Genomic DNA, 70,148 nt, shown 5'->3' with positions numbered 1-70,148 from the left:
GTGGCTGATCCAGATAAACCACCATAGACGGATCCTACCGTACCACCATTTTGGGTAAAACCCACAGGCTCACTCTTTACATAATCAAATTCGTTTTCCAAATCATCAATACCATCTTCATCCTCATCACCCTCGACTCTAGCAAAACCTATGGCACAATTGCATTAGAAAATTAGACATTAACACAATTAGCAAGGTTTCAGCTGCTAAACAACAAACATTTGCAGTAAAATGAACCTAGATATACTCACCTTTGATGCGCTTATATCTGGTCTTGCATTGAGGACAGGCCTGTGTGCCCTCTTTCCTCTCATACTCATAGCAAGTTCTACAAACGGGGAAAGCGCATTCATTGCATGCAACAAAAGGTTCCTCATTTATTATCTCCAGTTCATCCGCACAAATTTGGCACGTTTGCCCACTTAGTTCGTGAACAGCCTTAATCTATAAAATCAATGTAATTCAATTAGTCTCTCATCCTTAAGTATGACCATAGAGCAACATAAATTGCTTCCCTTGACCTCTATACAGCACAAGAACCCATCATGGAAACATTCCTCAATTAGCACTTGCAAAGTATATAGCTCCTAAGGCCAATTACTGCACAGTGGAACTCCCACTCAAAACATTTTTTCAGCTAAAGTTCCTAAATTTTCTTACGGTTACTAGTTATTCTATCATTTATGACCAATTTATTTCCTTTTTTTCTGCATTCTCCTCTAAGATTAGTCAGCATTCGATAAACTATCAGGGTCTCATTCTTCGATCTTGCAGTATAACAAAGTACTCATATAATGAAAGAAATTCAGATTACTAACACTCTAAAATAAAAACAAATAGCATCATAGTGGCAGACTGAAAGAAACACAACATAATCTGAAACTCATATTCTTATTGTTTCTATAGGAGAAGTGGAACACAGCAAAATAATTGCAAATAAGTAAGGAAAAAATGTTAACTCCAACAACCCTCACATATACATCTATCTCAATGCAAGCATCTAAACATTTGAAATTAAAATATAATCTCTAGTCCCAATCCCTAATTTCACAAACAAAATCAACACAAACACACACTTCAATCTAAACAAGAATCTCAAGAAGCACAAAGAAGGGAATGGGTATAAACGGATATGAAACAACAACAACAAACAAACAAAATGAGGGTTTATCCAAATACTCACTCTCCCAATTTCATCAGCATTAATCAGCACAAACTCATTTCTATTGTGAGAACCAGCAACAAGCCTTCCTCCTGTGTTCATCGCCATTCCCACAAACAAAAATCAGCCAAAAATCCCGAGTTTTTTAAAGCCACTTCAGATATTTAATCCCCTGTGGCGGGGAAAGCAGCTGGGATTTCTCCAAACCGTCAGCAATTTTCCTTTTTTTTCCCCAAAATCAAAATCTGTGCAAAAATCACACTTAAAACCCCTAACGATTTAGCTCCAAATGCCTCAATGCAGCTGCAGATTCTTGCTTTTCTGTGCCCAAACTCTCAATCAGATGCACCTAATCCAATCCTTGGCGAGCAATGTCTGTGGAAAAAGGAGGGATTTTGGGCTCAAAATCGAGTCTTGCCAAATAATAACCACAATCGGAAAAGCACACAATAAAAAAACCCAATTGGAGAAAGAAGAAAAGAGAGCGAATCAATTGAAAAAGATGGAAAACTAACATACAATATTCTGGAAAGTCATGAAAACCAAAAGGTTAGTGATGATATAAAAGAATTGATTAATTAAACATCTTTACAAGCTAATGCTGAACTGCAATTTAGCTGGATAGGACCGATTGAGTCTTGAATTGATAGAGAGATAGTGAGAGCGTGTGTCACTCTGTTGTGTGCGGATGAGTCAGTAGTGTGTGTGTAAAAGGGATTGATTTTGGTGGAAAAAATAGGTGTGTGTAAAGTGTGTTTGTGTGGGAGAGAGAGTACAGATTTGGGTGGACCTGTATAAAAACTCACATTCTCTCTAAATTAATGTCGGAAAAAATACTCCTAGTGTGTGTGAGAGAAACAGGTGCTCTGTTTGTGTAGAAAGAGAGAGAAAATTGGAATCCAGCTATGGAGGAGTCTGATTTTTGGATTTTCCTTAGTTTGTTTTTCATTTTAGTACGTATGATTTGAGTTTATTTTTACGATAAAAGAGTTCACTGACACGTTCGATTCACATTTCATTTAAAACTAAGGAGTAAATATGAGACATATATTCTACTTACTTTTTTTTTAATTATTTTTCTTTACATTTTTTAAAATTTATGCCGTTAAGAAATATAACTCCTAATAACAAATGGAGAAAGCATTTTATTATTTTCGTAGTATTACTGTTACTCCATTTATACATGATTAATTAAATCTTTTTAACTTGACTATGAGTTTTAAGAAATGTAACACCTAATAGGAACGTAGATCCTATTTTTATTCTATAGTACTTAATAAGTTAGTGGAACTAAAAATAATATTAAAAATTAAGAATAACAATTAATTATAAACAGGAAAAAAAATAAAATTAATATCAAGTGGGGAAAAAGTAATACTCCACTTTCTATAGGATTTCAGTCAAATCAAGCGACATTAATTTATAGGGAGTAATTCAGAAGTAGTTATTGTTTCTGAGTTTAGGTTAATTCCAGAATATTTATATGCATATATTTTTGAAGGGAAAGAGAGGAACAAATTTCATTTGGTCAATGCCATATATGAGCAAGTGAGATTTACTGTATTATTATTTATAGAAGGAAACTAAAAAGTAAAAAACGCGTAAAAAGGGAACCGCGTAGCAAGATAAAGGCCTATATATTGTTTCTGAAGTTACATGTATTTTAGTCAAACTTTAATGCTTCTTGTAAATTTAAAATATAATTACAAAATTTATAAAATTGAGACTTATGGTGCCGAATGTTTTCACGAATTCAATTTACTATAAGTTTCAATATCATAATTTTTGCGATCAAATAAAGACATGTGAAAATACCAAATTCCTACTAGAATTGCAATTTGGGAGATCAAAATAATCCTATTTGAAATACTATATAAATATATTTAATTTAGCATTTACTCATATTAATATCATGAATAAGTATAGTTTTATTAGTCATGAAAGATAGCCATCTATATTAGCAGTTGCATAATGTCATTTCCATCTCTTTGTTTTGGTAAAAAAAGCGGGCAAAGCCCGAATACAAGAATAAAATCAACGAATATAAGAAACACCTAGTCTGTCATGTAGTATCCAGCGATAGAGCCCCGACGGAGGGACTCGAGCTCATGAACACCTCTATGTAGGGGTGGCAAATCGTGCGGATTGGGTCGTTATTGGGTCAACCTGATAACGACCCAACCCAATAAGGCCTAATCCGAACCCGACCTGTTAAGGAAACTGCAAATCCGAACACGAACCCGACACGAACCCGTTAACGACACGATATAAAATGGGTTTACATGACACGATAACGATCTGAACCCAATATCACATGATTCAACCTAATTTTAAACTGAATTTACATGATAAAAATCAATTTTCCATGATTTAAACCCGATTTATAACATTAAATAACTAAACTAAAGCGTTATTTTTTAAAAAAATTAATATAAATAATAAAAATAATAATATTATTTCTTAATGGGTTATTTGTATCCAACCCACATCCAACCCGAACCCAGACTGAAATTTTCGGGTTCTTAACGGGTCAACCCAATAAGGACACGAACCTATTAAGGTTTGGCTCAAACCCATTATTTTCGTGAGGATTCGTGTTGGATTATCGTATCGGAAACCTGAATTTGCCGCCGCCAATGAGTGTCTGGTGATGGGTATGTGCTTGTATAGTTCGAAAACTGGGAGGGCAATTTGGGCATAAAGCTCCAAAACACGAAGTCGAAGAAGCGGCTAAAAATTTATACCACAATTTTTCTCCGATAGTGAAATGCCAGAATCGCCGTTTCTATTGTCTATTTCACCGAGATCTGGGAAATTTGTGTCGGGTTCTCCGATAAAATCGAGCTCAAATGGTGGAGAAGATGGGATAATGAGCCATTTTATGGGCTTTTATAAGCTACCAATCATGCCCTAGGAGTAAATACACATCTTTATTAATACACATAATTTTATTATGTACGTATATAATCTTAAAGGTAGATATTAAATTAAAAATATGTAGTTAATAATTTAACTTTTTTATCAATATAATTCATATTCCCCGTTGTCACAAAGCAAAAGATAATCATCAAAGATTAATCATAGGCACTTGTCATTTAATAAAAACTAGTTTCACCATGCACGGTCCATTTTATTTTATTCACTTTAATTTTAAATTGTTTAATAAACAAAATTAAATAAATTTTAAACAAAATTAAATAAATTTTGAAATAAAGTAATATGAACAAGTATGTTAATTAGAACTTTGTTAGATCTCTATTATAAATAAAGTTATCATATATAAATAAATATATATTTTAAATAATTATAATTAAGTTATGTTAACAACATACACTCTAAACATATTTAGTTCAATAGTAAATCACAATACCAAGATATAAAAAAATATACTTGTTGAGCTCCTAAATTTTATTGTAGGAGCTCCTAAGTTTTATTTTACACATATTGAAATATTCAATGAGATATTATTATAATATTCCTGCATTACAAAACAAATTAAATGGATCATGAGAGTTCCAAAAATATCATAAAATGTGTAAAAATGATAGTAATGAAACAAATGAACACAATCAAACACTGAACATAAAAATTGGTTATTTACTTTAAAATTATTTTATTTCGTAAGCTCCTTATTAGTGATAAATGTTAAAATAGTCAAAATAAATCACAAATTAATTTTGTAAAAAATTAATAAGAATATAACAATATTTTGTATCAAAGCATATTATTAAAGCTAAAAATATATAACCTTAGCTCACTACACTTAAATAAAGAAATATAAACTAATAATAAACTAAATGTTTTATGCTAAATTTTTGTTTTTCTTATATCAACGCTTGTTTTTCTTCCTCGCGCAACAGGTTAGATAACTCTTTAGTATACCATTTCTTGGAGGTGTGATTTTTGTTCCTGAAATAGAAGAGAGTAAAGATTACAGAACATCCAATGATATTTTACACTCTAACCCAACGTTAAAACTTACATATATAAAAATCTTTCGATTTCTTGTAAGATATAACATAGTAATAGTTGAAGAAACTCATAGACAATATTAAATATATTCTACTAAAATTAATGCGTTCCTCAAAATTAGTAGATTTAAAGATATAAGATCAAAATTCTCAGCAACATTAAATACATTATTAAAAAACAAAAAAGAGTGCATAAAGTGATGGGAAATTAAAGGCGACATTGTGAATTTAGAAAAAAAACAATTCTCCAATCACTAAAAATTGAAAAAAAAATGGGTGAATTGGGGTTGCAAGTCAAACATATTAATACACAAATGAAAAAAAAATCCTCATACAGAAAACTGATTTCATGTTAAAGCAATATTAACGAAGAGTAAGAAAAATACCTAAAATCGTTCAAATTTATGCAAAACATTCAACTGATGAATATGTTAAACAAATGAAAAAAATATCATCATATAGAAAACTGATTTCATGTTAAACATTATTGACAAAGAGTAACAAAAATACCTAAAATCAATTCAAATTTATGCAAAACGTTCAACAAATGATATTATGAAAAAAGATAGGAATATGATTTCATGTTAAACAAATGAAAAAAATCATCATATAGAAAACTGATTTCATGTTAAAACAATATTGACAAAGAGTAAGAAAAATACCTGAAATCAATTAAAATTTATGCAAAAGGGTCAACAAAGGATACTATGAAAAAAGATAGGAATATGAGGATTAAAATCTAGCTAACAACATATTTATAGTAAAAAAATAGATGTCTCTCCATAACTTTTCACTTCCTCCATTTATTATGAAAAATGCTTTTTACCTTCCAAATTCAAAACTTATAAACGTCCTCTTCAAATGTGACAAATAAGTTAGAAAACTGAAAATTAAATTCAAAAGTTGATTAGTGGTCAAAGCTAATGACACCTAATATTAATTGTGGAATTTGAATGTAGAATCACAAAAGACGTTTTTTTTTCTTATGATGATACATTGATTATGCACTCTTATAAATATTCAAATTGTTGCCCACAATTTATAAATATTTCAAAAAAGACCCAAAACTTGCCTTTTATATAGATGTATAAATTTATAGAGGGTTTAGGGTATATAATACGCTACAACCTCTCAACCAAATTAGGCTAACGAACTCATTTGGATTTCACTAATAATTAGTTACGTTACAAAGTCTTGATAGGAATTAAATTAGATTAAATAAATTTTCATGAATGGAATTATTGTGTAATTGCTTATACATTGATACATACTATAATTTGTACAATAATTATAATAAATTCACTTAATTTAAATTAGTGCCTAAAACACACAACTTCCCATTAGTAACGGCAAAGTTAGTCAAACTACGACTATAAGGTCATAACTTTGCATTTAATTGACAAGAATAGAATCATATATTATTGGGCGTCTAGTTTGTGTTAGACTCAAGATTAATATGGTAATCGCTGTTTGTGCTATATAATTAATTTTGTAGAAAAGAAAGGAAATCAGTTTTATTTTTATTAATTATTTTATAAATATTTAAATTGGTCCATAATTTATAAATATTTCAAAATAAGGACAAAACTTACAAATATTTCAAACTCGCCTTTTATATATGTATAGATTTTGACGTCACCACTAAAGAAAATGAGTAATGAAATGATTATTCAACCAAACGTGTCGTAACATTATTGACTATAGGAACATGCATTGCCACACTAGACATTATAAATCGAAAGTTAAAGTATGAATGGAATCCACCAATGTCAAAACTACAAACTTTTAACTCAAGCAATATAACAATTATAGTAGTATAAGTTTATCTGAACCACTGATCTGTGTAATTGTCCACTTATTGGATTTTAGTGTCACTTTTAAGTATCAATCTTAAAAAGTCATGTTCAGAGGACTATATGAACATAGTTTAATTGATAATGTTTTTGCTCAATTTAATTAATAAAATATTTCTTTTTAATTAATAAATTGGGTTATTGAAAGTTTGAATAATCATCATCGGAATAGACAGAGAATTGGTAATGATTATATTTTATGAAAAAAAAGAAAAAATCTTTAAAAATTAGAGATCTCTAACTTTGAATTAAACACTAAAATTCTCAAGAAGCATGATTTATTTTTATTTAGTCTTTGTTAATAATCACGTTTTGGTAAGAGTGAACTGCAAATTTGATATATTGTTAATGTATGATGCATATTTGTGGTACATCATGAAAAATAATTGCATTATAAGTCTCTCTCGACTAAAATTTTAATTCAATTGAGATATTTTTTTTCACTTTTTGGGACTATTTCTTTCCATTTTATCCTTTTCCATTTCAAGGGCAAATTTGACAATTTTATTTATTTTCAGCTCTATTCTCTTGATTCTCTCTCTTAATTAGTAACCTTATTTTATGGTAAAAAAATCAACTTATGTTAATTTGATAGTTAAACTGATACTTAAAATAATAATTTTATTTCTTCATTTTATTAATCATTTGACAGTATATAAACTTAATCGTTTAATTAATTTTTTTTAATTTTTGTAATTTTACATATATATATTTTAGTTATACGTAGTATTGCATATGAACTTTAGCTTTATTTTGTCAAATTTGAACTATATATATTTCGATCGTCGAACATTATAGTAGTAGTATAAAATTTGTATAAAGAAATGTTTTTGAGATTATAAAAAGCTTATACCTAAAGTCTAAGATTATTTTATTTTAAAACACATAATAAAAGAGAGAAATGAGAGGATAAGAGAATAATGAAAGAAGAGAGAAAACTGTCAAATGACTCCAATTAGCCATTGAGATTGAAATGGGTAAAAAGAGAATGAAATAGTACCAACAAGTGAAAAATACCTCAAATGAGTAAAGCATTAGTCCAAAAACTTGGCCGGAAGATGCTCGAGCAGGAAGAAGAGGAACTAGCGGGAGAATATGAGACGACAATGATGGATCAAGAGCAGCCGAGCGCGGCAGTAAAGAGCCTGCGGCCTTGTCGAAAAACTTGGCCGCTGGAAAGGTTTCAAGACTATGCAACACGTTAAGTAGTCAGTTTATTCCTTGCACAGAAAGTAGTTACTATTTGTTTTCCTTTTTGAGTATTTAATTATTAAACAATTGAGTCGAGCATATCTATAATCTGATTTCTAGGTTTTATTTGTTGATTATTTCCTTAATTGCAAAAGAGCGTCAAATCAGCCATACGGTCCTTAGTCTATAAATGAGAGACTTGTTATTATTTTTCCCCAAGAAATAACAAAAACCCTATTTATTTTTACATGTTTTTTTTCTATCACAAACCCTAGTTCACGGTTTGATTGATGGGAATCTTCCCGCGATTGCCAATTCCAACCACTGAGCGATTTATCGCCACTTGATATCTAGTTGAGGGAGTTCTCTCTTTCACATATACGGTCGTACAAATAAAAATGTAGTCCACATCAATATTGTTTAATTTTTTTTTCTATTTACCTCATAAGTTAAAGATTAAGAGCGTCAAATTTACATATGATATTAAAATAAACGCCTTATTTATTCTTCTTTTGTATAATTTCAAAGATATGAGTAGAGTAATGAGCTAAGACTTTTATATAATATAGTTTGTAAATTTTGATGACCAGAATCATAATTGACGATGTAGTACAATACAAAATACAAAAGAAAAAAATTGCTACTTTGGTACTCATATATAGGGGTGGGAAATTATACCGGACTTACCGTACCGAAAAAATACCGAAAATACTGAAATACCGTTCCACAGTGTTTCGGTACGGTAACAGTATCAATTTTTCTATACCGCGGTATACCGAATCTTCGGTATATATCAAAAATTCGGTATACCGCGGTATACCGATATACCAATAGATTATTATTATATATATATATTAATATTAAATATGTTATAATATATATATATATATATATATAGGGGAGCATTATTCTCCTTTTCATCCCTAAGATCATTTTTCCTTCTTAATATTAGGCGTTAGATCTTATGCATCAACGGACTAGATTGATGCTACAAATCTAATTCCGCGTTGCATTATAGGGGAAGCCATTATGCATTACAGGGGTAATATAGTCACTCCGTGGAAAGTGAACCGCCAGATTTTGGAAATTGCAAAATTCATGGGATTTGAAACAATCCGTCTATTCATCCATTCTCATTCATTACTCACACCTCCAAAACCACTCTCTCCACTCTCTCCACTACGGAAAACCCTAGCTCTCGCCGCCATTCGCCGTGTTTGAAGGTTTAGCAGCAACTTTCCAAGAGATCGGCGACAACTATCCACCGGTGCTAAAATCTACCCCAAACCACCTACCCGTTTCGACTAGGTATTTTTGAAAATTGATTTCGGCACCTATTTTTCGTGATTATGTTACCCGAAAATTAAAAATTGAATCTTTGAGTATTCCGCGGCTCATATAATGCAGAAATAACTTGTTGTGTGTTTATGGTTTTCTCTGAATCTGTCGTGTAGACATTGGGTCGGGTTAAATAGGCATGAATTCCGGTTTCTAATGTTTTTAGTTTTCTGCCAGATCCAAAATGCCTAAGAGAGGTCGACAGCGCATTATCCATTTTAAAAATGGAATAACTGGACCATGTTCTCCAGTGTTGTTGATGAAAAGTGGTGTGTTAAAAATCTGTAGGTGTTTATGGTTTTTGAATATGCAGTGCATTATGTACATGTGTAATGTAATTATTTGCAGTATAGCAAGCATTTTAGGGGTATTTTATGTAGTGCTTGTGCAGTTTAGTCAAGAGTACATGCGTATATTGTTTGGTTTGATTAGTGCATTATGAGTATTTATATGTTTAAAGAGTCATTATATGCATTATATTATGCATTATTGGGGGTATTATGTCTCTGGCTTAATCAACTAAATTTCATCATAAATATGTGCATTATTTACCCGAGTCTGTGCATTATGTATCAAGTAGTTATTTGTCTAGGGTTGTCTCTGATTAGCACTGGTAGTCATTGTGTTAGGTTAAAAAGGCATGGATTCAGGTATCTTATCTTTTTGGTTTATGCCAGATCTAAAAATGCCGAAAAGAGGTCGTCCGCGCTCTCAAGCAGCACATGATGCAGGTATATTTCCGTCGTTACTTGTGCATTTCAATATAGTATTTGTTGAGTGTGAGGAATGGTATTTGCATGTCTGTTTGTTGCTCATTATGCATTGTAAGATTTCTGTGTGCATTTTTTAGGCAAGACTGTGCATTATGGACCATGATGTATGCATTATGTTGCTTTTAAAATTGGGTAATGTTTGTATTGGTTTGTTGCCTCAGATTGTTACAGAGAATTCAGTTTCATGATTAGATAGAAAATGTTTAAATGTGAATTAACAATGATTATTATTTGCTTTAGCTTATGCATTATGGGTAAGGTTTTATGCATTAATAGTTCTTACTGCATCATGTTGTTCTTGCTGTACGTATTTATCCCCACTGATCTCATCTCATGTTGTCTGTTTAATATGCAGTGCATTATATCAAAGTATAATAGCATACTTTGCAGTATATGTTGCATTTTAGAGGTGTATGTAGTGTATTGTGTGTTTTAGAGACTAAAATCATGAAAATTTTTTATGTGCATTATTTTACTTAGACTTTGCATTGGTTGTTGAACATTATGCATTATTTGATGAACATTATGCATTATTTCCCAATGAGTTTTACAGTATTTTCAATGTCATTACAGTGGGCATGAGAATTTCGTCTAGTGAATTTCATTGGTATATTAGGCAAACCAGATGTAGTGTTTGTATCTGTGTGCATCCCCAGATAATAACATAAATACCAGTTTGTTTTGCCAGATTTAAAATGCCTAAACGAGGTCGTCCGCGCTCCCAACCTTCACAAGCTGTAGGTATATTTGTGTCGCTAATTGTGCAATTCAAAATCATATGTGTTGAGTGTGTGGAAGGGTAACTGCATGTCTGTTTAGTGCGCATTAGGCCATATTAAAACCGCATTGCAGATGCATTGGGTTGCATTATTGGAAAAAAATTTGATTAATGTACCCGGATTTGTTGTTGTTGTGCGACAAAAGTGGTTCCTGAATGAATTTTATATGCATTATTTTGATTTGTATGTGCATTATTTTATTTATGAAGTGCATTATGAACATGTTTTTTTGTCATAATCTGCAGTATATCATGCATTTTAGGGATATTGTGTGTATTGTTTACGCAACTCAGTCAAGAGTACATGTATATATTATTTGGTTTGAGTAGTGCATTATGTATATATTTAAATTGTCATTATGTCCAGTAAATTATGCAATATGTAGGGTATTGTGTGTTTAGTGACTAATCACAGGAAATATTATATATGTGCATTATTTAGTTTAAACTGTGCATTATATACAATGATTTATGCATTATGTTGAGTATATTATGCATTAATAAAGGTACTGGCTGTGTTGGTTAAGCAACTCAGTCAAGATTAAATATGTTTATTATTTGGTATGGGTAGTGCGGTATGGATATGTAATTATGCATTTGTTGGAGTATATTGTACATTTCGAGTGGTATTCTTTATATGGGTTAATAACTTTTGTATGTAATACATGTGAATTTTTGGGTTTAGACATTGCATTATGTACCATGATATTTACATTAAGTGAAGTAAATTAAATATTATCAAAGGTAATTTGTATCTGTACTTACATTGTGAAGCAAGTAGTGTATGTATCAAATGTGCATTACTTGCCTTGTCCGATGCATTATGAATCATTTTTAATTCATAATTTCGCATGATTTATGCATTATTTGATATGATATATGCATTAATCCTTAAAAAGCTAATAGCTTTATGTATTCTGATTAATTGATAATTTTCTGATGTATTATTTTGTTTGTTCCATATCAGAGAAGCAGCTTAGATTAGACATAGACGATGCCGTCGACGAAGTTATTCCCGTTGCGCTGGCGAAAAAGTTTAGGGATAGGTTGGCCGTGGGAGGCCCTAGTACGTCTGGAGATGATGGTGCGCAGACACATACTAAAGGACGAAAGGGTGATCGACTGTAATGTCGACGGACCCCGTCGGAATAGTTTATGGATAGTTTATGGTACTTTTGCACTTCGGAGATTAGCCGTGACTTTGCAATATTTATGTTCTGTGATACATTGTTTGTCAAAATTGGATGTAGCTAAGGGATATGGAAATGTGCATTATTTGAATTAAACCTTTCATTATTCTTCGAGCAATTATCATTATTCAGCAATATACATTGTGCATTACGTTTTTTTAGCTCTGCATTATGTATAATTAAATTGTCATTATTTGCAATATATTATGCATTATAGGAAGTATGGGGTATATGGGTGAATTGGTTTAATATTAATTACCATGCGTGTGTTTTTGTATTGTTTATTAGGTACTTTTGGTAATTGGGATATTAAAGTAGTTAACTACCATTGTGGGCATCAGTCAAACAAACGTGTACATTATTTATGTTCAGGGATGCATGGTATATTAAAAGTGAATATAAATTCATCAATAGACAGATAAGTGCATTATTTGACTAAAACGTTGCATTATTTACCGAGAAATTATCATCATTTAAAATGTTGTAAGTAATACGACCTATCAATGGGCTACATTATTTAATCAAATAAGTGCATTATTTGATTACAACATTGCATTATAAACGTAAGACAACCATTATTATTTATAATATGTACATTATGTAAATCAATCAAAATTAGTCCATAGCCGCGATTATAACAAAACACTAGTTTTATAACTCAAACTAGTGGTCTTTGTTAACGTTGTTATTAATGTGTACATACTACACCCTAGCCCCTAGGCTTGTTAAACACTTAGGGAAAACAAGAAACGTGCGCCAAACATCGAAACACGTCACAACTTAAATTAAACGGGCCAGGATAAATGTTCATTACATATCACAAATAATGCATTACAGAAACTAAACTACGCATTATACTGCACAATATGTAAATTATGTACATCTGTTTTAAAAAATACCTACGCGCTATGCATGTGCAACCTCAGACGAATTACTGCAACTCGTGTATTTGGACAACGTTTTTTAGACTTAGAACATACTACACCCTAGCCCCCAGGCTTGTTAAACCCTTAGGGAAAACAAGAAACGTGCGCCAAACATCGAAACATGGCACAACTTAAATTAAACGGGCCAGGATAAATGATCATTACATATCACAAATAATGCATTAAAGAAACTAAACTACGCATTATACTACACAATATATAAATTATGTACATCTGTTTTAAAAAATACCTACGCGCTATGCATGTGCAACCTCAGACGAATTACTGCAGCTCGTGTATTTGGACAATGTTTTTTAGACTTAGAACATACTACACCCTAGCCCACAAGCTTGTTAAACCCTTAGGGAAAATAAGAAACGTGCGCCAAACATCGAAACACGACACAACTTAAATTAAACGGGTAAGGATAAATGTTCATTACATATCACAAATAATGCATTACAGAAACTAAACTACGCATTATACTACACAATATGTACATTATGTATATCTGCTTAAAAACCAAATCCGGCGACGAACTTTAGGCGACGAACACAGTGTTGGAACATAAACGATATGTACCTTCTTGCATTGTTCAATTAATAACAAACACCAACGAGGCACACCCATAAATCGGCGACGAACGGTTGCAATAGACTGCACATCTACTGTTGCAATATATAAACGAACGGTTTTCTTCAATAACCAAATCCGGCGACGAACTTCAGGCGCGATGATATTTGTGGAGTGCAGACGCATAAATTTTAGAAAGATACCACAAATTGAACGTGATCTCCATAGAAATTACCGCTGAGATTGGAAGAGAAAACCATGGTATTTTCCATAACAACCACCAAGGTTAATTTTAGGCAATATCTATGTGCTAGCTGAGTTGCTTGCTAAGGTTTTTAGCAGTAAATTCATTATCAAAGATGAAATGTAGAGACACTGAAGATCGCAATTCGTCATATTTTCTAAGCAAAAGATAACCACTACACATTCTATAGCTTTCAAATTTATTACACACTCGAGCAATGAACAGAAGGGAAAAGCCCTAAATTTACTAATCAATTTATCTATGCCTGGCCAAAATCGGCGACTTTGAGGATTCCGTCGGCGGAAATCAGCAAATTGGTGGCCAACAAATTAAGGAAGATCTTCAACGGAGTAAATTAAGGAATTTTCCATAACCAACAAAATATTGTTTACCAATTTTGCCCTACACGGTTTTTTAAAGGATTAAAATTAATGATTAAAGCCAATAATTTAGGCCATTGGATGTAGGAAATCAACGGTTGAGATCAAGAAGGAAATAGGAGGAAATATGGGAAAAGGAAATGAATACATCCCTATATATATATATATATATAGAGTAGTGATCTATGGCAAACACCTCTTAACCATATAACTAGAGAACAAATAATAGCCACAAGATCAAAAAAATCAAGAGCTAATATTAATTTTCGAATTTAATGAGATATTAGCTCCCTCAATCACAAATTTACTCCATAATAACAAGTCAGGGGTATTATTGTCATTGCACAAAAAAATTAGATTATGTAAATTTTTACTTCATATGAAGGTTAACTTCACGGATATGGAGCGAGTGGATCTGATCAAGGAGATCGCGGCGGAGTTCGAGCTGATCGCGAACCGGCTGTCGGAGACGGAGGTGGCGACAGTGGCGTCGGTGGTGGAGCTGGAGCCGCAGCATCTGGCGGAGATCGCGAAGCGCGCGCAGAAGCTGACCGGGCCGAAGAATGTGAAGCTGAAGACGGTGATCGACAAGTCACTGCTCGCCGGAATCATCATCCGGTATGGGAATTCCGGCTCGAAATTGAGTTTAATTACTCTTAGGTTGCTGAATATTGTATGTGAATTCAAGAATTATTGAAGAATTCGGAGCTCTGTTCATCAAAGCTAGAATTTGCCCGAGCAAAGGCGGCGATCGGTTTCAGCTATAAATACGGCGAATTGAGCTACAGAAATTCTTGTAATAATAGTAATTGAAGTTCATCCTCTTCTAATTCGGCTAAATTTTCATTCTTAATTATTTATTTGATCAGAGAGAAATTTGTAAATGCTGATGCTAGAAGGTGTTTGATCAATCTGATTTTACTTCACTCTTGTTTAGAAAACGCTTCACTCTTGTTCACAAAACACATCACTCTTATTCTGATTTTACTTCACTCTTGTTCACAAAACACATCACTCTTATTCTGATTTTACTTCACTCTTGTTCACAAAACACATCACTCTTATTCTGATTTTACTTCACTCTTGTTCACAAAACACTTCACTCTTGTTCAGAAAACACTTCACTCTTGAATAGTCCAACTTTTAGTTGGACTATATCAGAAAAGGAAATCATTATGCAAAGTCCAACTTCTTAATGAAGCCCATACACTGAAAGATGAAGCTATTTTTAATTACTACAACTAAAACACTATGTAAAAAACAACCGAGCAAAGAACAAATAGACACAGACAATACACATTTAGGGATGTCAATGTAGCCCGTAACCTATGGGCTGACTTGAATAGCCCGTCAAATTTATAGGATTAGGGTTAGAAATTTCTAGCCCGATAAAATCAAAACCCGATTAGCCCGCAACCCATTAGGGCCAGACCCGAAAACCCGATGGACTGACCCGAAAACCCGATAAAATTTCTATTATTCTATTTTTTTACTCCTAATTCGACATTTTATTGATTAATTTTAACTAAAAAAATAACTTTCAGTTTTATATTAAATATACAAATTATATATTGAATTTTTATTAATATAATAATTGATAAATAAATTAAAAACTTTAAATTCACAAAAAAATATTTAAATTTCTAAAACATGCATTAAAATTCTACGAAATATCTCAAATATTAGTATTTGATCATGTTTATGATTGAGTTTAAGCATATATCTCAAATATATCATAATTAAATGTTTTACATTGTATGAATATTAATAATTTTAATCATTATTTATTGGATTGATTGCATGTTAATATTATCAGTAGCAACCCGATTAACCCGTTGGGCTAGCCCGAAACCCGAGCTTTTAGGGTTAGGGCTGAGCTTTTATAACCCGAAAGAAATCACAACCCGATTAGCCCACACCCGATTGACCCGCAACCCGAGTAGGGTTGGCCCAAAACCTGACGGGCCGACCCGATTGACATCCCTATACACATTAATATTATTTCTTGTCACACATCCATAATTTCAATCATTCACCTCTTAATCACACAAACTAATGAGTTAAATAGCAAAATCACATATTCAATATTTCTCCTCACAAATGCAAGAACAGGAGAAGCAACTCACACTTCTTACAACATCGTTGCTTTCACCTTCGCCTTCATTTTCAGGCAAGCAACAGAATCCAAATGCTGATATGCAGTCGAAACTATTCAGTTAGGATATGCCATGAATCTTGTTCAAGTCTAAGCTACTAAGAAAGTATTAGGAAACATTGTCTGGTTAACTACCAACTTTGTTGTCGGTTAGACGCTTTTCACTGCCTCGCGTAAGAAACAGATGTCAATACAATAAGCAATGCAGTCGAGATAGCAAACCCGAAAGTAACAGCAGACACAACTGCAGCATGTTCCTTGTTACCACATGGTATTTCCCACATAGGTGGACTGGCTTTCTCGTCAGGGATGAGGCTCGTGGGGATGGGTTGACAGAGTGTTTTAGTCACGTCTTGTTCAGTGCTGCTGCAGCACGTGAATATATTGGGTGCCCCAAACTCAACCCTTGAGAAACCATGTCCTAGAGGCTGAAAAATTAGAGAAAAATACATCTTAAAATTTCTTTTCTTTTTTTTATCAAAGGCTGACTGCTAAAAAAAAGAAATTCTTTCTCTAGATCGTCCCCTGCCTCTAAATTATACTGAGTGTTAAATAAAGCGAATAGAACTCTATGGGATATCCAAATAATCTTCATTAAGTTAGCAATCGAGGAATATTTACAGATATAGACATCCAAGGATGAGTTTACGACTAGTTTTGATTCTTATGAAGCCAACATATCTCGCATTAGATGTATATTTCTAGAATGTTAAAACAAGCATGCTAAATAGTGGTTATCTGTTTGAGACGTCCACAATTACAATCATGGATTTTATATCAGAAACACAGGTCTAGAATAAAAAACTGAGATCTAAACGAGAACAAGTGAGAGTTTGCATCATTACATGACTTATATAAAACTATGAATCTATAAAAGCCAAACATGAACTATGAAAAACGACAGTTTTATGCATAAAATTTTCTCCAGTGCACTAACCTGATATCGTGCGTGTAATGGAACCTTAATGATCACTTCTGACTCATCCTCATCCTCATCCCTCAAAGGCACTATAGAATTAATGCTCATATGTATCTCAACAACGGTTTGGTTTGAGCGGAAAGAAGGTAACTCTAAATTCGTGTCACCAAAGACGGCTGCATCTGTGAACACTGCAGCAAGAAGACATTAACCAAATAATCCAAACCACATTCAAAAACTCGTATAAATGACTTTAGAATCACGGTGATCACCTACCGCCGCGTTGCACAAAGTGCTGCAGCTCGAAAGGATCAGTGAAGACCCCAGAGGGCAGCCTTTCAATGACAACGACTTCACATGAATGTGCAGTGAGCTCGTGTTTCAATTCACGTGTAAACTTAAGCCTCATAGAAGAAGAAAGCCAACGATGAGACCCTTCGCCAATCACATTTCGACTTAGACTCTTCGCCATAAGTAGGTTTTCATCTCCGAGTAATTTGCACGAGCCTAGTGGGATTTTATTTGCTATGAAATTGTCAAATTCTCGTTCTATAAAGCTATGGTATTTCTTGAAATAGCTTTCTGCGATGTATTCATCGACAGAACATGTTTGTCCCTGAGGTAAAATGCAAGAGAAAACTGCAGCTCAACCAACAATGTAGACATTCAAAAACAGAAATCCCAAAACGGAGCATAAAAATTTGAACAAATTAACAAGTTTCAGTATTAAATAGTACTATATCACTTACATAAATCGAAGCCAGCACGAAGGATTTGATGCTTATGAGAAATATCAAAGAAACACATTCCAAGGAACGAGTTTTCATCCCCAAATTTGAGCTGAAAAACCCTAAAAATTATGAGGTGAAACAATATCTGAGCAATGGATAAAATTGTGATGGATTTGGTAAATTAGAGTGAATCCTTTACAAATTGGGATTGGTATGCATAATTGCCACTGAGAAATAGTAAGAAATTAAGATAAAATCGTTTTGTTGGAAAATTAAAACTTACGATGCTAAATCATCGGCGGCAACAACTGACCTATCATTTTGCTGCTCCCGTTAAGATAGCCGGATATCCGATAGAAATCTGGAGATGTTGTGGTATTTATCGCCTGATAGATTTACGCTGATGGCAAGATTTATTGATAATTTAGGCCTGAATTGCAAAAGAAACAAATGCCACAAGATTAGTAAGATTTGCACCAATTTATGCACAGCCTAAAAATAATTCATGTTCTCTCTTCTCGGTGAAAATCGGAATGTATTACGGAGTTAGGGTTATTGTGAATTTTGAAGCCACTCCATTGGCATTCTGCAACGAATTAAACTCAAAAACCAACAGATCTCTACCCATACAAAACTTGAACCCAAAAACTAAAGATTTTACCCATGAATTAAAATTCTCGATTAAACGAGGTGTCATTCACCTCCTAGCGTTGGACTAAGGTCCACCGAGATCTGATTACACAACTCCCGCCCACCATGAAAATCGATCTTAAGCTTCTTCTTCCTCTGTCTCTCAACTCTCTCAAATTTTGACTTAACTACGCTATATAAATAAAAGGGTGAATTGTCTCGTGAAGTAATAAAATTTTAAAATAGTTTGTTTTTTTTTCAATGAACTTTATTGCATGAAAAAATATCGAGGAAAGGCCAAACGGGTCATGAATATATGCTCATTTTACGATTTTGGTCTTATACTTTATCTTTTGAATTTTTGCATCCTGAACATTTCAACTCGGATCACAATTGATCCTACACTAACAATTCCGTCAATTTTTAAACGGTTTTAACCCGATTAAGACCGATTTTGATGGTTTTAGCAATCCCATTCGGGTTAAAACCGTTTAAAAATCGGTCAAAATCGAGTTTAAACCGTTTAAAAATTGACGAAATTGTTAGTGTAAGACCAATTGTGATCCGAGTTGAAATGTTCAGGATGCAAAAATTCAAAAGATAAAGTATATGACCAAAATCATAAAATGGGCATATGTTCAGGACCAGTTTGGGCCTTTACTCAAGAATATGAATTTTTCATTTGACTCGACCGATAGATTTCTGACACAAACTTATCCTACTTGGTGCGCTGGAGGCGTGACTTGGCAAATGAGAAATTTAGGGTTTTTTGAATTGTGGAATTAATGTTACTTTTATGCTGAATTCGATTTGTGTAATTCAATTTGTATGTTTATGTCGATTTGTATGCTGAATTCGATTTGTGGAATTCGATTCATTTGTGCTGCTTGTATGTTTATGATAAGTCTAAGATCAGAGCTTGCAAAGATAGATGAGAAACAATCAGAATTAGTGGAGTTGCAAGTCACGCCTCCCGCGCGCCATGTTGGATAAGTTTGAGTCGAAATCTATCGGGTCGGATCGGATGGAAAATTTACACAGTTCGGTAAAGTTCATAACTTTTCATGCAACATTTAAAGTTCACGGGAAAATTTGGTATTTCCATAAATTTTGAACTTGGTCTATAAAATTATCAACTTCGGATCATGTGCAAATTTCCTGTTATGTCGATTTCCAGCCAAATTTAAACTTATGTGGCAGTCCAGTGGCATTAAATTTATGATAATTTGTATGTTGCTGGTTCATGGTAATCACTTATCACAAAAATTGTCCAAACAGAAGCTTAAATATATGATAATTTGTATGTTGCTGAATATATGATGCAATAACAAATTTGAGTTCCCTAATTCCAATTGAGATATACTACAGAAACACTACTTATAGCTCAGAGCATGGTAATGCCATCTCTCAAAAAAATGAATACTTTCTAAAGCTTCATAGGACTAATATATATAAGTAAGACTAGGGAATCAATCTCATGAAAAACGATAAACCTCAACTCCTATATATATAGATATATAAAGTAGTATCTGTTTCTACTCTTGCTGCTTCTTTGTCTCACATCTCTGGACCTCTGGAAATTAGTATGTCACCATAAGGCATCTTTTGCTCAACTTTTACGTAGTCTCGTGTAGCAAGAACTGTCAATTAAACCACAAACATTAATATGATCATAGGTTTTATAATGCAACATTGTACGAATGGAAGCTGAATTACCACAAGTCTGGTAGAAAAGACATGCTGCTCTCTTTCTGTTCATCCCAAAAGCTAATTGGTCTAGAGACTCGACTTTGGCGTTTCCGGGTGTGTCAAAATGATTCTTCAAGTGCCTGTATACACCAAGATGTTGGAGCTAGTCTGTATGGATTTGTTACTACAAAGTTCAAGGAGAAAATTACAGTCGGATGGAATCAGTTATCTGATCTAGTGGCTGATTGATTACAGGATGCTTCTGTGTTTGTGTTGGTCCAGTTTCTACCAAAAGTTCTGCAAATAAACATGTTTATAAGCAGAGATTAATTGCTAGAAACAGCGGAGTAGCAAATCAAGGAAACAAGAGTTTACCGAAATCTGGTGTTAACTCATTTTTTGATAGTTTGGCTAACTTAAAGTTGGGATCAGGATGCTCCCATGAAAGATCCTCTGCTACAGGTTCAAGTCCATTGCCACTGTTTTTAGAAGCAGAGAAGGGTCTTTTTTTGCTTGACCTGAGCCATAGACATACATATTCTATGATGTACTTATGACTTTATTTGGTAGATTTATGGATTGACGAGTACTGATGTGCTAAAACCGATGGATTATGCTATGGCCTTGCACTGACAAACTCACCTTCCTGATGTGGCGTCTGAGTTGTGTGAGAAGAAACCATGCCCCGATCCTGAACTGGGGATTGACCTTATTCCATCACCTGCACCACATTATACACATGTAGCCATTTTGAAGACAGTAAATCTAGAAATCAATACATGGATGAGCATGTAGTATACCGGAATTTCCTGGGGTAGCCATCAGGTTGAGCTTGGATGCGCTCACTCCATTAGTGTCTACTACTCCAAATACGTTATTCCTAAGGTTGTTCCTAAGCTCATCGATTAACACCTCAGGGGGCATCTCATTATGTGCCCTTTGCTTCTCAACGGAAATCCTCATTGGAGGTGAGCCAACTCCACTGTGGAAGTCTTCAAAAGGCTTCAAAATCATATTTGTAATCAGAAAAGGATGTTGCCTTGACCTTCCCAAAGAATCGCAAACAAAGAAAGTAGGGGTGCTTTACATCTCTAGCTGGTTCTGGAAAATGCATTCTATCTGGTGGTGATGATGATGACGGTTCTGGTGGCTGAGGGTGAGAAGCTCCTCCTGTAACATGATGTAGTTATATTTCATTGTGTCAGAAGGAAATCTTGTGCATACAGGAGCCAAAAGAAAATCTAACCAGAAGGTGAATCGTGTGGAGGTTGAATACTACTTCTCCACATTTCCAAAAGAGGCTCTGGATAGTAAACTCGTCCAAGTTCACGTGTAAATAAGCTCCCAACCAGTACAACAGAAGGTAACTCCAGGACAGTGCCTATCTTCATCAAGGACAAGGCATCCCTTGGTCTCTGCAAATTGAATCGGTGATATTCATCTTAGAATATTTGAGCTAGCTAAAAAGCAAACACATAATGAGATGAAGATGCATTCTTTTGTATGTTGATTTGCCTTGAAGATCAGAGTTTGCTATGATAATGTTGAATTGTTAATGTATACTATTATAATTGACACCTCAGCACACTAGTATCACCTTTCTTTTCCTTTCCCTTACAATATCAGTGGAATTCTGAAGCCAGTTTTGATATATGTGACCAGTAATGATAGTTTGATCATAGTCCATTACACGACCTGTCGGCTTCCTTGCCCTTCTTTGAACAACTTTCTTCCTCTTTTGATCCTGCTTGAGTATATTAATGAGAACCTTTAAAGTGAACACATATCGGATACCCAAATCTTTTCTGAGGAAAACATTAAGACTACCAAATCAGCTTTCATGCTTTCAGCAGATTGCTGATTGACTTGCTCCTCATGATGTCGTTCCAGGACTTCATCAGCTGCATATTCCAAAAAGGTAGAAAAATGGTTCGCATCATATGCCATCACAAGGGTCTCTAAGATCTAGAGCTGAGACACAGGTAACTCAGCAAGTAAACAAGAGCAACTAGATAAACACTGCCCTATTTCTTACTTTTCTGAAATCAGAAAATTCCTGAACTTCTGCAAACACAATCTATATTTTGTGAAATATATCCCAATTTTCTTTATCTAAATTCCTCTAAGTTTACCTCTATGTCTTTCAACTGAATCAATGATCTGCACACAGTAGAACAACCTAAAGGTTAAAGGCTACGCTAATTTTCTGTTCTCGTTCTGCTTGTAACAGTCATTTAGGTACTCGAACAGCAACATAAGGGATTATCTTACAAGTTTTGCATATTTTCCTTAACATGTGGAGTAATACATGCCTGAACATAAAAATCATGTAAATCAATTTTAATTATTGAAGCAAGCTCAGCAAAAGTGCAAAACTGTGTTAATACCACTTGGTCAAATGAAGATAAAAATTATTGCTGTGTAAATCCCCCATATAGTCCAACTATTCACTATATCTGGTTACTGAAAATACTCATTATTTCCTTACACTTAGGGAGCTCCTCTTGACGAGGTGGTGATGGTATTATATTAGGGATTTCCACATGTTCTGGTGGAGTGAAGTTCAATTGTGTCTCCTCGTCCCCTTCAACATCAAACCTATTTAAAGGCTCTAGAGTCGGTGAATATTTCCTTATGAATGTAGCATCAAAATATTCATAAGAACAAAGGAAAACTGTTGGACACAAAACTTGTTTTCACCTTTCAAAGTGGATGAATGTTGTGGTGTCTGCCTGATACGAATCATAATTATCATTTAATGTAATTTCAGCAGCCTCAGCTGCAATAAAAATCAGAGAGCCTTGAAGTTATAGTTTGAGTTTTACCAACTAGGAAACACTGAACGAAAGGAAAATTACATTCCAGTATTCAGTATCACAGATACCTTGATGGTGGTTCTGGTCTTGATCACCCTGAGGGTTTTGGTTTAGATAGGAATCATCCAAGCTATCCAGTCTCTGCAGCAACAATAGTGTGGATCATTGTAAATTCTTAGAAAGCTGACTCGTGGAAATATTTGGCTTAGAGGAAGACTAACATGAACAATAAATTTGCATGTTTGCCTTCAATATACAAATATTGGTTCAGATGAGCAAAAAGAAAATACCATAGCAAAATAGGAGGTCTGATGAAAATCTGTAAAGGTTTCTGTATTAAAATATGGAAGTGACTCCTCGGCCTCCCCCAGGTCCTCATTACGATTTGGTGGCAGTGTAACAGATTCAAATCTGCAGAGCCAGTATAAGTAAAAAGAACAAGGGACCAAAGCAAAAAGCTCCTTGCACCTAACTAATTGCACTACCTTTGCAAGCATCTAATATGCTGTCAACAGCTATGTTGATGATGGCAATTTGAAAAATATCCGGAATCAGATTTCCATCAAAATTTGGCTTAATCATATTCTAAGATTCAGTACTTACTACTCATCTAGTAGACTGTCAAAAAAGAGAAGGATGAGGCTCACTTAGCTAGAGCTTTGCCCCTGGGAAGTCTTGTTGGATCTGATGGAGCACTTTTAACTTTCCAAGCTTCATTGATTTCCACCTGACCAAAACAAAGTTGGTAGCAATTCAAGTTTCGGGTACAGCATACTCCTCATTCCCACTCTGAACTCGGTTCAGAAAACATCATAAGTCAAAAGGGAAGTGGGGGAAGACATATTGATTGCATCAACGAGAGAATCAATGTTCTTACCAGCAGACGGGTTACATCATCTGGTAAAACAACACCACGGCACAAACCAAAAAAGTAAAAGAAAAGTTATGATGATAAGTCATTCCGCTCCGAAACTGTATTTGAACAAGCAAAGCGGAGAAAAACTAGTAAATTAGCGATGAAATGAAGCCTACCGTAGAGTAGTTTAACTTTTCTCTCATAAACAATTACAACTCCACCTGCAAAAAATAAATTCAAAATGGATGTCAACATTGTACTCCTTCAACAATTTCTAACAAGAGTAACTCGAATAACAGAATACCCATGAGAATCCCAGAAAGTCTGAGAGCCATTGGAACAGAGGGGTTCAAAATCTCTTCGCTGAGTCAAAATTAGCCGGAATCAGCTGTGCAGACTAGACTAGGAGACGAATTTTCATAAGAGTTGCGGGGGTGAATTTTACCAGATTTTGATAATATTAAGCTTGTCAAGCTTTCGGCGGTGGATCTTTGCATGCAACGTTGCCGCCATCCTTGATAACGAATCCGCACAAACAACCGAATTCTCAATCATGAACTTGCACTCGTTATACAAACACAACAGATGTATAACAACTCACAAAATTGTAAAAGAAAATTCAAAATCAATCCCCCAAATGTCGCGGACCATTTGAATTTCATTTTCACCCTTAAGCCAAAGGTATTTCAACAGAACAACATTTCTCCAATACCAAAACGTTGGAATTACTGAATAAATAAACAACACACGCCAAAACAGCAAATAGAAAAAGCACAGTAACGAGTAATCTGAAGCTAAATTAGAAACTCACAGATGCAATAATCAATCGATGATCCGAATTGCTAGGCAAAAGCAACCCAATACAATAGGAAATACCGAACTCCAAAGCTAAAAATACCGCGAGAATGAAAACAGAGCACAAATAGCAGAATTCGACGATATAAATTTGTGTGTGTTCATAGTTGATAGAAAATCATTCGGTAACAAAAATGTATAGCAAGCAGAGTACAAAATTGGAAGAAAAGGAGTTGAAGGATGTCACCATATCTGGCCGAGTGGAGCTTTGCGAGCTAAAAGCTGATGAGAGTAAAACATCGTGAATCACTTCGGTGAATTCGCAGAGACGCCTCCAAAAGCAGCTATAAACTTAAAATTATGGAGGAGAGAGAGATGATATACATATATTCATCGCCATTTCAATGCAACAAACTATTTGAGCGCGAAAGTGTGAGTGTGTGTGTGAGAGAGAGATGATCACGCTGAGCGCACTGCAATTCGGAGAGAGTGTTCCTCTGCGATACAGACTACAGTGAGAATGCGGTGCGTAGAGAGTTGTTTTTCGCTAATCTTTGATTAACTTTGAGCTTAAGACTTAATTACTATAACTAAGTTGAATGGGATTGAATCGCTACAACAAACATGTTTTACTTATGGATATTGGTCCCTAAATCATGAACTTTATTCAAAATTTAATATTTTTCACCAACTTAAAAATTAGTCTAGAATATTATAAACTTTGTCCTTGTTTGGTATTTCCCAAATTAGCCAAAATAAGATATTTTCATCAAAATCTTATTTTACGTGGGTAACCGTACATCAAAATCTTATTTTACGTGGGTAACCGTAAGTTTTATGATATTTTAACAAGTAGGATAAAAAAGTCACGTAGAAAACTACATTGATTTAATTGTGTCAAGTATAAAAAAGTCTAGTAAGTTAGTCAAATATGGTGATAGCCATGTCATAGGAAATACCAAACAAAGTGCAAAGTTTGTGATATTCTAAACCTTTTTTAAAGTTAATGGGAAATACCAAAATTTGGGCAAAGTTCATGATTTTAGGGACCAATATCCCTTTTACTTATTTATATTAGTATAATCTCTGAACTATTATTATGCTTTTATAATCAAATATATTTGGATACATGAAAGAAAATTTAAAGTTTTGCATACATGCAAGGTATATATAGGTGAAAATTTCGAAGTCGTTGCAAATTGACAATAGAATTTGAAACTTTAAAAGCATGAACTCTATTCATAATTTGAATTTCATCAATCAACAAAGTTATAGCTTTAAATTTTAGAGATGTTAATCAGAACAATTTATATAATTTGGTCCTTGGGCTCTTTTTTATTCTTTATAATTCAAAATTCAATTTGTTAGAGGTGTAATTCTTTTTAAAATAATATTAGGAGTTCCATTTTTTTCTAAGTCAGTTAAGTTTGACCGCCATTTTCATAAATTAGTTTTGTAATAAAATGTAGTTGAATAAATTAGTGATATGTATGATCCTACTTACCCATATAGCAAGATTTTATTAGTAGACAAATTAAAGTGACAAAAGAAGACTTGTTGGATAGACGCATCTCAATCAAGATACATCAATCTTGTAGTTCAACTTCATCTCATATAACCAAAATATTATTACCAATCTAATTGAACACACTCTTTCCTCAAATGATTTTCTATAAAAAGTCACCACATAAACTTTTCACTATGAAATGGTAGTAAAATTTTCCAATAGAGAATCGAAACACATCTAAAACAAAATTTTATAAATTTTAGGGTGAAGAGAATTAAGTAGTAAGAAAACTATTGGATGCATGTTGTTTTCAATTCGCACTTAATTGAACCTGTGAATTATCTGTAAACATAAACTATATTTGGAAATAAAACACTACTACACTAATGGATAGACAATTAAATGATACTGTTGAGCCTAAAGTAGACAAAAGTTAGATTTTTGTATAAAGTGAATATTTTCATACGTAATACATCAACTAAAATGAAAAATAATTTATTTTTACATAATAACAACATTTTAGTTGCAAATTTGCGTTCCAGTTTTCACTTATCTTTCATCACTTAGCATTATCTTGTCACTTTATTTATCACACATTAATACATGGCCATAATCACCTCTATTAGCTAAGACAAGAATACCATTAAACAGATACGGCAGCTTTTCAGGATAGATTATATAGATTTATTTGGCCTGTGAAATTGCTTATTCTATGAAGAACTAACTGCATGATTTTTTTATTATCAATCTAGAATAACTTATTTGCATATAATAAACAAAAAAGAAAATAAAAATCACGTGATAAACAATTAATTTTTTTAAATGAGGGAAATAAAATTATACGTTACACAGCTATTTAAAATATGTTTTTTTTAATATGCGGACTCTAAAAATAGATGCCTTAGAGCTCTGAGCTTTGTTCGATCTATGTTTATAAAACATGACTTAAGTTGAATTTGTACAAGTACAACTATATGACTTAAATTGAATTTGTTAGAGGTGTAATTCTTTTTAAAATAATACTAATAGGAGTTCCATTCTTTATAAGTGGAGTCCCTCTTCTTCCCTTCCAACCCAAAATGTGTCGGCCTTGTTGAACTCGCTATGAATCATTGGCGGACACAGGTAGAGCTGGGGAGGGGCTTCAGCACATGTCAACAATTTTTTTTTCTTTATTTTCTACTGTTAAATTTTTTAAAAATTTCAATATACATTCTTTAGCCCTTCCTAAATCAACGCTATTAAAGATTAAATTATTGGAGATTGAATGATGGAAGGGGCTGAAATGAATTTCTGTTTAAGCATGAAAATATAAAAGAAATTATGGTGGATTGAATGTTAGAATTTTGTTTTTTAAGTTTAATATGTTCGGGTTAGAGTTAATTTGATGTGTTCAGGTTGGATAATCTGAAGTTTGTATCAAGTGGAGTAATATTTACTATTCCTTCCGTCCCACAAAAAATGTCACACTTATAGGACGACACGAGATTTTAGGAGGTTTTGTTTTGTTTGTTAAGTAGAGAGAGAAATTATATAATATTGATATTAATGTGAGAGAAATTTTTTTCTAAAAATTGAAATGTGACATCTTTAATAGGACAAACTAAAAAGGAAAGTGAGACATCTTTTATGGGACGGAGGTAGTATCTTTTACAACGTTATTGTAAGACAATTTTGATTTAATTAATTAAAATTTAATATTTTGTCTACTATATATTTTTCAAATGTATATTACTAAAAAATCATTCCCCCCATTCGTGATTTGTTATTTTATGTATCTTACTTTAACTCTCGGGATCGAAAAAACTGTTTAAAAAAGTTAGTGAAAAAATTTAATAAAATTTAAGTCATATTTTTATATATTAATTTTAATAAAATGTAATAAGGGTCGTTAGTGGAATCGGATTCCAATTATTAAATAAAATAAAAGAGGGTAAATAATATAGTTTTCCTTACACGAACGAAAGGATATATGTAGCATGAAACAATTATTTGAAGATGGAAGAAGTATATAATGTAGCCCCTGCCATGGTATTTTTCTGCGTCCGCCACTGCTATGAATCCATTGGATCAAATCAAGTCCTTCTTAGCTTGTACTCCCTTCGTCCACTAATAGATGTCTTATTTTAATCGATTTGAATTTTAACAAATTGTTTGACTTTGTAAAAGAAACCGATAAAAAAAGTTAGTGAAAAGTAGATCCTACTTTTTATATTGATTTTATAATAAAATATAAGTAGTGAGTTAGTGGAATATGATGATCATTTGATAAAATGGAAAAAGTGAAATGAAACATTTATTGACGGACGAACGAAAAAGAAAAAATGAACATTTAATGACAAACAAAGGAAGTATATGTCAAAGAACCTTATCGTCTTCTTCCTTTGGTAAAACTTGATGGATAGTTTTATAGAAGTATCTCACATTGGTTATATGACCTAATCTGATTTAATCTATTGTATTATATATTTTTTACTTTGTGAAATAATGAAATATACCTACTACTTCTCTCTAATATGCCAATATACTTTTCGACATACGTCTACATTATTATTCTATAATTGCAAAAGCTAAACCTAACATTCGTCAACCAAAAGCTTATAAGACAGACATGTTCCACTATTTCAATCTCCAAATCACCAGGTCATATATAACTTCTGTTTGTTTGTAATAAACACGAAATGTTACCCGAGAGGCGAACCAACTGCTTCCTTGGAGGCCCCTCGGATAATTGGCATCCCATTTTTATGGCACAATGCGGAAAGGAAAGAAGAAGATCACGACAAAAATAGCATATCATCGATGGTGCCTCCCCTGAAAGCCGCCCTTGTTCTTGGCAAAAAAGGTGTTCTTCGGTTTAGGGATCTCATGAATATCCATCATCTGGATCGTTCGTTGCTTCTTGGCTTCATGAGTAAAAAAATGCATCAGAATCGGATTAGCACAAGCACAACTAGTTTCCAAGTTATGAAACAGAAATCAGACCATTCTGAGCTTCTTGGTAGTTCTCTTGAAGCCGTCTTCTTGCTGAATTCAGCTTCTCGTCGTCTACAACAGTTTCCCTTTGCGCTCTCTGCAACATCGCATTACATCAGTTAGCACAAATCATCACATTGGGCAAAACCTTTCAAGCCTATTCATACATATATAAATGGGCAGAGTGAATTTAAAGTGTGTCAAATCCACAATATAAAGAATTGAATAGTATTGGAATTTCCGCTTCCCAATCAAAACAAAAACCACATATGAATCACTAAATAAGATCAGAAAGCATCAAAAGACATAGTAGTAAAAGATTCAAGTTGGTACATTAGGAGGAGGAGCAGAGGAAGATTTAGAAACTGATTGTGGAGGCCTTGATGGAGCTTCTCTCCGAGCTGCTGCAGATGGAGATGGCTTAGGTTTTGGCTCATATTCCACATAATTCCTTTCTGGAGTCGGACCCCCATCTAACAAAAACAAAAGAATGTTAACAATAGTCTGATAACAACTCAACCCGAAAAAGGAAAATACTGGTTTAAGAAGCTCAGTACTCACTCCGGGGATTTGGGGAGTACCCAAAATCGGGGACCTGCGACAAAGAAACCAAGAAACTTTAGGAGCACAACAGACATGATACAAAGGCGGTTTTTCCCTTTCTGCATTCTTTTCTCATTTCTGTTTCCTTTTTCTTTTATTTTCCGATTTTATCCAAAAACTTAAGAGAGTGGAACGATTTTCAATTCACCTGGTGATGGCCATTTTGTTGATTTTTGGGTATGTTCTGCTGAGGTGAGTCCACATCAGCTGCCACGACCACCACCACCAATATATCAACATAATGAATCTCTTCTTTACTTTCATATTAATTCATCCACACAAACTATTCCTATCTAATATAGTTTACTAACATAGCTTATCCACAGTCACTACTATACATAGAAACAAGTTTCTAATTTTGAAACAGAGAATGTATTTTACCAATGAGATTCGCAGCAGTTGCTTGTGGCTGGTTCACCTTAACCCATTCATCCACAGTTTCCTTCCATTTTCTGCATTCAAATAGACAAAAAGACCAAATTTCCAAAACAAGAAACACAAGTTTAAACTCAATAAAGCTCTAAAAACTCTATTTCTTCCCCAAAAAAGGGCTTTTTTTGTTCTTTGGGGGAAAGTGAGAACCTAACAAGCTGCTTCACCAATCTACGAACTTCATTCGAAGAATGCTTCCTCAGTCGATTCACATGTCTTCCTATATCAGTATCCTACAAATAAAATCAAGCACAATTTTCTTTTTTCATCCTTGAGCACTATTAAATGGATAAGTTTATCCAATTTTGATATTTCTTCAGCTAGAAATAAACATTGATTTCCACCTTGAGAGCTTGGAATGTGATATCCATATCTGCAAGAGTCTGCAGCAACTCTACCACAGCTTCTTCACTCTACACAACAAAACCTCGAATAAAAAACCACAGAAAGCTAAGAATTTAACCGATCAAAGCTAAAGTGGAAAATCACATAAAGCTAAAAATTAACCAGCTGTGGATCCTCGAGCTGCTCTTTGATGCTGAAAATTGTGCTCTGCTCATCGTCATCAAACAATCCAGCATACGGATCGACCTCGCCTTCTTCGTCGTTAAGATTCAGATGATCTGAATCCGGAGTCAACGCAGTCTTACCATAATCCGCATTCATATTCCTATCATCATCAACAGCAACGCTATTCTTTTTATTGCTATAATTATCCTTGTGGTCAACGTCGTCGCTGCTGTAATCAATTTTGCTGCTGCGATTGCAAAATCGGTGATCCTGATCGGCTTCTCCGCCGCCGCCGCAGCTGCGGCACAGCTGCCCCGCGGATGCATAGAGTGATTCGACGATTCCGTCTCTCCGGCTGCGCAGCTCCTCGCCGTAGTCGGAGCTGGCGACTCCGATCGCCGCGTCAATCAGCGCCCAGATTCCGACTCCCGATCTCGACAAAATCGATCGGAATTCATCCGAATCCATAGGTCTTCTCTGCCAATCGGAAAAATCACGAATTCGCAACAAATTGGGTAAATTGGAAGGGTTATTGCATCAGCAGATCTGAAGAGAGGATTTTTGGAGCGCACGTGGAACGACGTCGTAAATGCGAGATTGAATGTGGAATCAAATCTTGTAATTTCTCTCAGAAAGAAGAGGTAAGAGAAGAACTAATTTTCTTTTCTAATTTTTTAATACATATTTTTCAGTTTTAATTATTTTAAACAAATTCGTGATATTATATTTTTTTGTCATTTGACTGAAATGGGTATCGAATATGTGATATTTACTGATTCGTCTATCGATGCGACCGGCTCTGAGCATAATACATGAGGTAGGCATGCACACAATTCATAAACCGTCGATTCCAAACATTGATTAGTCTATCGATGCGACCAGCCCTGAGCATAATATATGAGGTAGGCATGCACACGGTTCATAAACCGCCGGTTCCAAGGTAGGCATGCACACGGTTCATAAACCGTCGGTTACAAACATTGATTAGTCTATCGATGCGACCAGCCCTGAGCATAATATATGAGGTAGGCATGCACACGGTTCATAAACCGCCGGTTCCGGTTCGTAACCGGCGGTTCACGGTTCGGGATTTTCATGAACCTGAACCGGCCCGCCAAGGGTTCCGGCAGTTCCGGTTCAAAAAACCGCCGGTTCCGGGCTGGTTCGGCGGTTCGTAATTTTTTTTGCATTTTCTTATTTATTTATCTATGAAATGTGTGTAAATAAAATTCAAAAAATCAAGATGAAAATTGCAATTTTATTGAGATTACAAGTTACAATAATTACAAATCACAAAAAACTTGAAGTCTTGAAGTCTTAAACAAAAAATTTAAATATAACGAGACTACTAGTCTACAACGAAGCTAATTACAAAAAAGACTTGAAGTTCTGAACAATAAATTTATAAGTATATATATACTCTTAGTCGGCGAAGGAGATGTTTCTACATAACTAAATTGATGACACATTTAACAATTTAACCTTAAATGTTGAATTTAGTCTAATAATCAACAATTATAGTAGAATTGTCAAAAGTTTCCTGGATTTAGTCTTATAGAGACATCTACTTCACCGACTAGAGTATATACAAATATAATTATTTAATTGTATTTGCATATTTTTAAAATAGAAACAAATGGGAAAAAATAAAGGAAAAAAGACTTGAGCTCAGCTTAAACTTAAAATTTAAGTTGATGTGACTACGTATCCCCAATGCTCATTTGCATTAGGGAATCAAAGCCCACGTAGTTCTCTTATCTTACTTACCTATTTGGCTTGGCCGGCGGTTGACGGTTGGCCTACGATTCATCCCCGGTGAAATCTTAGTGTGATTCCTCCTGGCGATTGATAAGGCTCATTTCATGCATCGGTTTAAGGGTAAAATGTACGCTGCTTGATCGGTTTATCGCGCAAAACAAGTGTTAAATGCGCAGGAATGCCACTTGACCAAGGCTGCAAGACCAAACTGATCAAGCAAGTACAAAAGGCGATAAAAGGCCAAGAATCGGGGGAGTTGATCAAGGGGAGTGATCAAGCAGTTAGGCGGGGACCACTGCCTTCTAGAAGAAGAACACGTGAGGAAATGAGCTGGATGTGGCGCACCATTCTGTTATCAAGGACAACGTTCTTGAAGGGGACACGTGCTAGCTTATGAGACGCAAGGACGGACTTGAGTCATGAATCTGTTACTAAAAAGCGTCGTCATTCTAGAAGAGAGGCACATAGCAATCAATGAGTCGCTCATTCTCAGCACCAGCGAATATTCCCTGTCAGGATCGTTATCCAGCCGGAGGCCGAATCGAGCTTATAAATAGAGGGTGTGCCATCACAAGAGGGGGATCCGATCCTTTACTTTCCGTCTAGTTAGCTTAGTTTAGCTTAGTCCAGTTCTCTAGAATAGCTTAGCTTAGATAAAGTAATGTGTAGTTAGAAAGGGGGATTAAAGAAGCGTTGCAGAATACTTGTTTTCTGTCGGCGTATTCCTAAATTACCCGCCGAGATTCTTCTCGGTTTTACTTGCTTTCTTATTATCCGAAGTATTAGCTTAGTTTTAATTTCACGCTGTATTGTTCTCAGTTTAGTAATCAAAGTTATTTCGTTTTCATCTTCGTATTTACTTTCCGCTGTTACCTGCAATTTACTTGACCCAGTAGTTAAATTTCCGTTGATCAAGCTAGCTAGTTTAATTCTGCCTAGAGTAAAAACAGTAGTTAAAAACTCCCAAGTTAAAGCGTGGCATCAGCCAACCCCTCTGTTCACTACTCACACACTCAACACACCAACTTCTCTGTGGGATCGACCTCGAACTTGCCGCTTTACTGTTAAAGTTGTGCAAAATTGGAAGTTTACAAATTACTTTGGTAAGGAAGAAAGAGCGAGAGCAAGACTGCATTGATTAAGTGGCAACGACATTTGCTAACTGATCCGACCGGTTCGGTTATCATTCCATATAACTTGATCCGCATTCTAATCGCGTTTTCGTCTCTTTCCAAGTCCCCTTCCAGCGATCATCTCAATCATTTTCTCGTTCTCTGACATCAGCTTTGGCCCAATCATTAAGTAACATCACGACTTCCATAATTTTTGCGGACAACTTACTTCTTGATTCATCCAACACACATGATCGATCCAACACTGAAAGCAGACTCGACGGCGACAGTGGAAGCCGAAACTGAAAAAATCTCCTTGGCCATTGACGCAAGTATGAGAAAATCTTTCTCGTGTGTTCCCCACCAATCGAGGACGTCGATTTGGGCGGGAGGAGTAGGACCTTCATCACCAAAGGAAAAGAGTGAATCGAAATATAAATCTAACTCACTTACCATACCTGAGGTCGACCTTCCGCCTGTGATGTAGCTGTATAGGTCGGCTAATTGAGATTGCGCGTCGGGGTCATCATAATCAGTTTGAAATGCGAAACCAAAATTATGTTGTTAAGGAGGGGTAGGTCTTCTGACTTGGTGGGTACTGTTATACTTGGTTTCATATTCAGTGTAGAGAGCACGCAAGTTAAACTCAAAGGTTTGTTGGACAATTGACCGGTCCGGGAGGTTTATTTGAAATGTTTTGGTTATGTTTACTCCTCATTGGTCATTGGTATCCGTTTGCAATGCTTGAAGTGGACCAAGATCAATAGAACTCAAATTATTATAATAAAAATCTAAAATCCTGGAGGTACCGACTAATTTCCATTTTGGATCCAAGACCTTTGCAATCAAAAACACCGTTGGAATCTCACTGAAATACTTAAGCCATTTCTCAATCATATAATATAACACACACATCAATTCAGGAGAAGAGTAAGCATTTTTTATCGCAGTTTTAAAACCAAGTGATATATACATGCAATGCTCTAAAACACGAACAACAGTGCAATAATAAACACCCGATAATTCAACAGTCACATTTTTTAAATATTTGAACAATTTAAATAAACTCACGCTATGATCACAACAACTATGCGACAGATATTAATCAGAAACGTGATAGGTTCTAAAAAATCACACAAAGAATCTTTATGCGCCAAAGTAGAATTCAGACAATCATATGTCGAATTCCATCTATGAGATACATACATGGTAAAATTCGTATATCTTACCTTCTTTTGATGGCAATACTTCTTCCAAGCTTTGCTAATAGACGGCTTTTGAAGGATTAATCTAACTGCAGTTCTAATAGGACTAACATGCTTTTGTCATAATTCAAGCGCATCTTGTACACATAAATTCACAATATGACATAATGAAAATACTTACCACCAATAACCGGAGCACAAGCCGCAATCAAGTCATTAATACTTGCAGTGTTAGCAGTTGAATTATCAAAACCAACAGAAAATATCATATTGCATAATTGAAATTCATTCAAAACTTGAATAATTAAAGAAGCAATTTCGGGTGCAGTGTGTGGTGTCTCAAATTCTCTAAAACCAATCAAACGCATGTTCAGAGTCCAACTATTGTCCACAAAGTGAACTGTAATGCTCACGTATGAATGTCTATTAAAAGAATCAGTCCATACATCTGAGCAAATGTTCATTTTGTGTCCCAAGTTGAGTAAATAACGTGATAATTCAACTTTTTTCTCCAAACATTTTCGAACGGTAGATCATTGAACGGTCATTCGACCTACTCTTTTAACAGCTACGTTCAAACCACTTTGCATAGTAACCTCAATTTTTTTGTCATCGTAAACATTAAAAGGAAAATGTTTCATTGCAGCCCATCTAGTCATAACGTCAGCAAAATTTTTATGATCATATTTAAAAAGAGGCATACCTGACGAACCTGAGCTACCGGGTTGGAAGTTTAGTTGGGTTTGGGTAGCGGCAGTGCCACATTCTACCGGATGCTTTGTCACCAAATGACGACAGAGGGTGCCATATCCCCCACCACTAGCAAATTTGTAGACTTTATCACAATAGTTACAATATGCATGAAACGCCGATGTCTCTTCTTGAGAGGACGGATCATTAGGACTTGGAATTACCATCGGGACCTTCTTGTAGTATTTAACAAAAATATCATATTTCAATGCTTTTTTAGTGGGTGGAGGGGGAGGCATGTCCTTATTTCCGCCGGTGCTAGACGGAATACGAGAATGAGATCTATCATCATTGTTGTCCGAGTCCGACGATATAGACACGTCGTTCTTGTCATCTTGTTGTTGGGAACTACCACCGCCCTCCCCCCCCACCTTGATGCATTTTAGCGAGTAGCATGGATCTTCTTCTATCTATAAATATTATATAAATTGAAGTTTTAATTAGGAACACAAAAAATTTTAAAAACTCAATCTTATGAAATTATGAATTGTAAAAATAATTTTATTTTTTAGAACTTACTTGCATGCATTCAGCCGCCACTCGGGAAACCTCTTCCATAACTTCTCGATACTAGGTCTCTTTGATTTTGGGGACGACTACTATGATCTTGGGAAATTTCTTTGCCCCAATCACCATGTCCCGGTCCACCACGAGAAGAAGACATAATGCAAAATGAAAGTAGTATGGAATATGGAGTATTGAATAAATGGTAAATTACGAACACAACAACAAATATAGTAGTAAACAACTCGAGCAATTAGAGAGAATGAGGATAGAGAATAGAGAAATTGAGATTGAGAAGGAAATCCTTGTTAACACAAGAATGAGGTGAGTAAAAATGATGGGGGAAGTAGGGTATTTATATGAGTAAAATTGGAAGAAATAAAAAACATAAAAATTCAAATTTCAAATTTCGGCCGGTTTACCGCCTGAACTGGCGGTTTCAGACTGAACCAGCGGTTCAGTCCACGGTTTCTGACGGAAACCGCCGGTTTCTGGCCGAAAACCGGCGGTTTCTGACCGGTTTTCAGGCCTATACACTGCCACCTGAAAAAGGCCCCGAACCGTCGGAAACCGGCGGTTTCTGCCGAAAACCGTCGATTTTTCTGTACACCTAGCCTGAAAACCTATGCCCTAGCTGGAATCCTACCTTTGGAACCGCGGAACCGCCTGTTTGAACCGGTGAACCGGCGGTTTTGAACCGCCGGTTACGGTTCCAGTTTGTGAACCGGTGGTTACGAACCGCCGGTTAACCGACGGTCCGGTTCGGAATGTGCATGCCTAAATTTCTGAGGGCATTTTATGGAATTTGAGTTTTATTTCTCTCCCATTTAATTAATCATTTTCATTTAATTTAATTTTTTTTGTTTCGGCTGATTTTCGGTTGAACTGTAAAAAATTACTGCTAGTAGTATATGAACTATTGAGTCTCGTTGTTGTTGGTCTCTAATCTCAATTAGATTAGAGACTATGTAGTTCTTTAATTTTAAAATATGGTTGCATTACATGTATACATCAATACCGGGAAAATAGATCACAGGGTTGTAGATTGCATTTAGTTGTAGGTTAGAGAATTTGTTGAAGCTACCTAATATGCCATTAATCAGCTATCAACTTGTTTAACAAATGAATAGCTTATTAGAGATTTTATGCCATTAATCAGCTTTTATAAGCTATCAACTTGTTTAACAAATGAATAGCTTATTTGAGATTTGGACCGAGTGTAATCAGCTTGTATTGTGGATTCATTATTTGTTTTGATCACAGATATACTGAATCTGTCTTTGTTGGAATCTAATTAATCATTGTCGACAGAGTTTGCGTATTAAGGCCGAAAGTCTTTCAACGAGTGGCGGGATTTGAATTCGTGACCTCAAGGCAGTGGCAGACACATTAGTACAGAATGGAGGGCTTAAGCCCCTGCCAACAAGTTATTTTCTTCTCTTTTTTCTACTTCAAAGCTTTTTGAAAATTTCAAAAGCAAGCTCCAGCTCATGTCAAGATAGGGCCATTGAAGACTAAATCAACAAAAATTTAATGGTATGAAGGGCTGAATAGAACCTGCAAATTGAAAACGTAAAGAGAAAAATAAAGGAAGAAAATGGCCGCCCAAACGTAAACATACGAAGGAAGAAGATGACATCTGACAATCAATATAGAATTATTATATTATAAAAGGTTTGTGAAAATTTAAGTGATGCTTTATTGATTGCTGTGCCTTTTACATTTATTGACTTTACTACTATATCTATTATATTTCTATAATAAATCACATTAATTTAATAAAAAAAACAAAAAAATTGAGGTCAATCAACAGTTTGTGGGAAATTTAGTGGCTCAACTTATTCCCACAAAATCAGTTAAAATTTGTCATTAGCCAATTTTGATTTTTAAGTTCAGTTTTTCTTGATTTTTATTTTTATTCAATTATGTAAGCATTATTTTTTATAATTCTTTATATTTACTTTATTATGGAAATATGAGAATAAAATATAAAAAAAAAGCATCAGATGTATAATAATATAATTTATATAAAGTTGTACTCCCTTTGTTCCTTATTAACAGATGCATTTCTTTTCGGCACGAGGTTTGAGAGTAGTGAGTTAAATGGATGGTGAAAAAAAGTAAGAGAGAATAATGTAAGAGAGAATAAAATAAGAGTTATAATTACTTTTTACCAAAAATAAAAATGACTCAATTTACTTGGAACTTCTCAAAATAGAAAAATGACTCTATTAACATGGAACGGAGAGAGTATAATTTATTAAAAAATAATTAATTTATGATTATTTTGCTTGACTTAAAAATGTTAGGGTTAAAAATTTTTATGCCAGGTTATAGATATTTTGAAGTAGATTCAAATCATAATACACTTTTCAGAAAATATATAATTCAATCTATGTAAATACATATATATCAAACAATAACAAATATAAATACAACATAAATAGTTTTAATATTTTGCTTAAAGCGAAATTTCTATAATTTTATATGGTTTTTATATAGAGTTAAGTTAAGAAAGGAAAAAATAGAGAGAATGTCAAAAATGAAAACGAGTCATCTTAAATGGATCATGGAGAATATTATTTTTTCTTATACTAATGAAGCCCCAGCCAAAAAATATTTCTGCGTCCGCCACTGCCTCAAGGTCACGATAGCTCCACGCTGCCAACTGCGCTACAACCCGTTGGTGAATAATGAGATCTATTCTTGGAGCTAGCAGTTGTTGAACTATGTGGAGTATATCAAAAGTGGAACTCATTTCCCATTCCATTCACTAGGATTTCTTTGTTTCATTTAAGATTTAATTAACAAAAATTACATAGCTTCAGTTATAGTATTATCAAGATTGTGTTAATTAAGCTCTAATTTTACCAGGTCAATAATATCCATGTCGTCCACAAGAATCCTCCGCATGACTTTCCCTCTTGAAATCTATACGAGTACAGTTTATGTTTCATGTAAATTAAAATTATTTGGCCAAGGACTTTGTCATATAGAGATGCTTTGAAGCTTCAATTAGACTATTTTATTCACTTGTTGCACAAGCTTAAAATTAATATATATAACCCAAGTTTGTTTTTAGTGGTTTTATAAGCTTTTTTTGTCAGACGTGTTACTTTGCTGTTTTTGGTAGCATATTGATCTCTTTTGTAGGTTGGAACTTTGCTCGCTGTTTCTGATTTTGAGTCTTTCTAAATGCATCAAAAGAAATATCTATAACCCAAAAAACTATACAAGAAATGTTCTATCCATCGCACATCACAAACTTAACTCAGAATGAGAAAACAAATTCACTCCATATTTATTTAAGCTCTCCTCAATGATTGATTCACCGTTCAAATCAAGCTTTGAGTATACGTATTGCTTTCACCGTTCACTAACTTGAGTAACCGAATAACATCACCAACTCTAATAATTGTGCAATTGATCACACCTCAGATTATATATGTGTAGTAGGCTAGTAGCAAATTGACAACTATTTTAGATACTACTATTCCAATATAAGTTTTTACTTGGCTAAATACAATAATAAAATTATAATAATGAATGTTTTAGCTAAGTATCAAAATATGCTCTCATGGAACTGTACCAAATTAAATATTTGGGCATATTATTGTTTTCCTTTCAAATAATTTTATTCAAATCAAATACTAATTGTTATACTAATACATGCAATTGTATCGTAATCGCAGTTTTATATAAAGAAATTGTAATTATCATAGTGTGATATTCTAAAACCTTTTGTTTGGTAAAATTAAGAATTGATATAAAATTGTAATTCTAAATATGAAATATAAAAAGTAAATCAATCACATTATTTTAAAGAGAATGAAATTTTAAAAAAAACTAATATAAATATGTCATTTGAAAAAATAAAATTTAATACTTATACAAGTGAAAAATATGAATCATTTCAAAAAATTAGAAACAAAAGTAGCTAGAAAAATGGAGTACGTAGTATGGTTTCGAACCTGGGTACCAAATTTAGGATCATGTTAAAATGCATATACTAGTATTCTAATACTTCCTCCTTTCCAAGTCACTTGAGTCATTTCTTTTTTTTAGCTAAAAACAAAACATCTAATCTCACCTATTTTATTCTTTCTTTTACTTTACTCTTTCTTCTTTATCTTACTTTATTCTCTCATCTACTTTATTTAAGTCACTAAACACAACTTTCTTAAATCTCGTGCCGAAAAGAAACGCCTCAAGTAACGTGGTACAGAGGGAGTAGATAACTAACACTAATCCTACACTTAGATTTTAAAATAAGTGATTAAGACTAAAGTTTACGGATTCCAATAAATAGTAGACAAAATATCAACAAAGGATAAAGTCATTAATTTGTTAAAAACTACTCCATTTTTAGTAGATTTTGTGATTTCAAAAGTGTATTAAAAATATCAATACAATTATATGAGTATATCAACATAAGTACAAGAAAATATCAGCACAACTATATTACTATTATACATACAAAAAATATCTAATTTCATCATCCGATCATCGTCCGAACCAATTGAGATCTCATTAGATACCTAATAAATTCCTTTAATTTGATATAGTATTTTTTTGTGAAAAACTAATTTAAATCGAGAGATTTGTGTAAATTTAGGATGTGTTCGGATAACTTTTTTTAAAGTGGGTGGTTTTGTTTCTTGTCCAGTTTTGGGCGGGTGGGGTCCACATATGCAGTAACATATATGAATGTTCGGTTATTCTGAATGTGGGAGAATTATAATGAACAGTCCGAATTGCAAAATATAATGAACTAACTACTATGAGTAGAACATCATAAGTTTGTTTTTAATTTCCAAAAGAACTATATAAATACAATATCATTTCATATGATAGAAATTTAACTTTATAACAAATTTATGTATTATACAATTTTATCTTGTTTGTGAATGATTTATTAAATGTTCCGTATTAAACCAAAAAGTCACAACAAGATCAATTAGTATTGGAAATTCTATCGAATATTTATTTAGCAAAAAAAAGGAAATGGAATTCAATTTTAAAATTCCCTTTAAAAAAAGACTAAATTTTATAACTCCTTATTTTTTAAAAAAATTTTCAACTTAAACTAGTCCAACCTACTACCCTCAACATCCTCTTACCCATTTATGAATATTATTGTATTGTTGGTTTGCATTTTTTATGTATTTAATTTACTTTTTGTGTATTATTTGTTATATTTTCAAATGTTTAATTATAATTGAATTATTTAAAATTACAAAATAAATTCGGATTAAAATTATACATCGGTTCCGGTTATAGGATTTATGAAAAATTAAAATCGATTAACCGGTCCGGTTAGAACCGGAACCGGCCGAATAAGTAGGCCTAGACGAAACTGGAACCCGGCCGAATAAGTAGGCCTAGACGAAACAATCCTCAATAAGGGTTAATGGGCGAAAATGAGAAGGGAGTAAGTGGTGAGGGATATATTAGTAACTTCAAATTGTTTACTCTATATATTAGTAACTTCAAATTGTTTACTCTTCATATGTGATGAAGTAACTAGTAAGACTACAAAACCACCTCAAACTAGTTACGTATCAACCCAATTATTAAGTGAACAGCCAGAATTCATTAGGCCATCCACATCCATATATCAACACCTGCAATCCTTCATCTCTTAATCATCTCATCCCTTAACTATTCATTCAATTTCATTTTTTATTTTTATTTTCAACTAATTCAATTAATAAAAAATACTTCATTAAATAAAAGAAAATTACAATTTAAAATTCTAAAAAAATAAAAAAATACATAATTAAAATCTTTAAAAAAACAAAAAAACACACAATTTAAAATACTAAAAATTAAAAAGTGCACACTTAAATTATAAAAACTACTCCGCCGGCGAATCATCCCCCGAAGGCGGTGGCGGTGCACCCGTTTGAGGTGGAGGCGGAATACCAAGTTGTCTTGCCAAATACACAATGCCGGCAAAATGAGCTTGATATTGGTCAGACGTCACGCGGGAAGTGTCAGCCATCGTGGCGGTGAAGTACATGGACATTAGGGAGGGCGGCGGCGTGCCTTGGGAGCCCGCCTGGCTTGATTCGCCTCGGCCCCTTCCTGTGCGAGCTCTAGCCGTCTTCGCCGCCTTGTTCCCTTGCGGCGACGTCGTGTACCGGAGGAGCCCCCTGCATCGGATGTCGGGAACTCAACCTCTTATGAAGCGTTGCCTTCCCCGCCCTCACTAGACGAGTATTGGCCACCCGCAGTGTGCTTCGTGCATTTCGAGCTCGAGCCCGTGCTGGACTGGACACCGCCAGCCCACCTATCAAGCTCTTTGACCGACTGCCAAACATCGGGATAATTGAAATCTTTGCCGGTGTCGGCTTTATAGACTTGCAAAGCAGCTCTCAGAATGTCAGCTCCACTAGCTCCGCTTTGGTAATTCTCCGCTTCATGCTTGTTGATCCTACAAAATATTTTGACATCTTTGTCGGCTCGCTCAAAATGACTGCGAAGCATCTTCATGTTGCGCTTGAAGGTCCCCCTCGGCTTTTGCTCGTTGTATACGTCGATGACCTTATCCCAAAAACACTTGCGGGATTGTTGATTCTCGATGATGGGATCGTATGCCGTGCTGATCCAAGCATTGAACAGAGCCATCGTCTTTGCGGAGCTGTATGGATGACGGCCTACGTCCTCCACCACCTCGTCCTCCTCCGCCTCCTCCTCTTCTAGCTCCGGTCGGAAGGTTTTCCAGAGTGTGTTCCTCCGGAATATTCTCCCTAATTTGGGACAATCCCTGCGTTTGCTCATACCTCGGGTCGGATGGACGATAGTATGCATCAATTGGAAAAGATGGTGTTTGGTACGCCGGCGTCGACGAGCCTTGGGTGCCCGGCGACAAACCGGAACCGGAAGCACTCAAAACATTGTACATGCCCCCCAGTCGACAAACGCGTTCAAGTCGTAGCCGCCCTCGTCGCCGGAGTTTCCATCACCGGACATTTTTGCAGAAATTGGAGAGGAAAGAGAGATGATATGATAGTGATGAGAAGAGAAAAAGATGAGAGATAGTGTGTTTGTGTGTAAAATGAAAGAGGTAATGAGAGTATTTATAGAATAAAAAAAAGATAAAAAAAGATTATTTTTTTTAATTCAAACAGTACCATTTAAAAATTTTAATTTTTAAATATTTTTTCCTTCAGAAAATTGATTCTTTTTAAAAATATTTATTGAGTCAGCATGACGACGGCAACTCGAGTGGGCATCACTCCTCGCGCCAGAGCTCGCCACGTGGCGCTGGCGCGAGGCGAGCTGGCTCTCCAGCTTCATCGAGGCGGAGGGTCACACGACGCAATGGGAGGGCTGCATCGCTATCTCGATGCTAGCTCGTCTTGCCGAGACGAGTCTGAGTCCGCATCGAGATGGCGATGCAGATGCTCTTAGAAATGGACCTATTTCTCCATATCATGTTAACCGAACACATCCAAGGTTTTGAGATGATTATTTGAGAAGAGAGAAAATGATTATATATATAAAAATTAAAATTAATATTATTGTCCTTTTTAATTTATTTAATAATTTTTTAAATTTTGAAATATAATCTAATTGACGTTATTTTAACCCTGAGATATTCAAATTTAATGATTAAGAATTGATCTTAGTTATATTATATTGTGATGTCATCAATTGCTAACTATTATCAAATCACTAATTTCTAGGATCTAGTGGTTCATAATTTATCATGTAAATTTTCAAATTAATTTTTTATGTGTAAATAATACGTATGTCATTTGATAATATTGTTAGTTATGGAATTAAATCTCTGATAATATACCTATATATTTGGATGAATTCCACTATCATTTCATTTTTATTTGGAATATGTAAAATTTGACCAAATCAGTTTGTTTTTGATTAAATAGTTATAGGAAAAAATGCCATCATATGTAAAACATATCAGAAAGAACAAACAATGACCAAATTCGCATTACTAATAGATGTTTGATTTCTTTCATTGATATACCTTCAAAACACAAAATACAAATTTATATAAAATATAAGTTTTAGTGGTTCAAGATTCGAGTATATATCACTATACTCTCTGTGATGGTCGATAATTATAATAATATCACTTGGTACCAAGATAGTTGCACCAATAATTTTGCAAATCATAGTTTATTAATTTAATTAATATGCGTCCACAAACTGCTTCTTTGATCGCAAATATGTCTCAAAATAATTAATGCAAGCCAATTCCATCAAGAGATGTCGGTCATGCATACATGATGAACCTAGGCCTTGTGGTCGAAAAGGTTTAATTTGTAACATCAAACAAATTAATATGATAGACGACGTGCTTGTTCCCAAAAAAAAACAAGACGTATATTTAGTGGGGTAGAATATGTGATACTACTAATTGTTCGATTTAATATCCAATATTTGTGTGCCGCTTACCCATAATCGTAACATAGAGAATATATATTGGGTGCTACCTACCCATACATAGAGCAACATACACTAGGTGCCACTTACCCATACAAAACAACTCAAACTACATACAAAAGATGTAGTCTACCCAAGTATAAAAGCAATCTCTAACTAGGGAGTATTATTTTAAATTAATAAGCATAAATCAAATAACATGCTTATCACAAACAAATTATAATGTCCAACAAATAATTTATTTATCACGTTCAAATTTTTATTATCGATATTGTGCATTGAGCAATTAGTACAACCAAAAGAAATATTTACTTTGTTGCATTATTTGCTTCCAACATTTTCAGTATCCATATATATGCTAATCTAATGCAGGTACATTCTCTTACTCAGTTGAATCCTATATAAGATCTTTAATTGAAAATACATACTATTTGTTAGACAAAAGAAAGATTCTACGTACGTATATAATCATAATCCAAACATTTTGAAACCACCATAAACGTTGGACTCATATAAACTTTAATGTTTTGTCTGCAATAGTTACATAAAATCGAACCTCAACTAAATTAATGCAAAATATCCTAATATGTTATTATCTTTAGTTCAATTAGATCACGTGAGATATACATGTTTTGTTCTCACATTTTAAATACTACACACGTCTAACATTACATAAGAAAAGTAACATCGAAACGAAAAGCTATCGGCCCTTCTCACTCGCTCTCCTTTTCATCTGTGTTTCTTAGTTGAACCGACGGGCGACCGACCTTAAAGAAGCGCCACGCTCGAAAAAAGCAAGAAGCCGGTTCACGAAATTAAAATTTGTTTTTTCCTCCCTCTCTTTTCTCTTTTATTTTCCCCCTCATGTAGCTAAGATCATTGCGTGTAACTTTAAAAAATTTCATGGAAAACAACACGAGATACTATTTGATTGGGTGGGAGAATGGAGCCCCAAATGAGGGATAGAGTTATCAACATCTCTTTACATATGATAATGACTCAAAAAAGATGAAATGTAGCTATCCTCTTCTTGGAACATACTAGTGATTGATTGATGAGTTGCTACTTCTTTGAACATGCTAAGGAAATAAGAAAGAAAGAAAGGAATTAAAGAAAATGGCATTAATTTCACATTGATAATTTTTGTGATGAGCAATGGTTTTTATAGGCATGTTATAAATGTAGACACTCTCCGACCCCCTCACACTTGTCTTTTTGAATATGTGGGAGGAAATTATTGGAGAATTATGTATGAATTAAGTATATTATTTATGCGTGTTGCCTATTATCTCAAGACTAGGAGATGGGGAATTCGGTCGGTGAAGAAAGACGTTATTATGCTAAATATGTCAAAATCGATAAAAATTATTCTAACATGATTAGGTTTCTTAATATACCTATAGATATGGGCTAGGCATAATTAATACACGTGTACCAATTCGTGTGAGTATGACATACAATCCAATATATTGTAATAATAGTTTTATTTACACGAAAAATTTAAGGATAATGTGCTTAGGTAGCTAGATCAAAATCGATACGTAAGTACTAGAATTAGTATCAAATTGATTGATTCCTAACATCTAAGAAGCCATTATTTTGAAGTTAATAAGGCCGGCATTTTATGATAGGAACTATTTTTTTAAGAAAAGAAAATCAAATGAAGCACTTTGTAATCAATTCGTGATAATATTAATAAATCTTTAAAAAGTTCAAAATTGACGACCAATTAAGCGATTGGCTTTAACTTTTTTTACAATGCTAAAAGAAGAAACTTGATGTGTACTGGTCAAACTAAGCATTCAATTAGAATAGTTGTTGATTCACTAATACAACAAATTAGCCTGAAATGTACATATATTAATTTATAATAGTTCTCACTTCTCACATGCGGCAGTCAAGTGGTATTTAATATTTTATTGATAGTTATAAATTATAATTAAACTAAGAGATATTTGAATAGTTGGTCAAAAGTATATTTAAGTAACGAGGGAGGAACATGCAGAACATTTCTTTATCCTCCAACCCTTTAAATTTGTGCCAACACATGCAAGTGTGCTTACTTTGTTGTGACATGGAATTTCTTTGTTGAATTGTCACTTCTTCTTCTTATTATTTAAATCCAACAATTTCCTCATTTGGAGAATCAACCTTTCTAATCTTATCCCACTTTAACAAAGCATGGGGATTTTTTAACCCACCAAAAAATATCAGGGAAGAAGAAATCCCATAAAAAGTACCGTGAAAATCAAGGAAATGACAAGAGAGGGCACACTTTTTTAATTATCACGAAAGGTGAAAATTCGACAAGAAGTAAGAAAATTAGAGAAATAACAAGAAAGGCCTTTTTATTCGGAATTTATGAATTATTTAGTGAAAATGTGAGTTTAATTTTAATCCATTACTTTCAAATTTACCAACTCTATTTATGATTTTTTATCTAATGAAAAGTGGTAATGAATTCTAAAAAATAATTGCATACCCTAAGTCGGGGCACAATTTTACTAAAGATACAAAATTAAATTCAATCAAAATAAAAAATATATGTTAAAAAAGATAATGGCACGTATATATATAATGAGATACAAAAAAGTGGGACATTAATTTGATCATCCAGTCATTTGGGATCCCATTTGCTAGATTCTTTGGTAGTGTTTTGATATTGTGCAATGACCTAACTTAATATGCGCACATGTGTTAACCCTATATTTAAATATTTATATGCTAGCTTTAATATATAGTTAACATAAAAAAAATTCGAATTTTGTATGTAAATTAGAGAAAAAAGATGATTTGAAATCATTGGAGCTTGACGCCAAACAATAATGTTCTAACAACTAAAGTCGCTCAATAATAATTAAAACTACCGTCGTTACTAATTATCTAATTAATTAACCCTGGTTAATTATATATATGACGACAAGAAATAGCTATAGTCTCTACTGTCAAACAAAATAATAAATTAACTGAGTTTTGTTTTCTTTCCTTTATAATTAAAAATGAAGTGTCCCAACCAACCCATCACCTTTTTCTCTGTGGTTTCCGTTTAATTCATCACATGGCTTCTTTACTCAGAATCCCTATATATACACTGAATTAAGAGCCCTATACACACACTTATTCCAACCAAAAGTGTGCATCAAATACCTTGAATTTAACTCTATATTTTAGAGAGAGAATGGAGGAAAAGAAGCCCCTTTTGGCAGTGCTTGCAATACAACTAGTATATGCAGGATATTTCTTGGTAACAAAGCTTGCATTTGATGTGGGAATGAACACTTTTGTGTTTGTTTTCTACAGACAAGCTTCTGCTACTCTCTTCCTTCTCCCCATTGCCATCTCCCTCGAACGGTAAATATAATAGGGTTTCTTAATTCTTAACTTAATTTCTCCCTCTAAAAAATAGTATTTGATTGCAGGAAAACTTCTCCACCATTGCCACTCTCACTCTCCATCAAGATTTTCATGCTCAGTCTAATTGGGTAAGTAATTAATTAATTCATTCATTAATTAGTGTGTAGTTTTTTTTTCTCTCCCTCTCTAACTAACTAATTAATAGGGTTTCATGTGTGTGTGAGTTGGTCAAGCGGTAGAGAGCTTAATGTCCGAGGCCAAAGGTCTCAGATTCAAGTCCTTCTTGGCGCAACCTTTAAATATAATTTCATTTACCCATCCGAAAAAATAAATGAATAAAAATAGGGTTTCTTAACTTTGTCTCTATAAATGTATATTGCAGGATTACAATGAGTTTGGACATAGTGGGTGTGGGATTGAAGTACACGTCAGCATCTCTGGGGGCTGCAACTTCGAATACACTACCTGTTATCACTTTTTTCCTTGCTGTTGTTTTAGGGTAATTCAATCTCATTTCTAAATTTTATTGTGTTGTATGTATAGTTTTGGGTGCTAATTAAAACACAACTTTTCAATGATTAGAGGTGCTAACATTAATTAAATAATTTGATAACATATATGGTCAATTTTTTGGTTTGGGGTGCTTTCTATTAATTCATCCTAGCAGCCTATCAAATTGTTTTATTATTTGCAAAATATAAATTTTTTTCTTGTTTAGTTATTTTAAAAATACTTTGATAAACCTGAAACTTGATGAAACTCAATTTACTAAGGTATTAAATTCATGAAGTGGAGGAATCAATAAAAAGGTGTATGATACCTTCTATATATATAGGGCTTTTACATAGGAAACAACCCTAATAGGAAAGAACTAAATAAGGGCGACTTCGATGATAAAATTATTCTTCTAATATGTTCTCCTTACGTAGCTAAATATTCTATACGTTTTGGTTAATTAAATTAATAAACATGTGTACATAATATTGCACTATTATATAGTGATTCGTGTTCTTCTCCAATCGTTATCCTCACTTTAATCTCATGATTAAATTTCTATTCTATAGTCACAAAAGTTGGAATAAAGCTAATACCTTTTCATATACATAAAAATGGGCCTAACTGAATTTCTTGCCATTCAATATATATTCACTAAATAATTAAATAAATAAAGGCATGAAAGAAAACAACATTATTTTCATGCATCTTTCTAGGAACTTCAATATATAACTACTAGGAGTAGTTTAAGAATGATATGCATATACATGACGTGCACTGATGAAGTGAAAATAACGCTGGTACCGATAAATTGCAGGATGGAGAAGCTGAAGATAAGAACTGGCCCCGGATTGATGAAGGTTTGTGGAGTCACACTTTGCATAGGAGGAGTAGTGACCATTGCCTTCTATAGAGGCCCTTTCTTGAAGTTATTGCTTCACCACCACTTGATTCACAACCATCTTCAACAAATCCAACCGCATTTGCCCCCTGCAAACACTTGGATTAAGGGTGTATTTCTCATGCTACTTGCCAACTTATGTTGGGCCTTCTGGCTCGTGCTACAGGTCCGATCATCTCTCATCAGTGCACGTCATGTATATGTGTATTAATAAAAGAAATCATATAGTACTATTTGATTCACTATTGATTAATAATGTGACCAACATTATTTGGAATATATGGTAGGACAATTTTAACTGTTAACCATTGTTATCATGTCACTTATTCTAATCCTATTTTTATTGTAACAGAAGAGAGTACTAAAAAGTTATCCATCAAAGTTGTTGTTGACAACCCTACAATGTTTTTTTAGCACAATACAATCTTTTATAGTTGCTATTACTGTTACAAGAGACCCTAGTGATTGGCAACTTGGATGGAACATCAGACTTCTGTCGGTAGCATACTGCGTAAGCTCTTTTTTTCGAAACAATATACAAAATTGAATTATGAATGTACGTGCCCATCGACTGATTAAATGTTGCGCCGGTTTGTTTGGCAGGGAATTGTAGTGACGGGCTTCACATTCTACCTTCAAACATGGGTTGTCGAGAAGAAAGGTCCGGTTTACCTATCCATGACCACTCCATGGATCATGGTTTTCACAATCATTATATCAGCATTTGTTTTGGGAGAGATCATCACTTTGGGAAGGTACTATTTTCTAACCAATTTTTCTACTATTCAATGTAGTATATATACACAAACATGAACTTTGTTTCAATTTTATCCTTTTTGTGCTTGTAAAATGAAATATGAGATTGAAATGAGTAATTGTTTGGAATGTACAGTGTTATTGGAGCAATTCTCCTAGTTGGAGGGCTTTATTTTGTGCTATGGGGAAAGGCTAAGGAAGAAGAGAGGGAAAAGGGGGAATGCAAGCAAATTGGAGATGTTGAGAAAGCATGTGGAGTTTCAAAGGGAGAAACAACAACAACAACAAGTACTAACTAGCTAGGGTTCAAGGATTGTCCATGTTATATTAAATGTAGTACTTTCATGTGTGAATTGATTATTTCGAGATCTCACAATGCATTTTAGTAGTATTACATTTCATGTATTGTTGCATATATGTATTTATTTGATGATGTACAACCAATTGGTTATAATAATACTTATAATTAGTACTACTAGTTTATATGTGGATGAAATTTCAAAGATGAGTGGTTGACCTAACGGCCAAACATGAATTTCTCCAAGCCATAAAAATAGTAGAAATGTAGGAACAAAACTAAACCATTTCTCCTATAAATGCCTTATATCCATTTTCTCTCTTTTCCTGTCTCCGATCTGCGATTTCACAACCGAGCCCACTCTCTCCATTTACCTCTGTCTCCCTCTCTCTCTCTCTCCAAAAAACTAATTTTACAGAGAGAGAGTGAGACCCCAGTGTGAGAAAATGGGAGGGTGTTCATCCAAGTCAATGCTAAAGAATGTGGAAGAGGACGTCGACGACGTTCCTCTTCCAATGCCGGTGAATCAAGTGGCTTTGACCGTCGACGACGTTCCTCTTCCAATTCCGGGGAATCAAGTGGCTTTGACCAACAACACGGAAGAGGCTGTTGCCCCGGCCGAAAAGGTAAAACTCGCATTCTACTATTTTATTTGATCATGCATGCATGAATATATATGTGGTATATAAATGTATATTCCCTGTTTTATTGACACACAAATGTATTCGTGTTGACAATTATAACATAGTCTGTTGACATAATTAATTAGCAATGATATAATGTATAGACATGGAAAAAAATCTATAGTACGAGGAGGTAAAAGTTGTTAAATTTTGAGTTTGATATTTTAAGAAGATAAATTTTCTTACTATATGACCCTGTGATAGTATAATGGAGTAACAGTTAGCAATTTAACATGACCCTATCATTTTACTAGTATTAGTATTATTTTCATTTGACTATGTAGGCCGAAGAGGAGACATGCGCGGTCGAGCATGAACCCAATGTCGAACTAGAACTCGAGCAAATGAAACAAGAAGACACACTCGAGGCCGAGAAGGAAATTGCTACTGAGAGCCTGATAACCGAAACCACGAGCAACGAAAATGTAACAAAGAAATCACCTTCTGAAGAGAATAAAACAGAAGAAGAAGTCCAAGAACTCGTCGAGACACCCGAAACATCCGCTTCCGACGAGAAAGAAGCAGAAGCCTCGCCCGAAACATCCGCTTGCGACGAGAAAGAAGCAGAAGCCTCGCCCGAAACTCCAGAGAAGATCGAGCCAGAAGGCGAAGCTTGTGTTGAAGAGGAAGAAGGCCTAGTCATCCCGGTAGAGGCCGAAAACAAAATTGAGGTCTCTGAGAAAGAAACTGAGACATCACAAGTAGCTGAAACAGCTGAGGAAAGTAATGAAACGACAACTCAAGAGGAGGAGGTGAAGAAGGTCGAGGAGGAGCAACCTGCTCCTCCCAAGTCGAGGTTTAGGCTGTGGTTCTAGAGCTCGACCATCGTTCCATTTTCCTCTCTGCCATTCACATCATATCCTCTAATTTTTTTTTTCCCCAGTGTTTTATTACCATGTTTTTGAAGATTCCTAGCTGAAAATTGCTTCTTCTAGAATAAAATTTTTGTTGCGCCAATTCCATCCTTGGTTTGAATTCATTTTTCACTGTGTGAGTTTATAAGCTATTTTCATAATAATTCTAAATGAGAATCACAACTTAAATAAGAATTAAAAACTATTATATTATATCAAACTCAAATCCATTTTTTGGTATATGTGTATATCAAAATCAAATCTAAAAAATATTTCATATCCATCTACTTTTTATAATTTTTCAATTATACCTACATACTTATTAAAATTACACATTAATTCCATAACACTTTGTCAATAATTTAACTTAAATAAATAAATAACTTTTTTTATTAATGTATTTATGTATTAAATATTTTATAATAGAATTATTTTTCGAGCACAACAGATGCTCGTAAGTGTCTGAATTTCCAACCAAACTGGGGAGATTTTTCGAGCAAAGTGCTCGGAATAAATGTGCTCGTCAAAGAGCTTTTTTACAAAAGAACTTTCTTTTGTAATGCGAATTTTTTGGGAAAGAAGTGCGAAAAAGGAGTTTTTTTCAAATACGGGGAAGTAGTAAAAGAGTTTTTTTTTTAATGTAATGTGAATTTTTTGGTTAAGAAGTGCGAAAAAGAGTGTTTTTTTGTAATACGAATTTTCTGGGAAAGTAGTGTTCATAGAGAGGCGTCGGCCCACTTACCTGGACGGGGTCAATTGCGATCCATAATACTTATGGCCTAGGTTGGCGACATCTAGGGGTGGCGAAACGGTTTACCCGCGGGCATGGGCGGATCCAGGATTTAAAAATCGTGGGGTTGGACGAGATAATTAATATAATAATATTATATATATTATAAAAACACATTACAAATAAAATTATCTTTGTTTTATCACGATAGTTGACTTTTACGAGTTCATATTTTTAACTTTTACGAATATTCATATTTTGAAGCTGGCCGAAATTTTATCATTGGAAATAATTGCAAACATATCTTCCAGTCGTTGATTGTGTTCAACATTAGCACCAGAAGAACAGATAAAACTCATGAGAACAGATACAAACTCAAGATATTTTTAAAATAAATTTATCCATTAATTTAATATGGATGGTAATTAAAATCAATAATAAAAAAACATAAGTATATAATTATTATATTCATAAAAATTATTCAAATAAACAAAATAAAAGTAAAAAAAATAATAAAACATGATTAAAAGAATATCAATAACGCACCAATTTTTTTTGTGCAAAGCCTATGCCCCTCAAAAATCTTAATCTTAGTCTCCTGCTATAACTTTCTATTTAATCAAAATAATAATTGGGTAGAAATATAGAATTTTTATTTATAAAGAAAGTTGTAACTCTTGTAATAAAGATAAAATTATTTAAAAAGGACAGTATTGACTGATTTTTTTAACTAATAAACTTAAATAAATTAGGAATTTATGTAAATTTGTGGGAAAATTAAGGAGAAAAAAAGTTAATACTACATGGCTTAGAAAATTATTGGCAGGCGAATTAAATAAAAAAGCAGTATTAACGGCGAGTGACCAGAGGCAATCAATTAGATTTTTTACTTATAGATTTTCTAACCCAACAATCAATAGGAGTATTAACCACTCCTCAGCCCAAAAATCAATATTAACCTCTCTGTTCATCTTCTTCGTTGAGAATACATTAGCTCTTCTGCAACCCCTCCCCTTATCTATCTCTACTCTATTCTTATTAGTATTGTTCCTTTCTCCTCTTAGTTTTTGGAAAAGGCGGAAGGCTTCGGGTAGAGTTGGAGCTGGCTGTGGGGTCGGAGACGAAACTGCACCAGGTCAAAGGTCGAAGATGATATTTTCCGGCAGTGTTCGGTGGACCGCCGGTGGGGTCGACCGACCCCGCGCGACCCCACCTGGATCCGCCGATGCCCGCGGGTACGCGCACCCGACAAGTCAGGTACCCATACCTAGGGATGTCAGTGTAGCACGCAACCCGTGGGCTGACCCGAATAGCCCGCCAAATTTATAAGTTTAGGGTTGAAAATTTCTAGCCCGATAAAATAATAACCCGATTAGCCCGCACCCCGTTAGGGTCGAACTCGAAAACCCGACACTTCATTGATTAATTTTATAATATAGATAACTAAAAAGATAACTTTCAATTTTATATATTCAAATTATGTATTAAATTAATATTATTATAATAATTAATAAATAAATTAAAAACTTCAAATTCACTAAACTTTAAATTTCTAAAATATGCATTAAAATATCATGAAATATCTCAATATTTTAGTATTTGATCATGTTTATGTTTGAGTTTAAACATACATCTCAAATTTATCATAATTAAATATTTTACATTTCATGATATAACTAATTTTCATCACTAATTATTGGATTGATCGCATGTAAATTTTATCGATAGCAACCCGATTAACCCGCTTGGCTAGCCCGAAACCAGAGTTTTTAGGGTTAGGGTTGAACTTTTATAACCCGAAAGAAATCACAACCCGATTAACCCGCAACCGGAGTAGGGTTGACCCGAAATCCAATGGGCCGACCCGATTGACATCCCGGCCGTACCCGATTTTAGCCAAATTTGTTGTCCCAATACTCGCCCGCGCAACATATCGAGATTACCAGATACCCGTGTCGGGTATCCCTTACCCGACCCGAAACCCTAATAGAAAATTTGAAGAACCCTAATAGCTGACAAAGTTCCCTAATTTAATGTATTAATATCGATAGTGAGCTTTGAATAGATTGAAAATAAAAGTGATGGGACACTCTATAGATAGTTTCAGTGAGTTTTCAATTGTTTGTTCGTTGGAATATAAATATGTTCCAAAAGAATATAGAGCTAGTTCTGGTAATTTTTCAATTGTATGTTCGTTGGAATATAAAAATGTTCCAAAAGAACTCTTAGATTCTATAAAGCATTAATAGATGATATATGTCTAAAACTAATAATATCGGGTATTATCAGGATTAACGGCCGATACCCACAAAACTCTAAAACACATAACCCGATCCCGACCTATTTCCCGTTATCATCGAATAGCGGGTCGAGATGAGAATTACCCATTACCCGCTACCCATTTTGCCACTCCTAGCGACATTCATTGCACTCCGGAGGGGCGCGCCTAAGGTCGGCCCAAGTGGACGAGCCTACATCATAATTTGTGTTAGAGGGCGCGTTCGCGGGGCCCCTGCATTAAAAAAATAATAATTAAAAAAAAACCGTCAGCCCACCCTAACCACCCCCCACCTGATCCACCACCAAGCTCATTATTTTCATTCCTTTACAAAGTAACAATGTGTATGAATTAAATTGCAAGCAAAAATCAATATATGTGCTTCATTAATCAATTTTCATTTCTTTTTTGTATTACAATGTAACAATATGTATATGAATTAAATTGCAAGCAAAACTTAATATATGTTCTTCCTTAATCAATTTTCATTTCTTTTTTATATTACTATGTAACAATATGTGTATGAATTAAATTGCAAGCAAAACTTAATATATGTTCTTCATTAATCAAATCCACGAAGAATCATTAGCCATATCAATATAGGAAATTTGAGCTTATGTTTCTTGTTAGTTTCTTGAAATATACTATTGCTTCTGCACACAAATAATTCAGAAAAAAAAAGTCGATGAATAAGTAAATGAAAACGCTATTTACCAACAAAAAATAAATTTATAGTACAAAAATAATAGCTCATCAATGGCTCTACATGCATACTCCATATATAGTTATTTCAAGCCCTCTTTCTATGAGTCAAAATAGTAAGTTACTAACTTTACACCAACCACCATTTGCTTAGCCTGGTAAAAATTCAATGTCCATTCCCAAAAATCCATATAATGTAGAAAGAACAACTCGAAAATCGATCTACAGGAACGAGATCAGGTTCCGTCGGAAGCTGTTGTGGAATCTTGTCGGGTGCCGTGGTGTGAAGTTGAGGCCAAACATCTCTTTGTGGTGAGTCTGCCCATGTTCCGTCGAGTTCACCAGCTTCGCTACAAGGAATGCGCTGTCGGAAACATGGTCCATGTCGTCCGTCTTGGTCCATACACGGTAGGATAGCTGCAGCCGTCTAAGCTTGGTGTCGAGGTCGATGCCCCACTTCAGGAAGAGGCTCCCACGCTCTTGCTCGGACAGCTTCCTTGACATCCTCTTGCTCAGCATTCGCCTCTCCTCGCGAAGCGCCTTTAGGCTGTTTATATATAAGAAATGTCAGTTTTATTTTTAAAGGTAATTGTTTGGAAAAGTTCGCGAACTTTGACCTAATTTTGGGTTTAGACACGACATTTAAAAAATGGCCTCACTTTTCGATATGAAGCAAAATAGACAAGGTGATTATTGAAACTGTAATAATGGAGTGCTCATTTCAGTTGGAAGAAGAAGGCAGAAGTCGGTAAGCTCGGCTAGAAAGAAGTTCGGTAAGCTCGGCTAGAAAGGAGTTCGGTAAGCTCAGCTAGAAGGGAGCTCGGTAAGGAAGCTCGGTAAGGAAGCTCGGTAAGGAAGCTCGGCTTTGAGCTGGAATGAGCCGAGAAGAGAGTTCGGTCTTGAGCCGAGAAGGGAGTTCGGTATTGAGCCGAGAAGGAAGAAGCAACCAGTTCGGTCTGAGCCGAGAAGGAAGAAGCAGTTAGTTAGCCGAAGTGTAGCGGTTATTCTTCTTGTTTTCTTGATCCTTGTTGTAGTTAGTTAGTAGCAGTTGCTACTTGTTTGTAGAGCTTTAAATAGCTCATAACCGTGTATGTAGTTAGAGTAGTTTTAATCAATAAAGAGTTTTCCAGTTTCTCTCCAAGATTATCATCTTCAATACTCAAAGTGTGAGTGTGTGTGTTTCTGCATTGTGTGATCTCATACAACAGTGAGTGTGTGTGTGATCTTCTTGAGTGTATGAAAGCCTTGTGTGCGTAAATCCCAACAAGTGGCGCCGTCTGTGGGAAGGGATATTGAAGCTGATTTGCAGAGGATCAAACGGTTTCAGAGATGGCAGCAAGGCTTGATGCAGAAAAGTTCACAGGCAAGAATGATTATAGCCTGTGGAAGATGAAGATGAAGGCGGTTTTGATTCAACAAGGCTTGGCCGCAGTTCTTGCAAAACCAGAGGAGAAAGGAAAGGCTCCAGTGCTTGATGATAAAGCTCAGGCAAAGATGGAGGAGATGCAGCTCAAGGCACATTCTGCAGTGATTCTGTGCCTTGGAGATAAGGTCTTGAGGGAAGTTCAAGAAGCCAAGACTGCGGTGGAGATCTTGGACAAGTTAGATGAAGTTTACTTGGCCAAATCCTTGGCTAACCGGCTGTATCTCAAGAAGAGGCTGTATGCCTATAGTTTTTCTGGAGATAGGTCCATCATTGAGCAGCTAGAGGAGTTCAACAAGATCATTGATGACCTGGGATCTGTTGATGTCAAGATTTCAGATGAGGATAAGGCCATTCTCACATTGAATGCCTTGCCTAGCTCGTATGACCAGCTAAGTGATGCAATTATCTATGGAAGAGATAAACCTATCACCTATGCAGAAGTCTATTCAGCCTTGATGGCCAAAGAACTCCAGAAGACAGCCAACAGAGGCTCTGCAAGCTCCAATGTTCAAGCTGCAGAGGCCTTGAATGTGAAGAAGTTCAAGAAGCAGAACTTCAAGAAGAAGTTTGAGGGCTCTAAACCCTCAAGTTCTGATGCTCAGAAGGAAACCAGAGCTTGCTATTGGTGCAAGAAACCTGGACATTTGAAGAAAGATTATCATGCATGAAAGAGAAAGATAGCCTCTGAGGGACACAACCAATCTGATTGTGTGGAGAGTGTTGATCCCCCGGCTCAACTCATGAATATTAGTGACAGTGGGGTCAGTCATAGGTGGATTATGGACTCAGGGTGCAGCTTCCATATGTGCCCAAATAGGAGCTGGTTTCATGACCTTCAAGAAGCAGCCAGCACTGTGGTGCTGGGTAATAATCACATTTGTCAGATCAGAGGAATAGGGAAGGTAAAGCTAAGCCTACAAGATGGCTCTATAAAGATCCTAACTGGGGTGAGGTATATTCCAGAAGTGAAGAGGAATCTCATCTCATTGGGAATGCTGGAGCAGAAAGGGTTCACCATATTGATGAGTCAAGGAAAATTGTTTGTTAAATCTGGAGATGCAGTGATGATGGAGGCTGACAGAGAGCATATTCTCTATTATCTGAAGGCTAAGGCTGTTGATGGAGAAAGCAATGCAGTGTCAGATGATTCCATAATGCTATGGCACAAGAGATTGGGCCACCCAGCTGAAGGAAGCTTGAAAGAACTCATCAAGAAGGGTCTGATCTCTGGAGATTTCAACAAGATGAACCCCTGTGAGCAGTGTATACTTGGAAAGGCTAAGAAGGCACCCTATCCTACAGGTATTCACTCTTCTACAGCCCCTTTAGACTACATACATAGTGATCTTTGGGGGCCTTCACCGGTGTGTTCAACTGGTGGAGGAAAGTATTATCTAGCTATCATTGATGACTATACAAGGAAGTTGTGGGTATATATTCTTAAAGAAAAATCTGAAACACTCACAAAGTTCAAGATATGGTGTAAGGAGGTTGAGCTAGAGAAGGGTAGAAGTGTTAAATGCTTAAGAACAGACAATGGCCTAGAGTTCTTGTCTGCGGAGTTTGATCTGTTTTGTAAAGAGAAGGGTATGAAGAGGCATAGGACTGTTCCTGGTAATCCTCAGCAAAATGGTGTTGTGGAGAGGATGAATAGGACAATCCTAGAGAGGGTGAGGTGCCTACTTCTTGGTTCTGGTTTGAGCAGCAGGTTCTGGGGTGAGGCTGTGTATACAGCAGCCTATCTCATCAATAAATGCCCATCTACTGCCCTGAAATCTGAAACTCCTGATTACATGTGGTATGGAGCTCATAGTGACTACTCAAAGTACAAGGTGTTTGGGTGTGTGGCCTATGCTCATGCTAGGCAAAGCAAGCTTGAAGCTAGGGCTCTGAAATGTATTATGTTGGGGTATCAGAGGGGTGTTAAGGGGTATAGGCTCTGGTGTATTGAGCCCGGTAAGCAGAAGGTCTTGGTGAGTAGGGATGTGGTGTTCTTGGAGGATCAGATGCCATACCTGAAAGATAAGCTGGACTCCAGTGAAGATGAGGGTGATTTCTTCAAGGTGGAGCCTGTGGGGGTTGGCCTAGGAGCAGGTGGAGTTATTGACTCAGGGAGTGAGTCTGATTCAGATAAAGAAGAGGCTCCAACTCAGGGCAACCAGGCTGGTGAGTCTATATCAGACTCTATCAGAGACTATCAGCTTGCAAGGGACAGAGTTAGAAGAGAAACAAGGCCACCAACAAAGTTCTCTGATGTTGTGTATTATGCTCTGTGTGCAGCTGAAAGTATTGATGGCGCAGATCCACTCACATATAAAGAAGCTATGCAGAGTAAAGATAGAGAAAGATGGATTGAAGCCATGAATGAGGAAATAGAGTCTTTACTCAAGAACAAAACATGGATTTTGGTGGACAAATCCAAGCTGAGTACAGATGGTAAGGAAAGGAGGCTGGTAAGCTGTAAGTGGTTGTTTAAAAGAAAGATTGAGACCACTGATAAGGATAGAGTCAGGTTCAAGGCAAGGCTGGTGGCTAGAGGCTTTACACAGCAGGAGGGAATCGATTTCAATGAAGTGTTTGCACCTGTTGTGAAGCACACTTCAATTAGGATCCTATTGGCTGTGGTGAATCAGCTTGACTGGGAGCTACAACAGCTTGATGTGAAGACAGCCTTCCTAAATGGAGATCTAGAGGAAACTATCTTCATGGAACAGCCAGAGGGCTATGTGAAGATTGGAGAAGAAGGCAAGGTGTGCCTGTTACAGAAAAGTCTTTATGGACTTAAGCAAAGTCCTAGACAGTGGAATAAGAAGTTTGATGCACAGATGAAGAAGATTGGCTTCTCCAAGTCAGAATATGATGATTGCATTTACATCAAGAAGGCAGGCAAGACTCCCATTGCCTATCTATTACTCTATGTGGATGATATGCTACTTGCAGGGCCTTCTATGACAGAAATTCAGAAAGTTAAACAAGATCTGAAGTCAAGCTTTGAAATGAAGGATCTAGGAGAGTCAAGGAAGATCCTAGGCATACATATTCAGAGAGATAGAGGCTGCAAGAAGCTGTGGATGCTGCAAACTGACTATATTGAGAAAGTTTTGCAGAGATTCAAAATGGAAAATGCAAAAGCTGCATCAACTCCTCTGTCCCAGAGTTTTAAGCTTTCAAAGGAGCAGGCCCCTAAAACTAAGCAAGAGGCTGATGAGATGGAGGCTATCCCTTATGCTAGTGTGGTTGGAAGTGTTATGTATACTATGATTTGTACAAGACCAGATCTTGCTCATGCTATCTCAGTGACTAGCAGATACATGGCAGACCCGGGGAAGGAGCATTGGAATGCTCTTAAGTGGATATTGAGGTACATGAAGTCAACTAAGGACTGGGGGATTGTGTTCAATGGCTGGGAAGGTGAATCTGAGGAGGTTGTGCAGGGCTATTGTAATGCAGACTATGCTGCAAACCTGGACAACAGGAAGTCCCAAACAGGTTATCTTTTCACCATGTTTGGAACTGTAATCAGCTGGAAATCAGGGTTGCAAAGTGTTGTTGCTCTCTCAACAACAGAATCAGAGTATATAGCTCTCACTGCAGCTGTACAGGAGAGCTTTTGGATTCAGGGAGTGATTTCTGACTTTGGTTTTGACCAAAAGACAATGGTGATTCATTGTGACAGCAGCTCAGCTATGTGCTTGGCTAAACATCCGGGTTTTCATGAAAGGAGCAAGCACATAGACATAAAGTTGCATTTTATTCGAGATGAGATCGAAAAGGGGAGAGTGAAGGTGATTAAGATTAACACCTTGCACAATCCGGCTGACATGCTAACAAAGTCTCTAGGTAGAGACAAGTTTGATCATTGCAAGAAGTTGATCAATGTTTGTGCAAGAACTGAGATGAGCCCTCAGGTGGAGAATTGTAATAATGGAGTGCTCATTTCAGTTGGAAGAAGAAGGCAGAAGTCGGTAAGCTCGGCTAGAAAGGAGTTCGGTAAGCTCGGCTAGAAAGGAGTTCGGTAAGCTCAGCTAGAAGGGAGCTCGGTAAGGAAGCTCGGTAAGGAAGCTCGGCTTTGAGCTGGAATGAGCCGAGAAGAGAGTTCGGTCTTGAGCCGAGAAGGGAGTTCGGTATTGAGCCGAGAAGGAAGAAGCAACCAGTTCGGTCTGAGCCGAGAAGGAAGAAGCAGTTAGTTAGCCGAAGTGTAGCGGTTATTCTTCTTGTTTTCTTGATCCTTGTTGTAGTTAGTTAGTAGCAGTTGCTACTTGTTTGTAGAGCTTTAAATAGCTCATAACCGTGTATGTAGTTAGAGTAGTTTTAATCAATAAAGAGTTTTCCAGTTTCTCTCCAAGATTATCATCTTCAATACTCAAAGTGTGAGTGTGTGTGTTTCTGCATTGTGTGATCTCATACAACAGTGAGTGTGTGTGTGATCTTCTTGAGTGTGTGAAAGCCTTGTGTGCGTAAATCCCAACAGAAACATTTTAAGAACATAAGTTTTGGAGATGTAACCTTAGAGCCAGTGTGAGACATTGTCCGTTGACAATGGTGTTCTCGCCTCGAGCGAATTTCTCCTTGAGGAACTTCATCCTCCTTATCTCCACCTCCATATATACAGCATCTGAAGCATCGCCGCCTTGGAAGAGCATGAAGAAGTAGCTCCTGTGTATCAACGAGACGTTGCAAGCATGCCAGAGCTCGACTATCTCTTGTTGGAGCCTCCTGAACTCGACAGGCCAATTTGAAACACCTCTGCGCTCATCCACGATGGGATCCGAACCAACATCTTTAACGTGCCTCTTTGGAGATTCATCGGACTGCATTCATTACATGACATGTTATATGAATTTCTCTTCGTGTTGAGTAAATGGATGCGAGCTAAGAAAACGAGAAACGTTAGTTTTCTAAAAATGGTATGATCCTTAACAAGTGAAGAGAAAGAAAGCATAATATTCACCTGATTCTTGGAATGCATGTCTTGGGATGGATCGATCTCGATATCAAAAGTGGTGTCGGGTGAGCACTGGGAAGCCTTCCTTGATATTTCTCGAATGAATGGGGTAAATATCAGTGGAGACTGTTTCTTCTCAAAATCCACGTACCCTCGTTCTGATCCAATCGATGAAGTGATCTCACTAAAATTGAGCCAAGGCGAATTCAAGCCAGCAATCCTTGCTCTGCAGCTTCTGCTTTTAGTCAATTTGAAGAAGGTAGCTAAGGGTGAGTCTTGATCCAGACCACGTGTAGCATGAGATGAGAAATCCGGTGTGTAACTCGAGCTAAATTCTCTCGCTTCCTTGGATGGAGGAGACAACGAGCCTTTCTCTACGTGTTCCTGTGACTGCTCCTCCATTGTACAGTCATTCTCTTTGATCATTCCATTGTTTTCAAAAGAAGTTGATGATGATTCCACGGCTTGCGCATGTCCATTTCCATATACCTCAACTTGAGGGATTTCAGTGTTCTCTTCCGAACATACGGAATTGCCATTTGTAGCGCTCGACTCTTCAGTCTCAATGCAACGGACTTCCCTGCATATATCCTCCTCCAACGTTCCATTACTTTGCTTCTCGGTCTCCTCCCAACTGTGATCTGAGTAACTGTCGCTGGAATTTGAAGCTAAGATCATCGGTGATGCATTACCAAGCACGAAGCTCTCATCAAAATATGGAACTTTCACTATTTGACCATCTGAACTGGTCCTGCTGTGGCCCGGTGAACATGTTCTCGCATCACCATCCGAGGAGTGAGGTCTCTCCTCTTCTTCCATTTTACTGTCGGGTGATCTTTGTACTCGAAGGTGAGGGTACTCTCCCACTTCTACCTAGAGAAAAAAATCGAGAAAGAAGTGAACGCACGAAAAGGGAGGAACGGAAAAAAGCAAAGTTTGATACAAGAATTGTTACCTGTGTCAAGGACTCTTCATTTCCAATGATTTCTAACAAATCTTTCACTTGTGATTGAGCGACGTCTCTTTGCAGAATAACCTCATTTAATTTCTCCTCGAGCTAGAAGAAAGTGAAACACCGAGATAAGAGCTCACGTTTCAATGGTTAATGACATCAAAATTGTTTTCAAGAAACACACAAATGTTTAGTACCTTAGCAATTTGAAGATCTTTCTCTCTGAGCATCGAGGGATAATTTGGTGTGGAGATGTTGGATTGATAGTTTCTCAGCTCACTCTCGAGTCTCACTAGCTCCCGTTGCAAATACTTGACCAGAGCTTTGTCGGACATGACCACGTTAACTTGGGCGTTGGTGGCCACTTCCTTTGCACAGCTCGCAAACAGCAGAGTGTTTCTTGATTGCTCAACGTGGCTGCGTGCAGGGCTCATAGTGCAAATGATGGCGGTTCTAGCATTCCCCCCCAATGACGTTTGCAGGATCCGTGTCAGCTTAGAATCTCTGTAGGGAATGTGTCCGCCTCGGCCCTTGCTGCATAATGTCATGAATCAAACGGCAATAAATGAAACTTGGATGGGGGAAAATATATAAGTACGAAAGCGTGTATACCTTAGCTTGCGAATGACTGTTCCTAACGTCAGCAAACTGCGATTTATGTGGCAGCCTTCTTTTAATCTAGTCCCAGCCGAGTTAGCTTGAGATGCTCGTTCGCTTCCAGCCAGATCGACAAAATTCTATACATGATGAAGAAATAAATCGATTTCAATGAGACAAAAAGGCACAGCATTAGGAAGCTATTCACAATACATGCACCTATGTTTCCGTACCACAGCAGCTGCAAAAGCGTCAACGTTGTGACTGCCTGTAAACTCACGGGGCGAGCTTTCAACTGTCTGCAATAACGTAATTTGTCTCAACGAAAAATCATCTAAAACAGTCGACTTTAAAAGGCACTTAGATAAGTTAAAAACGAGCTTTACCAGTCGAATTATCTGGTGAGATCTGGAGCTGACTTCATTAAGGGATGTCTCTCCGATTTGCCTTTCGGCTGATTAAAAACGACAGAAGATTGAGAATCTAGATTCCACGCATCGACTGGCTTAGGAGTTGTTTCAACATTCCAAATTAGACTATATTTCTTACCTTCACATACAGACAGTAGCTGAATCACATGATCCCAGTCCCTTATAGTTTCCTCCGTGAGCTTCTCGACCACCGTCCCTCTCTAGCAAAAGCAAAAATGCTTCCTGTCAGGATATCTTGAATATATTCTCAAAAAAATGTGGGCCCAGAAAAGGGATTATTCACCTCTGGATCATCCAAGAGCCTTAGAGGTGTGCTGTCTACACTGAGGAGGTCCCGGACGGATTCATTGTAGATTTCCAAAGCAGAGAACTTCAACACGAAATCTCTTTCCGAATGCTGAAACATCACAGTTAGTTGAAGAAATAAGGTCGATTTACACCAAGAAGTTACACTGCATTTGCAAATGACAGAAAACAGAAAATTGGATTTTGACATTTTGGCATTACCTTCTGTATGTAATCATATATGTCGGCTATTGCATACTCGGTCACTCCAGTCATTGTAAACGTCTTCCCACTGCTTGTTTGCCCGTATGCAAAAACACTTGCTACACGAAAGTTTTTATCGTGGTTTAGTTCAGATTTGCACTGAAAGAGAATAAATGAAGAAGACCAGGCAAGAAATCGAAATGGGGATTAGACTCACAATTCAATCCACTAACAACTGAGATTGCAACGTTCTTGGCTGCTTTTTCGTAGACTTCCCTTGTCGAGCAATCAGGCTTAAACACCCTATCTATGCAGAAAAATTGGCAAAGAAACACATCATTTTCACCAGCTATTTCAAGCAACTATTTTCAGCATAAAAAATGAGATATACTAAAACATCATACACCAGATTTACAATTGAAATCCATAAATAAGGCAACATTCCCATTTATCATACAAAAAAAATCACAAAACAGGCAGATATAGCAACCTCATTGAACCCAAAAGCATCAATACAAATCTTGATCATCTTTTCATAAAACATGACCAAACTCAAACACACAAAATTCTTGAAATTACAAAACGCCATCAAAAGATCATCTTTTTGTAAAACATGATCAAACTCAAAACACACAAAATTCTTGGAAATTACAATAAAACCATCAAAGATCATCTTTTTGCAAAACATGGTTGAAACCCAAACACACAAAACTCTTGGAAAATTTAAAAAAAAATCATAAAAAAAGATCTTCTTTTAACAAACATGACTCAGACACACTAAATTCTTGGAAATTTATGAGCAACCATCAAAAGATCATCTCTTCACAAAATTGTGGGAAAAAATGCCAATATAAAACATCTCAAAACTATCAATAAACAGAATTTAAAACACTTGGGGGAAACTGCAACTCACCAAATTTGTAAGCAGTTGGATACATGGACCTATCCGAAGCAGAGACATTAGCATTCTTGTAAACAACAGTGTTGTCATTGATGCAATCCCAGTCTGCAGCATCATGTCTCGAGATCTCTCTCCCATTCAAAGGCCTCAAACGAACCGACACATTAATCCTCTCCCCATTGCCTCTCACCACCTCCTCTCCACCTCCAACAGACCCCATTTTCCACACCAAAACTCGTGGAAATCACACAATCATCTCATCCCCCCCCCCCAGAAAAATGGGGGACAGAACATAAGCTTTCAAAACACTACAAGGAAAAAAAAGAGAGAATTTTTTTGGGAGCAGCCAATGATTAAAGTCAGCTGAAAATGCTGCAAGGAGTCAATGGAAATATACTAAAACTAACTACTTCTCATCAATCATACATACAGTGAGAAACCCCTTTTGTCTCATGCATTGAATTGGGGATTGTTATGCAATTTACTCGGGCAAAGGGGTTGTGTTGTGTGGTCCATATCTACAGACTGTCAAAACTCAAATGTCTTGATTCTCATGAATGTTTCCCAAGTCAGGGGCTGAAAACTTGAAATAATCTCTGGTTTAGGTTGAATGTATGTCATGTTTAAGGATCAAGATTCAATTTTTACCTGAAAATCCGAGGAAAATATAGGAGTATGATTTTTCCCTTTCTTTTTCGAACGGGCCTTTGTCAAGGAATGTTTGTTTTTTACAAGAAAATGTGGCCCTTTCTCTCTTCTTGCAGAATCCTCAGCTCCCTCTTCCCTCTAGAGAAGGGAGAGAGAGAGAGAGAGAGAGAGAGAGAGAGGCTATGAAAACCATGAAAAAGACTGTAAAAAATTGGTCTTATATTTTAGTGAATTTTTGTTAACGTAAGCAACGGTTAAGAATAATCCATCTAATAATCCTCGAACTAATGTTTCGTTACGTGTGTGGATTTGATGTGAATAATATCTCTAATATTTTTAGTCTCGAATTTTGAGTGAAATGTATTGGATCGATTCGAAATGTTTGTTTGGAAAACGATTTGATGAATAAGAATTAAGGTTAAATTAAAAAAAAGATTAAAAAGATTATGAATTTTAGGATGTATTGACTAAATTTTGTAGGATTGGACTGTCGTTAGACACGTGTGTCCAGACATGATTTATGATACAACAATGTTTAAGTATTAATTTCTGTACTGACTTTTTTCACCTTTATATATACTTTTTTTTTAACTTTTTGAATAATGTTAATGAGAATGATGGACCATTGGAAAAATTGCCCCAGGAAAATGATAGTCATATTTAATAGTACTACTAATTTGATAGTTATATTTAATATATTAAAGTTTAATTTGTTGGTATAGGACTTCTCGCAATCAATTTTAATTTCAAGAATGAAATGTGGTCCTGCTTTAGTTTTAATATAGCATATGTTTAATTTTGATTATTTGATTAATAATTAAATGGAAGGTGCACGGTGGCTATCACAATAGTTATAATAGTAGTATTATTTTTAAATTTACATGTCATATGTATAAAGTAGTAATATAAATATGCTTATGCTTGCTGATAAATTAAATATGAAATGCTTGCTATTTAATTTATTAATTGACTTATAACATAACATTTTCTTTTAACACTATACAATAATCATCCCGAAGAATGACTAAGCAAAATATGTTTCATACGTTTCTTAGCGGAGTAGTTTATTTATACTCAACCATGCACCATTAATATAGAATACTGAAATTCCAAAAAATAAATCGTTTTGAAATAGTAGGGATAATTGTCTTTCTCATAAATTTGTATATAGCTAATAATAGGCTGCACATGGCATCCTTATAGTTCTTTTATTATAATCATATCACTGGGCCATGTACTTAAATTCAATAACGATTATCATATTTAATCAATATTGATGATAGAACTTAAATAAAGAAATGAATTCTAAAAACCATGTTTACTTGAATTTCTTAAATGTATCTTTTTAGATCGTTTGTTTTCTTTTCTATTATCATATAGTTTCTTCTTCTTTTTTCAATTTTGAGAGCTTCATTAATAATTTAATACTAACATTTTTATTAGAAAAGTTGGTAAGTAATCTTTTTCCAAACTACAAAGGAGGACCCTAACAATTCCTGAGTCGCCGAAACCTGTATTGATGGAAATTGTGGAAGAATATAGATAATAGAAATTGAGACGTGTTAAAAATAAGAAGGAAATGTGGATTAAAGAGAAATAATATAGTTAAATTAATTTTAAAAACTTCAAAAAAAATAAAAATAAAAAATCTTAAATCTTACGGCAATTGCAAGTGCCATGCGGCGACATGCAAATCAACCGTGTAGGGGTAGGGGGCGATTTTTCGGACCGGCCGACGAGACTGCATTTTGAATGTAGAGCATCATTGACCCCTGCCCGGTTTCAGGTCCCAAGTCTCCTCCATGTCATCATTCCTCTGCAGTTGCCGTCCGGGTTGTGGCCTGCAGAGTTAGAGCAGTTGAGGCGGGCCGCAACTAATAAATGACACTATTCACAACATCGACTTATTTTACGTGTAAAAATTGAAAATGTTGAACAATTATAACACGAGAAATTCATTCTTAATTCGAAATTAATAAATTATAAACTAAAAAACTAAAAATTATAATATAAAAATAAATGCAAAAAAAAGCAAAAAAAATTAAAAATTAGAAAATTGATGTCGCCCCTCTCCCTCTCCCTCTTCTTCATCTTCCTCCCTCTTCTTCCTCTCCCCCTCCCTCTTCTTCCTCTTCCGAACCGTAAAAATTCAGAAATTGGTGAACAGTAGCGGCCCGAACCCCCTCCAACCGAAAGCTCCATCGCCCGCCAGGCCGGAACTCCGTCGCCTCCAACGCGCGTCTCGGGCCGTGACTCGCGATTTGCGGCCCGGCCCCTTGCATTAACGATGCCCTAAGTAATCCTTTTGTCCACAACGATCTGATTGGCATTTTTACTTCCACCAATAGTGTTGTATTTTTATTTTTGAACATATACAAATTCAAACACCTATGTTTTAGTAGTATTAAGTGTATTTCAAATTTGGTCCCTGAAATACTCCCTGAGTTCCACAATAGAAGTCACTCTTATTATGGGCACGAGTTTTAAGAAATATAAGAATAGTAGGTTAAAAAAGTTAATGGAATATAAGATTCACTTTTTTATATTACTTTTATAATAAAATGTGAGTTAGTGAAATGTGAGACCTACTTACCATTTACGGTAAAAAAGAAGTGTGACTCTTATTGTGGGACGGGTCTAAATGACAAAGTGTGTCTCTTATTATGGGATGGAGGGAGTATATTTTCACATTTTAGGTCCCTAAACTAGAAAAAATATAGCTAGAGATCTCTGAAACAGAAAAAATTATTACTTTAAGTCCTTAATTTCCATTTTTATCTTGAGCCATGCATAAATAAGTGTATTTTAGCTTTCTCTCCCTCCTTTTCTCCTCTTGTCATAAAATATCGTTTTGATTAAAAATGAATATTCCCACTTAATCAATTTTAATATGTAAAGTGAATTATAAACGTATATAATTCAATACTTTGATAATGTGCAAGTGTAATTTAATAAATGTATATAATTTTATATAATATTATTCGACAAAGTAAAATGACATTGAAATTTAAAGAAAATAACATAGAATTTAAAGAGGAAAGAGATAAAAGAAGACGTGTGAGAAAGAAAGAAAAAAAGAAATGAGAGAAAAAAGACTAAAGAAAGTTTTTATTCCTTTTTAGAGTTTAAGGGTAATAAATGATACTCCCTCCGTCTCCTCTGTAGTAGAAGCGTTTTATTTTGAGTGTAGAGAGAGTAAAATAAGAGAGAATAAAATAGATAAGAGTCTTCTCTATATTATTCTATCCCTTACGTTACTTTTTTTATACTTTAACTATTTATCATTATTTTTCCAAAACGAGTGCTGAAAATGAAACGCCTCTATTGTAGAGGGACGGAGGGAGTATTTTTTTTTTAATTTAGGGACTTGTAGCAATATATTTCCAAATTTAGAGAACTTAAATGTGCAAAGTGCAATTTCAAGATGATAAATTTGAAGTTCACTCTTTTATTTTTATTTTTATAGGGTAAAGGGCACAAATCAATACTTATTCAACATCTATCAACACTTTTATGGCACACATATTCTTTTAAAACTTATACACTTCTTTCATATTATATTTTTTATAGGTGGAGAGACTATTTATTTGTTTTTAATTTTTATACGAAATGTTAGAGTTATCTGACTTTATTTTTTTTATTAGGGGTATGTGTGTCACAACCTCAAACATTATGGATTAATGAGACAATTCACTTCTTACTAAAACACTCACCAAATCCAATTTGAGACGCTATTTACGACAAACGAATGGGGCTCTTCATAAGCGCATCATTATTATCAAGTTTTGTTCAAAACCAATTATTCTTTTCCCATAATAAATGAATACTAACCACTCATTCCCTCAATTATGAAAGCACTCATCCATTAATCATATCTCAATTTTAAAAATAGAAAATAATAATAGTAGTAGTAATAATATCCAACATTTATAATGTAACATGATATGTTGTTGTAAACAAAGAAAA

General features: G+C 35.2%; 8 protein-coding genes and 1 pseudogene across 20 annotated transcripts in view; 3 read left to right on the top strand and 6 right to left on the bottom strand.

The window, feature by feature from the left end:
• LOC121768111 (cellulose synthase A catalytic subunit 5 [UDP-forming]-like) overlaps positions 1-1,946 on the bottom strand; it is a 6,588-nt gene extending 4,642 nt beyond the window's left edge. For both annotated transcript variants that reach the window (XM_042164484.1, XM_042164485.1), the window contains exons 1-4: positions 1,755-1,946; positions 1,184-1,537; positions 252-444; positions 1-148 (exon numbers count right to left, since the gene is read on the bottom strand). The exon at positions 1-148 is cut by the window's left edge and continues 61 nt beyond it. In XM_042164484.1, the coding sequence (XP_042020418.1) occupies positions 1-148; positions 252-444; positions 1,184-1,270 (428 nt within the window). In that variant the 5' untranslated portion in view covers positions 1,271-1,537; positions 1,755-1,946. The remainder of the gene's footprint in view (positions 149-251; positions 445-1,183; positions 1,538-1,754) is intronic.
• Positions 1,947-16,418: 14,472 nt separating this feature from the next.
• Positions 16,419-18,997, bottom strand: LOC121766304. 7 transcript variants are annotated; one of them, XM_042162554.1, is made up of 6 exons: positions 18,886-18,997; positions 18,468-18,614; positions 18,203-18,303; positions 17,730-18,069; positions 17,472-17,644; positions 16,419-16,962 (listed from the first exon to the last, which is right to left on the bottom strand). In XM_042162554.1, exons 3-6 carry the CDS (start codon positions 18,278-18,280, stop codon positions 16,696-16,698), a joined length of 858 nt encoding a protein of 285 aa, XP_042018488.1. In that variant the 5' UTR covers positions 18,281-18,303; positions 18,468-18,614; positions 18,886-18,997; the 3' UTR covers positions 16,419-16,695. The 7 variants fall into 7 exon arrangements, with proteins under 7 accessions (XP_042018488.1, XP_042018485.1, XP_042018491.1 ...); XM_042162551.1 differs by having other exon boundaries at positions 18,498-18,614; XM_042162557.1 differs by having other exon boundaries at positions 18,203-18,293; positions 18,498-18,614.
• A 1,125-nt stretch (positions 18,998-20,122) lies between these two features.
• LOC121767865 (sister chromatid cohesion 1 protein 1-like) lies at positions 20,123-25,300 on the bottom strand. The gene is made up of 20 exons (XM_042164195.1): positions 25,218-25,300; positions 24,621-24,689; positions 24,480-24,538; positions 24,352-24,396; positions 24,197-24,216; positions 23,967-24,046; positions 23,610-23,730; positions 23,388-23,460; positions 23,204-23,282; positions 22,992-23,101; positions 22,331-22,404; positions 22,101-22,247; positions 21,750-21,918; positions 21,591-21,673; positions 21,304-21,505; positions 21,146-21,224; positions 20,879-21,021; positions 20,713-20,800; positions 20,531-20,643; positions 20,123-20,454 (listed from the first exon to the last, which is right to left on the bottom strand). Exons 1-20 carry the CDS (start codon positions 25,268-25,270, stop codon positions 20,372-20,374), a joined length of 1,890 nt encoding a protein of 629 aa, XP_042020129.1. The 5' UTR covers positions 25,271-25,300; the 3' UTR covers positions 20,123-20,371.
• A 3,775-nt stretch (positions 25,301-29,075) lies between these two features.
• LOC121766360 (probable mediator of RNA polymerase II transcription subunit 26c) lies at positions 29,076-31,654 on the bottom strand. The gene is made up of 9 exons (XM_042162633.1): positions 30,996-31,654; positions 30,833-30,901; positions 30,639-30,721; positions 30,438-30,508; positions 30,205-30,263; positions 30,015-30,048; positions 29,787-29,926; positions 29,463-29,550; positions 29,076-29,383 (listed from the first exon to the last, which is right to left on the bottom strand). The coding sequence occupies exons 1-9, from the start codon at positions 31,464-31,466 to the stop codon at positions 29,274-29,276; spliced, it is 1,125 nt and encodes a 374-aa protein (XP_042018567.1). The 5' UTR covers positions 31,467-31,654; the 3' UTR covers positions 29,076-29,273.
• A 10,856-nt stretch (positions 31,655-42,510) lies between these two features.
• LOC121766820 (glutathione S-transferase T3-like) lies at positions 42,511-43,110 on the bottom strand. Its single transcript, XM_042163058.1, has one exon. It carries the CDS (start codon positions 43,108-43,110, stop codon positions 42,511-42,513), a length of 600 nt encoding a protein of 199 aa, XP_042018992.1.
• Positions 43,111-47,860: 4,750 nt separating this feature from the next.
• On the top strand, positions 47,861-50,723 carry LOC121767406 (WAT1-related protein At5g64700-like). The gene is made up of 7 exons (XM_042163673.1): positions 47,861-48,093; positions 48,162-48,224; positions 48,479-48,595; positions 49,409-49,658; positions 49,845-50,003; positions 50,096-50,247; positions 50,385-50,723. Exons 1-7 carry the CDS (start codon positions 47,921-47,923, stop codon positions 50,545-50,547), a joined length of 1,077 nt encoding a protein of 358 aa, XP_042019607.1. The 5' UTR covers positions 47,861-47,920; the 3' UTR covers positions 50,548-50,723.
• Positions 50,724-50,889: 166 nt separating this feature from the next.
• On the top strand, positions 50,890-52,186 carry LOC121767972 (proline-, glutamic acid- and leucine-rich protein 1). The gene is made up of 2 exons (XM_042164312.1): positions 50,890-51,172; positions 51,514-52,186. Exons 1-2 carry the CDS (start codon positions 50,993-50,995, stop codon positions 52,042-52,044), a joined length of 711 nt encoding a protein of 236 aa, XP_042020246.1. The 5' UTR covers positions 50,890-50,992; the 3' UTR covers positions 52,045-52,186.
• Positions 52,187-55,185: 2,999 nt separating this feature from the next.
• Positions 55,186-55,327, top strand: LOC121769648 (annotated as a pseudogene).
• Positions 55,328-55,800: 473 nt separating this feature from the next.
• LOC121768666 (kinesin-like protein KIN-7E) lies at positions 55,801-66,370 on the bottom strand. 6 transcript variants are annotated; one of them, XM_042165205.1, is made up of 14 exons: positions 65,965-66,370; positions 65,547-65,842; positions 64,851-64,940; positions 64,652-64,752; positions 64,428-64,541; positions 64,263-64,344; positions 64,100-64,167; positions 63,947-64,012; positions 63,729-63,853; positions 63,314-63,650; positions 63,120-63,221; positions 62,171-63,037; positions 61,726-62,030; positions 55,801-56,340 (listed from the first exon to the last, which is right to left on the bottom strand). In XM_042165205.1, exons 2-14 carry the CDS (start codon positions 65,752-65,754, stop codon positions 56,016-56,018), a joined length of 2,790 nt encoding a protein of 929 aa, XP_042021139.1. In that variant the 5' UTR covers positions 65,755-65,842; positions 65,965-66,370; the 3' UTR covers positions 55,801-56,015. The 6 variants fall into 6 exon arrangements, with proteins under 6 accessions (XP_042021139.1, XP_042021140.1, XP_042021138.1 ...); XM_042165206.1 differs by having other exon boundaries at positions 65,547-66,117; positions 66,183-66,370; XM_042165204.1 differs by having other exon boundaries at positions 65,547-66,110; positions 66,183-66,370.
• Positions 66,371-70,148: the final 3,778 nt, after the last annotated feature.

This window comes from Salvia splendens, chromosome 15 (assembly GCF_004379255.2).
Source record: "Salvia splendens isolate huo1 chromosome 15, SspV2, whole genome shotgun sequence".
NCBI classification, from domain to species: domain Eukaryota; kingdom Viridiplantae; phylum Streptophyta; class Magnoliopsida; order Lamiales; family Lamiaceae; genus Salvia; species Salvia splendens.
This window is presented reverse-complemented; position numbering and strand designations above follow the sequence as displayed.

What these genes read in the sequence shown, in the direction of transcription:
- LOC121766304 (XM_042162551.1), bottom strand. An exon ending in TCGTGCTGGCTTCGATTTAT is followed by an intron (nt 18,070 to 18,202) that starts GTAAGTGATATA and finishes ATTTTACCTCAG; the next exon opens with GGACAAACATGTTCTGTCGA. An exon ending in GCACTTTGTGCAACGCGGCG is followed by an intron (nt 17,645 to 17,729) that starts GTAGGTGATCAC and finishes TTCTTGCTGCAG; the next exon opens with TGTTCACAGATGCAGCCGTC.
- LOC121767865 (XM_042164195.1), bottom strand. Translation starts at nt 25,270, where the DNA reads ATGTTTTACTCTCATCAGCTTTTAGCTCGCAAAGCTCCACTCGGCCAG. An exon ending in TTCCAGAACCAGCTAGAGAT is followed by an intron (nt 21,506 to 21,590) that starts GTAAAGCACCCC and finishes ATGATTTTGAAG; the next exon opens with CCTTTTGAAGACTTCCACAG. An exon ending in GGCTACCCCAGGAAATTCCG is followed by an intron (nt 21,225 to 21,303) that starts GTATACTACATG and finishes AATGTGGTGCAG; the next exon opens with GTGATGGAATAAGGTCAATC.
- LOC121766360 (XM_042162633.1), bottom strand. Translation starts at nt 31,466, where the DNA reads ATGGATTCGGATGAATTCCGATCGATTTTGTCGAGATCGGGAGTCGGA. An exon ending in AGCTCGAGGATCCACAGCTG is followed by an intron (nt 30,902 to 30,995) that starts GTTAATTTTTAG and finishes TTTGTTGTGTAG; the next exon opens with AGTGAAGAAGCTGTGGTAGA. An exon ending in GTACTCCCCAAATCCCCGGA is followed by an intron (nt 29,927 to 30,014) that starts GTGAGTACTGAG and finishes TGTTTTTGTTAG; the next exon opens with ATGGGGGTCCGACTCCAGAA.
- LOC121766820 (XM_042163058.1), bottom strand. Translation starts at nt 43,110, where the DNA reads ATGAGCAAACGCAGGGATTGTCCCAAATTAGGGAGAATATTCCGGAGG.
- LOC121767406 (XM_042163673.1), top strand. Translation starts at nt 47,921, where the DNA reads ATGGAGGAAAAGAAGCCCCTTTTGGCAGTGCTTGCAATACAACTAGTA. An exon ending in ATTGCCATCTCCCTCGAACG is followed by an intron (nt 48,094 to 48,161) that starts GTAAATATAATA and finishes ATTTGATTGCAG; the next exon opens with GAAAACTTCTCCACCATTGC. An exon ending in TTCCTTGCTGTTGTTTTAGG is followed by an intron (nt 48,596 to 49,408) that starts GTAATTCAATCT and finishes GATAAATTGCAG; the next exon opens with GATGGAGAAGCTGAAGATAA.
- LOC121767972 (XM_042164312.1), top strand. Translation starts at nt 50,993, where the DNA reads ATGGGAGGGTGTTCATCCAAGTCAATGCTAAAGAATGTGGAAGAGGAC. An exon ending in CTGTTGCCCCGGCCGAAAAG is followed by an intron (nt 51,173 to 51,513) that starts GTAAAACTCGCA and finishes TTGACTATGTAG; the next exon opens with GCCGAAGAGGAGACATGCGC.
- LOC121768666 (XM_042165203.1), bottom strand. Translation starts at nt 65,754, where the DNA reads ATGGGGTCTGTTGGAGGTGGAGAGGAGGTGGTGAGAGGCAATGGGGAG. An exon ending in AGTTGTTAGTGGATTGAATT is followed by an intron (nt 64,753 to 64,850) that starts GTGAGTCTAATC and finishes ACTTTCGTGTAG; the next exon opens with CAAGTGTTTTTGCATACGGG. An exon ending in TGTCTCACACTGGCTCTAAG is followed by an intron (nt 56,341 to 61,725) that starts GTTACATCTCCA and finishes ATATATAAACAG; the next exon opens with CCTAAAGGCGCTTCGCGAGG.